At 40.2% G+C, this 72089-nt stretch overlaps 1 protein-coding gene across 2 annotated transcripts; it reads right to left on the bottom strand.

Annotated features, from left to right (window-relative positions):
• Nucleotides 1–19919: 19919 nt before the first annotated feature.
• Aadat (aminoadipate aminotransferase) lies at nt 19920–59754 on the bottom strand. 2 transcript variants are annotated; one of them, NM_011834.2, is made up of 13 exons: nt 59318–59473; nt 58340–58508; nt 49485–49617; nt 46991–47065; nt 38817–39026; nt 36156–36221; nt 33849–33931; nt 33302–33398; nt 30962–31023; nt 29806–29870; nt 25436–25542; nt 21974–22075; nt 19920–20374 (listed from the first exon to the last, which is right to left on the bottom strand). In NM_011834.2, exons 1-13 carry the CDS (start codon nt 59382–59384, stop codon nt 20333–20335), a joined length of 1278 nt encoding a protein of 425 aa, NP_035964.1. In that variant the 5' UTR covers nt 59385–59473; the 3' UTR covers nt 19920–20332. The 2 variants fall into 2 exon arrangements, with proteins under 2 accessions (NP_035964.1, XP_006509460.1); XM_006509397.4 differs by having other exon boundaries at nt 20046–20374; nt 21906–22075; nt 59318–59754.
• Between the last annotated feature and the right edge of the window lie 12335 nt (nt 59755–72089).

Here is a 72089-nt window from a genome sequence, read left to right as displayed (position 1 = left end):
AGAACCTATGAAAAGATATCGATGGATAGTTCTTCCTCAGGGCATGGCCAATAGTCCTACATTATGACAAAAATTTGTGGCACCAGCCGTTCAGCCTATAAGACAACAATGGCCAATGATATACATCATACATTACACACATGATGTCTTGTTAGCAGGAAAAGATCCTTATGACTTGATTTTATGTTATAGAAATTTACAAGAGGCATTAACTGATAAAGGACTACAAATAATTCCAGAAAAAGTACAAACTCATGATCCTTATAATTATTTAGGCTTTAGACTTACAGATCAAGCTATTTATCCCCAGAAGATAATTATCTGTAGGGACAGTTTAAAAACTTTAAATGATTTTCAAAAACTGTTAGGTGATTTCAATTGGCTTTACCCTTATTTAAAGCTTACTACAGAAGAATTGAAACCCTTACTTGATATTCTTAAAGGGAGTGCCAATCCTACCTCCCTTTGATCTTTATTTAACCTCTGAAGGATTGCTGGCCTTACAAGTAGAAAGAGCTATTGAAAAACAATTTGTTACTTATGTAGATTATTCTTTGCTTTTACATTTGCTGAGTTTTTGTGCAACTCATACACCTACAGGATTATTGTGGCAAAAGGCTCCTCTTATGTGGATACATTCAAGGATATCTTCTAAACATAATATCCTGCCATACTATGAGACAGTAGCCTATATGATTATACTTGGAAGGAAGGAGGCAGTGATTTATTTTGGCAAAGAACCAGACATCATTATGCAGCTTTTTAACGTAGATCAAAATACTTTGCTAAAGTAGCATAGTACGGATTGGTTGCTTGCTCAAATGGGATTTAAAGGCACTATGGATAATCATTACCCTAAAGATAGGTTGATAAAAATTTTAAATGTAAATAGGGTTATATTTCCTAATATGACATCTTTACAGCCTCTACATAATGCTCTTTTGATTTTTACTGGTGACTTCTCTAAAGGATGAATGGGATATCTCATAAATAATCAACATATAGTCCTAGATAATCCTGGGATCTCTGCCCAGCTAGCAGAACTGATAGTAATACTGAATGTTTCTCAGTCTATAAATGATACTTTAATCTTTTTACTGATAATCTATATGTGGCTCAGTCTGTTCCTCTATTGGAAACTTGTGGTACCTTTCATTTCAACACAACAGCCAGATCTCTGTTTCACAACTATAAAACATCATTTTTTACCTGAAAAAAGTCTCTTTTTTATTGGTCATATATGAGCTCATTCTGATCTTCCTAGACCTTTAGCTGCAGGCAATGATCACACTGACAGAGCTTTAATAGGAAAAGGCTTATTTTCGGATCATGTTGCATTGGCTATATGTGATCATTATAAAGTTCATCTTTCTAGTCACACCTTAAGGTTCCAACATAAGATCACTAAGGGGCAGGCAAGAATGAATGTAAAACAGTGCCCTAACTGCCTTACATCATCTCCATTCCTCATTTAGAGGTTAAACCAGAAGGCCTTATGACCAATCATATTTGGCAAATGGATATAACTCCTTATACAGAATTTGGAAAACTGAAATATATACATGTCTGTATTGACACTTGTTCAGGATTCCCTTTTTTGCTTCTCTACATACAGGAGAAGCCTCTAGAAATGTAATTGATCATTGCTTACAAACCTTCAATGCTATGGGATTACCTAAAGTCATCAAGACAGATAATGGGCCAGCTTATAATGGAAACAACTTTACATCATTTTGTAAGGAATTTGGTATTGAACATAAAACTGGAAATCCTTATAACCCAATGGGACAAGGGATTGTTGAACGTGTGTATCACACTCTGAAAAATTGGCTTTCAAGAACAAACGAGGGGGAGATATAACCCTCAAGGTTATATCACACAAAATCACCAGAATCACACCTTGCCTTTGTCTTATTTGTTTTAATTTTTTTTCAGACTGATGTGAAAGGTCAGTCTGCACCACTGGCATCCAGTCACTTCCAGCTCATATGCCATGGTTAAATGGCAAGACTCCCTAACTAATACATGGAATGATCCTGACCCTGTTTTAATATGGGGGCAAGGTTCTGTCTGTGTTTTTCTCTAGATGGTCCATCCTTTTGTCTCAGCTCCAAACTTTGTCTCTGTAACTCCTTCCATGGGTGATTGTTTCCAATTCTAAGAAGGAGCAAAGTGTCCACACTTTGGTCTTCGTTCTTCTTCAATTTCATGTGTTTGCATCTTGTACCTTATATCTCGCTATACTAAGTTTCTGGGCTAATATTTACTTATCAGTGAGTACATTTCATTTGAGTTCTTTTGTGATTGGGTTACCTCACTCAGGATGATGCCCTCCAGGTCCATCCATTTGCCTAAAAATTTCATAAATTCATTCTTTTTAATAGCTGAGTAGTACTCCATTGTGTAAATGTACCACATTTTCTATATCCATTCCTCTGTTGAGGGGCATCTGTGTTCTTTCCAGCTTCTGGCTATTATAAATAAGGGTGCTATGAACATAGTGGAGCATGTGTCCTTCTTACCGGTTGGGACATCTTCTGGATATATGCCCAGGAGAGGTATTGCTGGATCCTCCGGTAGTACTATGTCCAATTTTCTGAGGAACCGCCAGACTGATTTCCAGAGTGGTTGTACAAGCTTGCAATCCCACCAACAATGGAGGAGTGTTCCTCTTTCTCCACATCCTTGCCAGCATCTGCTGTCACCTGAATTTTTGATCTTAGCCATTCTGACTGGTGTGAGATGAAATCTCAGGGTTGTTTTGATTTGCATTTCTCTGATGATTAAGAATGTTGAACATTTTTTCAGGTGTTTCTCAGCCTTTCGGTATTCCTTGGATGAGAATTCTTTGTTAAGCTCTGAGCCCCATCTTTTAAGGGAGTTATTTGATTTTCTGGAGTCACCCTCTTGAGTTCTTTATATATATTGGATATTAGTCCCCTATCTGATTTAAGATAGGTAAAGATCCTTTCCCAATCTGTTGGTGGTCTTTTTGTCTTATTGACGGTGTCTTTTGCCTTGCAGAAGCTTTGGAGTTTCATGAGGTCCCATTTGTCAATTCTCGATCTTACAGCACAAGCCATTGCTGTTCTATTCAGGAATTTTTTCCCTGTGCCCATATCTTCGATACTTATCCCCACTTTCTCCTCTATAAGTTTCAGTGTCTCTGGTTTTATGTGAAGTTCCTTGATCCACTTAGATTTGACCTTAGTACAAGGAGAGAGGAGTAGATTGATTCGCATTCTTCTACACGATAACAACCAGTTGTGCCAGCACCATTTGTTGAAAATGCTGTCTTTCTTCCACTGGATGGTTTTAGCTCCCTTGTCGAAGATCAAGTGACCATAGGTGAGTGGGTTCATTTCTGGGTCTTCAATTCTAGTCCATTGGTCTACTTGTCTGTCACTATACCAGTACCATGCAGTTTTTATAGCAATTGCTCTGTAGGAAAGCTTTAGGTCAGGGATGGTGATTCCACTAGAGGTACTTTTATCCTTGAGAAGAGCTTTTGCTATCCTAGGTTTTATGTTATTGCAGATGAATTTGCAGATTGCTCTTTCTAATTCGTTGAAGAATTGAGTTGGAATTTTGATGGGGATTGCATTGAATCTGTAGATTGCTTTTGGCAAGATAGCCATTTTTACAATGTTGCTCCTGCCAATCCATGAGCATGGGAGATCTTTCCATCTTCTGAGATCTTCTTTAATTTCTTTCTTCAGGGACTTGAAGTTTTTATCATACAGATCTTTCACTTCCTTAGTTAGAGTCACGCCAACATATTTTATATAATTTGTGACTATTGAGAAGGGTGTTGTTTCCCTAATTTCTTTCTCAGCCTGTTTATTCTTTGTGTAGAGAAAGGCCATTGACTTGTTTGAGTTAATTTTATATCCAGCTACTTTACTGAAGCTGTTTATCAGGTTTAGGAGTTCTCTGGTGGAATTTTTAGGGTCACTTATATATACTATCATATCATCTGCAAACAGTGATATTTTAACTTCATCTTTTCCAATTTGTATCCCCTTGATCTCCTTTTGTTGTCGAATTGCTCTGGCTAATACTTCAAGTACTATGTTGAAAAGGTAGGGAGAAAGTGGGCAGCCTTGTCTAGTCCCTGATTTTAGTGGGATTGCTTCCAGCTTCTCTCCATTTACTTTGATGTTGGCTACTGGTTTGCTGTAGATTGCTTTTATCATGTTTAGGTATGGGCCTTGAATTCCTGATCTTTCCAAGATTTTTATTATGAATGGGTGTTGGATCTTTTCGAATGCTTTTTCCTCATCTAACGAGATGATCATGTGTTTTTTGTCTTTGAGTTTGTTTATATAATGGATTACATTAATGGATTTTCGTATATTAAACCATCCCTGCATCCCTGGAATAAAACCTACTTGGTCAGGATGGATGATTGCTTTAATGTGTTCTTGGATTCGGTTCGCGAGAATTTTATTGAGGAGTTTTGCATCGATATTCATAAGGGAAATTGTTCTGAAGTTCTCTATCTTTGTTGGATCTTTCTGTGGTTTAGGTATCAGAGTAATTGTGGCTTCATAGAATGAGTTGGGTAGAGTTCCCTTTACTTCTATTTTGTGAAATAGTTTGTGCAGAACTGTAATTAGATCTTCTTTGAAGGTCTGGTAGAACTCTGCATTAAACCCATCTGGTCCTGGGCTTTTTTTGGCCTGGAGACTATTAATGACTGCTTCTATTTCATTAGGGGATATGGGACTGTTTAGATCATTAACTTGATCCTGATTTAACTTTGTTACCTGGTATCTGTCTAGAAATTTGTCTATTTCATCCAGGTTTTCCAGTTTTGTTGAGTATAGCCTTTTGTAGAAGGATCTGATGGTGTTTTGGATTTCTTCAGGATCTGTTGTTATGTCACCCTTTTCATTTCTGATTTTGTTAATTAGGATGTTGTCCCTGTGCCCTCTAGTGAGTCTAGCTTAGTTTATCTATCTTGTTGATTTTCTCAAAGAACCAACTCCTCATTTGGTTAATTCTTTGAATAGTTCTTCTTGTTTCCACTTGGTTGATTTCACCCCGGAGTTTGATTATTTCCTGCTGTCTACTCCTCTTGGGTGAATTTGCTTCCTTTTTTTCTAGAGCTTTTAGATGTGTTGTCAAGCTGCTAGTATGTACTCTCTCCTGTTTCTTCTTGGAGTCACTCAGAGCTATGAGTTTCCCTCTTAGAAATGCTTCTATTGTGTCCCATAGGTTTGGGTATGTTGTGGCTTCATTTTCATTAAACTCTAAAAACTCTTTAATTTCTTTCTTTATTCCTTCCTTGACCAAGGTATCATTGAGAAGAGTGTTGTTCAGTTTCCACGTGAATGTTGGCTTTCCATTATTTATGTTGTTATTGAAGATCAGCTTAGTCCATGGTGGTCTGATAGGATACATGGGACAATTTCAACATTTTTGTATCTGTTGAGGCCTGTTTTGTGACCAATTATATGGTCAATTTTGGAGAGGGTCCCGTGAGGTGCTGAGAAGAAGGTATATCCTTTTGTTTTAGGATAAAATGTTCTGTAGATATCTGTCAGATCCATTTGTTTCATAACTTCTGTTAGTTTCACTGTGTCCCTGTTTAGTTTCTGTTTCCACGATCTGTCCATTGATGAAAGTGGTGTGTTGAAGTCTCCCACTATTATTGTGTGAGGTGCAATGTGTGCTTTGAGGTTTACTAAAGTGTCTTTAATGAATGTGGTTGCCCTTGCATTTGGAGCGTAGATATTCAGAATTGAGAGTTCCTCTTGGAGGATTTTACCTTTGATGAGTATGAAGTGTCCCTCCTTGTCTTTTTTGATAACTTTGGGTTGGAAGTCAATTTTATCCGATATTAGAATGGCTACTCCAGCTTGTTTCTTCAGACCATTTGCTTGGAAAATTGTTTTCCAGCCTTTCACTCTGAGGTAGTGTCTGTCTTTTTCCCTGAGATGGGTTTCCTTTAAGCAGCAGAATGTTGGGTCCTGTTTGTGTAGCCAGTCTGTTAGTCTATGTCTTTTTTTTGGGGAATTGAGTCCATTGATATTAGGAGATATTAAGGAAAAGTAATTGTTGCTTCCTTTTATTTTTGTTGTTACAGTTGGCATTCTGTTCTTGTGGCTGTCTTCTTTTTGGTTTGTTGAGGGATTACTTTCTTGCTTGTTCTAGGGCGTGATTTCTGTCCTTGTATTGCTTCTTTTCTGTTATTATCCTTTGAAGGGCTGGATTCGTGGAAAGATAATGTATGAATTTGTTTTTGTCGTGGAATACTTTGGTTTCTCCATCTATGGTATTGAGAGTTTGGCCGGGTATAGTAGCCTGGGCTGGCATTTGTGTTCTCTTAGTGTCTGTATAACATCTGTCCAGGCTCTTCTGGCTTTCATAGTCTCTGGTGAAAAGTCTGGTCTAATTCTGATAGGTCTGCCTTTATATGTTACTTGACCTTTCTCCCTTACTGCTTTTAATATTCTTTCTTTATTTAGTGCATTTGTTGTTCTGATTATTATGTGTCAGGAGGAATTTCTTTTCTGGTCCAGTCTATTTGGAGTTCTGTAGGCTTCTTGTATGTTCATGGGCATGTCATTCTTTAGGTTTGGGAAGTTTTCTTCTATAATTTTGTTGAAGATATTTGCTGTCCCTTTAAGTTGAAAAATCTTCATTTTCATCAACTCCTATTATCCATAGGTTTGGTCTTCTCATTGTGTCCTGGATTTCCTTGATGTTTTGAATTAGGATCCTTCTGCTTTTTGTATTTTCTTTGATTGTTGTGCCAATGTTCTCCATGGAATCTTTTGCACCTGACATTCTCTCTTCTATCTCTTGTATTCTGTTGCTGATGCTCACGTCTATGGTTCCAGATTTCTTTCCTAGGGTTTCTATCTCCAGCGTTGCCTTGCTTTGATTTTTCTTTATTGTGTCTACTTCCCTTTTTAGGTCTAGTATGGTTTTGTTCATTTCCATCACCTGTTTGGATGTGTTTTCCTGTTTTTCTATAAGGACTTCTACCTGTTTGGTTGTGTTTTCCTGTTTTTCTTTAAGGACTTGTAACTCTTTAGCAGTGTTCTCCTGTATTTCTTTAAGTGAGTTATTAAAGCCCTTCTTGATGTCCTCTACCATCATCATGAGATATGCTTTTAAATCCGGGTCTAGCTTTTTGGTTGTGTTGGGGTGCCCAGGACTAGGTGGGGTGGGAGTGCTGCATTCTGATGATGGAGAGCGGTCTTGATTTCTGTTAGTAGGATTCTTACGTTTGCCTTTTGCCATCTTGTATTCTCTGGAGCTAGTTGTTATAGTTGTCTCTGGTTAGAGCTTGTTCCTCAGGTGATTATGTTAGCCTCTATCAGCAGACCTGGGAGACTAGCTCTATCCTTAGTTTCAGTGGTGGGAGTACTCTCTGCATGCAAGCTCTCCTCTTGTAGGGATGGTGCCCAGATATATGGTGTTTGAACCTGCCTCCTGGCAGAAGTTGTGTTCCACTCACCAGAGGACTTAGGATCCTGTGGCAGATCCTGTGTGGGTCCTTGTGGGTGTCCGGAGACTCCCTCTGGCCAGGGACCACGGTGCTGCAGTGGGCCGGCCAGAAGGGACTTGAGCCCCATATTAGGCCGGGTTACCTGCTTCCTTAATTAATGCAGTCTCAGGTCCTGCGTGATTGGATTGGAGCAGGCACTGTGTTCCACTCACCAGAGGTCTCAGGATCCTGTGGTGGATCCTGTGTGGGTCTTTGTGGGTGTCCGGAGACTCCCCCGGCCCAGGGACCATTGTGCTGCAGTGGGCCAGCCGGAAGGGACTTGAGCCCCGTATCAGGCCGGGTTACCTGCTTCCTTAATTAATGCAGTCTCAGGTCCTGCATGATTGGATTTGAGCAGGTGCTGTTTTCCACTCACCAGAGGTCTTAGGATCCCTTGGCGGATCCTGTGTGGGTCCTTGCGTGTGTCTGCAGACTCCCCCGGGCCAGGGACCACGGTGCTGCAGTGGGCCGGCCGGAAGGGACTTGAGCCCTGTATCCAACAGTTATTATGAACTAAATGGACCCAACAGATATTTACAGAACATTCAGAACATTTCATTCAAAACACAAAAGAATATTTCTTCTCATCGTCTCGTAGAACTTTCTCCAAAATTGACAATACCATCAGACATAAAGCATGTCTCAACATATACAAATAAAATAACTCCCTGCATCCTATCAGAGTACATTAACGGTTATCAACAACAACAGAAATAACAGAAAGCTTACAAATTTTTTTACAAACAACTCTCCATTGAGGTTTGGTCTTTTGCTATGTATTATAATGCTAAATACTGGACCCCAAGGCCTGGTTGCTCCCCAGGGACAAGAGAATCTGCATGTACACAAGTGATACTATGTAATCATGTCCCTTAAGTTACCCCTGATCAGTGAATAAAGATGTCTACCACTTATAGCTGGGAAGAAGAAAGATAGGCAGTGTTTGGGTTCCTGAGCTTTTTGAAGAGGACCATGAGGAAGAGAGAAAGAATGTGGATGGAAAGGAGAAGCCTCTACGGGGTAGATAAGTTATAAAAATGTAGCCATGAAGGCTGGCCAATTGGAGTTCAGAGCAGTCCAGACAGAACATAACAAGTTATAACTCAGGATTACTGATAGGGAAGAAGACATAATAACATAGATGATGGGTATCTGCTCAGCTTTAGAGCTGATAAAAGCTTATCATAAATATAAAGTTGTGTGTCTTTTATGTGGGAACTGAATGATGGTAGAAATCTCTGAATTGAGGTTAAATATTTACTACAACTCTACTAAATGAAACATGGGTCAAGATAGAAATAAAGAGAGAAATGGAAGACTTTCTAGAATTCAATGAAAATGAACACACAGCATACCCAAACTTATGGGACACAGTGAAAACAGTGTTAAGAAGAAAGGTCATAGCACTAAGTAAAAAACTGGAGATATCTCATTCTAGCGACTTAACAACACATCTGAAAGTTCTAGAACAAAAAGAAGCAAGCACACTCAAGAGGTATAGATGGAATGAAATCATCAAACTGACGACTGAAATCAACAAAATAGAAACGAAGGGAACAATACAAAGAGTTGATGAAACAAAGAGCTGGTTATTTGAGAAACTCAATAATATTGACAAACCGTTATCCAAACTAACTAAAAGGCAGAGAGAGAATATCCAAATTAACAAATTAGAAATAAAACATGAGACATGGCAACAGACACTGAGGAAATCCAAAGAATATTAAGAACATATTTTAATAATTTTTTTTTTGTTGTTGTTGTTGGTTTTTTCGAGGCAGGGTTTCCCTGTGTTGCCCTGGCTGTCCTGGAACTCACTCTGTAGACCAGGCTGGCCTCAAACTCAGAAATTGGCCTGCCTCTGCCTCCAAAATGCTGGGATTAAAGGCGTGCACTGCTACATCCACTCTGGTAGTGACCCGCCTGACAGGCTGAAAAGCCTGGGCACGGTTCGGAGGCAAAAAGTTCACGGAAACTTAGTCTCCTGGAACTGTGGCATCCTGTATAATGAATGCTCCAATGTTCTTGCTTTAGTTGCTAACCGGATCTGTGTGCTTTCCCTTAATATTGTTTTATTATAAGTGCTCTTAAGGGTTGATTTTTTTTTTTTTGCCATATAGCTGAAAGAACCTGGTGGGGAACCCCCCACTCAATTCCCAATTCGGTGTGCACCCAAGAACCACGAACAGACGACCATCTTGATTTTACTAAAAGCAGGAACAAGATAAAGTAGTACACTTTCCCTTACCTAGTCTGTGTAGTACTTGAAGTTCTGACTAGAGCAGTAAGACAACTGAAGGAAATCTAAGGGATACACATTGGAAAGAAAGTTATCAATGATCAAACAAATGATATGATTTTATACGTCTTTGATATGATATTTACAGATGATAGGATAGTATACATAAGTGATCCATAAAAGCCTACCAGGAACTCCTACAGCTGATAAACACTGTGATCAAAGTACATGTATACAAAAATAACTCATAGAAATCAGTTGCCCTCCTATATATAAGGAATAAATGGATACCCACAGGAGAGAGTGGGATAAGGGAGAGATTAGAGAGAGAGAGACACAGCTAAAATTAAGGTCCGTTTGAGGGGTACTATGGACACCTAATACAGTAGAAGCTTCTTAAAGTTTATTCACATGTGTAGGTGATTTAAATTAAATCCATAAATAATGGGGAAGACAGAGCCCCAACTGGATATCTCTTATCAGCAACAAAGCTTCTAGTACTGGTATTGGGTTACAATTGAGGGCCACTTGGTCCTGTGAAGGCTCTATGCCCCAGTATAAGGGACTTCCAGGGCCAGGAAGTGGGAGTGGGTGGGTTGGTGAGCAGGGGGAAGGAGGGAAGGGATAGGGGGCTTTCAGAGGGGAAACTAGGAAAGGGGATAACATTTAAAATGAAATAAATAAAATATCTAATAAAAAATAAAAATAAAAAACAATTGAGGGCCAAATAGGCTTTATGCTGAATCCTCAAACAACACAGGCCAAAGCTACATGTTGTTTACAATGAACAGAAAGCAAGCCTCCATTGCTGTAAATAACACCTATACAAATAATTGGACATAGAGATGTCAAGCTAGTGCCTACATTTAACCTTTAACTCTGTGTTCCAGCATCTTTGGTAAAGAAGGTACTCTGTTTCTACCAAAAAGAAACATAAACACCAAGCCAGGAGCAAGCCCTTTGTTCTACAAAGGTACTGCCTGCAAAATATGCTAGGCAATGGTGATGCAAGCCTTGTGGGAGTAACCAACCAATAACTAATTTGACTTAAGGCTTACTCTATGAAATGGGATGCATATCTGTTATTTCTTGGATCATCAGGAACCTGATAGTAGACAGCCCAGGGATATGAGGGGAAATCAGATAATACTGGTCTAGAAAAGAAAAAAAAAGTAGTGATAAATTATGCCTAATGATATTCTGCTATATTCATTGATCAGAGCCTTATTTAGCCACCATCTGAGAAGCTTCCTCCTGCAGGACATGGGAACAAAGAAAGAGGCCCACAGCCAGATGTTAATTACAATGAGCATGAGAGACCTTAGAACACTATGTCTCCATCAAAACCCTCCCATCAGGGCTCAGGGATCCCCGAGGAAGAGGAGGTAGAAAGAGTATGAGAGTCAGAGGGGATGGAGGACTCTAAGAAAGCACAGCCCTCTAAACCAATCTGAGTAAAGCTCTTGTGAACTACTGACCCGGAAGCAGCAGATACAGTGACTGCATTGTCTGTGCCAGGCCCTCTGCATATGTGTTATGATTTCTAGCTTAGTGGCTTTATGGGATTCCTGAGTGTGTCAACAAGTGGGTCTCTGATTCTTGAGCCTTCTCCTGGGCTCTTCTCTTTTTGTTGGTTTGTTTGTTCAAATTTGATTGTAACAATTTTTATTTTATTTTATTATATTTTATTTTGCTAGTTTTTAAAAATAAATGAGTGAAAGAGTGAAAACCTAGCTGTTATGGTTAACAACCGAACTGTCATTTATAGGCTTCCAGGAAAGGAAAAATCAATTTTCTCCAATGGAGTGACACTGGGTATGTCAACTACTCCAGGGAAGACTTTATAATTATAATTATATTTATATTGAATTTATATTCAATATTCCAATATATCAGAGATCCCATAGTTTTTGCTTTATAATGTGCTTTTATTTAGTTACGGTTTGGTGTTTTTATTTTTGTGTGTTGTTTTATTATTTTTTTCATTTTTTTTTGTGGGTTTTGTTGTATTGAGGGGTAGAGATGGGAATAGTATCTGGAAGGACTTGGAGGAGGGCAAGAATATGATCAAAAGATTTTTATAAATTGTTTGAAATAAAAAAATCTAAAAATCAGTAAAAATAGGTAAAGGCTTGTATGTTTGGTTGTAAGCAGTATCTTTATTGACCAAGCCCATTCAACAAGAGGAATACCAGGTCTGGTACTGGAAATCTAGCTAGCTAATCTGTTCTAATGAAGTCATGGTTATTAGAGGAGAATCTACAATCACTAATTTACTAAACCAGCATAATATCTATCAACAATCTATAAACATGTGTCCTTATACCCATAGATAAATGTATTCTTTACCCTTCATCAAAGAAACTTTTGTTTGCAACAGATGGAGACCACTACAGAAAAAACACAACCAATCAAATATGCTGTGTTGTATAAAACAGTCTCAGTGGATACATGCACAAAATATTCCTATATCTAAGGCTCAGGGAATGTTCAAGAAAGGAAAAAAGATTGTAAAAGCCACAGAATTAGGAATTGGGTCTTCTAGCAATATCAGAAGCTACACCCATGAAGTCCCACAAACAGCACTGCTAAACAATAATGACAACAGCAGACATTCCAAACTAGACAAAGAAAAGCCTACAGGCTTCAACCCTACACAAAGAGCTACAGGCAAGTGGCAAATACTTGGAGTGGGAGAGGTGGGTCTGCCCAAAAGAGAGCACAACAATTAGTTTTCTAGTGCCAAAGGTTAGCTCTGAAAACATACATACAGAAAACTATGTGGACTCAACAAAGATATATTTGGAATATATATGTATATACAAACAAATATTTGCATAATAACAATTGATGAAAAAGTCTGAATTTGAAGGAGATCAGGGAGACATATATGGGAAGGTTTGGAGGGAAGAAAGGGAAGGGAAAAATGTAATCTTAGAACAAACAAATAAAAAGAAAATGAAAAGCTTATCTGTACCAGATATATTGATATAAAGCAGCATCCATTAATAAAGCAGAAACAGTAAGCAAACAAAGGAAACCCCTTAAAGTCAAGACAGCAGATGGTGCATTGCTATAGACATTTGCTCAGTCTTCATTCATTTTCCTGCTGAGAAACAGTCGTGTTCTTTGCTTACACCTGGAAAAGTGAACAATGCACCTGCACTATAGCACCCCCAGGGCTCACTGGAGGCATTGGATAGGATATATGATCCTGAAGTTACTTTACAATTCCACTCTCATTCAAATCATAGACAATCTAACATCATTCCCTTGTACTGATGCCTGCTGTGGGATGGACTCAGTGTTCAGCAGTGTTTAAGCAATTTGCCTATAAAGGTCACACAGTCTTTAAGGAAAATGTTTCACTACTCAGAACATAACCTGACTGCAGAGAGGATTAAAAAAATATTCAGCTTTCCTTGGACTACAACCAAATGACAAGAGGTGTTCTAGGAGTCAAAGAACATTCTGCAGATCATAGGTCCTCACTGCTATATGAATTCACTAAAAATGAACTTGCCAGGCCTCTAACTTGGGAAGATAGCCATAATCTAAACTAAATTAAACTGGCCTTACAAACCGCTATCAACCTGAGGAATTTCAAATTACTAAAACTTCTATCTTGTTTGTTTACGAGGGTGAAATATGCGAATGTAGAACATGTGGAAGGAACAGCCTGGGATTAGACTGAGTTGCTCAGGCATGTCCTTAATGGTTCAAAAGCATACATACAGTAGTAGCAGCTGATTTTAGGAAACCAATTTTACTTGCAGATCTCATATGGTGTGGAAAGTACTAAATTCCAGTCAAGCAGCAGTTTTCACCAATAGAAAATAATAGAAACATATGCCATTCTTTATCATTCTAATGTCTATCTACAATGTCATAGCTTAACCATATTGTTCTACTACCCATACCCAAAGATGGTGAGCATTGTGATTAGGAACAGTAGCAGTTCATGTTGGTTTGTGTGATGGTCTGTAGGATGGTTCTGAGTAATGGTTAATGTTGATTGTCAACTTGGCAGGATTTAGAATGACCTAGGATATCAGAAAGTCCTAGGCTATTCCTGTATCTTGAAATGTTTTGATCATGTTTTCCTGTAGCAATTTCAGGGTTTTGCTCTTACATTAAGGTTCTTGATCCATTTTGACTTTTGTGCAGAGTGGGAGATATGGATCTAACGTCCCTCTATAGTACATGTGAGTATCCAGTTCTCCTGGCCCCATGTGTTGAAGAGGCTGTTCTTTTTTGATGTATTTTTTGATACCTTGTCATTGATCAGGCAGCTATTAGGTGTGGGCTTGTTTATGAGAACTCAATTCTTTTTTTTAAATATTTTTATTAGGTATTTTCCTCATTTACATTTCCAATGCTATCCCAAAAGTCCCCCATACCCTCCCCCCAACACTTCCCTACCCACCCACTCCCAATTTTGGCCCTGGCGTTCCCCTGTACTGGGGCATATAAAGTTTGCAAGTCCAATGGGCCTCCCTTTCCAGTGATGGCTGACTAGGTCATCTTTTGATACATATGCAGCTAGAGACAAGAGCTTCGGGGTACTGGTTAGTTCATATTGTTGTTCCACCTATAGGGTTGCAGTTCCCTTTAGCTCCTTGGGTACTTTTTCTAGCTCCTCCATTGGGGGCCCTGTGATCCATCCAATAGCTGACTGAGTATCTACTTCTGTGTTTGCTAGGTCCCGTCATAGTCTCACAGGAGACAGCTATATCAGGGTCCTTTCAGCAAAATCTTGCTAGTGTATGTAATGGTGTCAGCGTTTGGAGGCTGATTATGGGATGGATCCCTGGATATGGCAGTCTCTAGATGGCAAATCCTTTTGTCTCAGCTCCAAACTTTGTCTCTGTAACTCCTTCCATGGGTGTTTTGTTCCCAATTCTAAGAAGGGGAAAAATGTCCACACTTTGGTCTTCATTCTTCTTGAGTTTCCTGTGTTTCTCAAATTGTATCTTATATCTTGGGTATTCTAAGTTTCTGGGCTAATATCCACTTATTAGTGAGAACATATCATTTGAGCTCTTTTGTGATTGGGTTACCTCACTCAGGATGATGCCCAGGTCCATCCATTTGCCTAGGAATTTCATAAATTCATTCTTTTTAATAGCTGAGTAGTACTCCATTGTGTAAATGCACCACATTTTTTGTATCCATTCCTCTGTTGAGGGGCATCTGGGTTCTTTCCAGCTTCTGGCTATTATAAATAAGGCTGCTATGAACATAGTGGAGCATGTGTCTTTCTTACCAGTTGGAACATCTTCTGGATATATGCCCAGGAGAGGTATTGCTGGATCTACTGGTAGTACTATGTCCAATTTTCTGAGGAACCGCCAGACTGATTTCCAGATTTTTTGTACAAGCTTGCAATCCCACCAACAATGGAGGACTGTTCCTCTTTCTCTACATCCTCACCAGCATCTGCTGTCACCTAAATTTTTGATCTTAGCCATTCTGTCTGGTGTGAGATGGAATATCAGGTTTGTTTTGATTTGAATTTCCCTGATGATTAAGGATGAGTACTCAATTCTATGACATCAATGTATGTATCTGTTTTTGTCCCAGTACCACAATGTATTTGTAATATAGCTCTGTAGTATATGCAGAGCTGTGACAGGATTACTTTGGCTGCTTTCAGTCTTTTCTGCTTTATATGAATTATTATTTCTCTAAGTTCTATAAGAACATCACCACAATTTTTTTATGGGGATTGTATTAAATTTGTGCATTACTTTCAATAATATAGTCATTTTCACATATTAACTCTACTGATTTACAAGCATGGGAAATATTTCCATCCTCTAGTGTCTTTAATTTTTTTCTTTAGCCTTTTATAGTTTTTGCTGTCTGAAAACTTGGGTTAAGTTGTTCGGTAGTGAATGTATTTGATGGTGAATGCAGAGCTCTTATGCCACAGGAGGCTCTTATTCTCTTATCTGCTCATGTGTATGCACAGAGGAAGAGAGGTAGATTTTGGTAACTGCAGTCACCAGATCCTGAGTAGATGCAGATACTGAGACACAGAGTGGGCTTCATCTTATACCTTTCTGGAAATCTTGTAAATTTAAGATGATAATATATGCTGGGCAGTGGTGGTGCATGCCTTTAATCCCAGCACTTCGGAGGCAGAGGCAGGCGGATTTCTGAGTTCGAGGCCAGCCTGGTCTACAAAGTGAGTTCCAGAGCAGCCAGGGCTATACAGAGAAACCCTGTCTTGAAAAAACAATCACAAAAGAACTCACATGATATGTACTCACTGATAAGTGGATATTAACTCAGATACTTAGTATTCTAAGATATAAGATACAATTTGTGAAACATATGAAAAGAAGAACGAAGACTAAAGTGTGGATACTTTACCCCTCCTTAGAACTGGGAACAAAACACCCATGGAAGGAGTTACAGAGACAAAGTTTGGAGCTGAGATGAAAGGATGGACCATCTAGAGACTGCCATATCTGGGGATCCATCCCATAGTCAGCCTCCAAACGCTGACACCATTGCATACACTAGCAAAATTTTGCTGAAAGGACCCTGATATAGCTGTCTCTTGTGAGACTATGCCAGGGCCTAGCAAACACAGAAGTGGATGCCCACAGTCAGCTATTGGATGGATCACAGGGCCCCCAATGGAGGAGCTAGAGAAAGTACCCAAGGAGCTAAAGGGATCTGCAACCCTATAGGTGGAACAACAATATGAACTAACCAGTACCCCGAAGTTCTTGTCTCTAGCTGCATATGTATCAGAAGATGACCTAGTCGGCCATCAGTGGAAAGAGAGGCCCATTGGTCGTACAAACTTTATATGCCTCAGTACAGGGGAACGCCAGGGCCAAGAAGTAGGAGTGTGTGTGTGTGTGGGGGGGGGAGGGTATGGGGGACTTGAAATGTAAATGAAGAAAATACCTAAAAAAAAAAAGATGATAATATATGACCCAACTGATGGGAAAAGTATTTTGGAAGTGAAGAAAATTATTGAAAAATTATCTAATGCTGGCGCATGATCCAAGAGTGGAATTGTGTGAGGAGAATTCTGAGTGTTGGGGATAAATCTCCAAGAAAACAAGACAAGAGTCTTGTAACCGCAGGTTCTTAAAAACTACAGAGTTGTTCTTAGATTATACTTCTGTGCCCCTCCCAGGCATAGTGGATAAAAGTGAGTTTACTTCAGCTTATTCACTACCACTAGCTATTGTTTTTGTTTATATGCCTCTATGGAATGTGTGAGTTGTCCTTATGACTGTACACTTTACTCATATGACTTCCCTTAACCTCAGAGAACATATTGTCTAATGTTCTGAATACAATTGGTTATTGCATGAGACTTTAGCCCGTCTTCTTATCAGCTCCTTTTTCCCAGGTCCCACCACCAACTAAAGCAGTGAACAAGTGGTGCCCAATAGGAACCTGAAGTCAGTTATGAAATAAGAGTGGGGGCCCTTAAAGAAGCGGACGAGAGAGAATAATGGGGTAGAAACCAGGAAAGTCTTTGCCTTATGTTGAGCTTGCACACCATTTTTTAAAGAAAGGAGAAGCACAAATATTAGAATCACTACTAGTAGACTGCTTTCAAGTTGTATATGATTGTAATTCCTGGTTTCCAGAAAAGCAAACTTTAGATAAAGACGTATGGGACAGAATCTGAATGAATAATGAAAAGGCATATAAACAAGAGAGAAAGAGCTCTGTTTAATTTGGGGTCACTTGGGCATTAATTTGGCCCATTATCAAGCGAATTAAGGAAGAGAAAGGAGGATAGTAATCATGAGGAAGACACAATTAATTCCTTTAATGAATGTAAGCTGGATGATCAAACGTTAAAATCGGTAAAATAGGCAAAAAGTGATTTTTCCCGTTTCAGGCAAAATTGAAAGTAAAATCAGCACCGCTGATACCATGCTGATGATGATTGCATCAGTGCCATTATTGGAGCCTCCTTTAGGTATGTATCCTCCATTGTCTGCAAATGACCTTGAAGCATGAGTAGAGGAATTTGATAATCAATCTAATCTTGAATTCTCTCCATTTTGTTGTTGTTGTTGTTGTTGTAGATTTATGAGAGCCTATAACAAAACCTAACTTTGCAACCTAGGCAAGCTAGGGCAGAGCAAGAAAACAGAATTTGTTTCTCAATTCTTTCCTGGCCTTGTGAGCTCAACAAGGTGGTATTTGCAATGCACTAATCTATTTAAAACCTTAGAAGGAAAAAGAGCATTGGACGGACAGTCCTCACATATTATCTCTAGAGGCAAGGAAGGAACTGCAGCTATTTGAATCCAGATGACTAAAAGAAGCACTTGTGTAATGTGTGGATTCTTTGCTGCCTTTAACGTTATTTACTTTACACACAAAAGTGCCTCCTATAGGTATTATATCACAAGAGCAAGGCTCATCTAATGTTACAGAAGGAATGCATGGTCCAGATATTCTCCAATCTACTAATACTTCTTTTCCTTTCAGCCCAACAGGTAGAATGGGATGTTTTAATTAATCTATTATGGCTAATTCATAAGCACTTAAATATAAAATTTGGTTAAACCCACACACATCCTTTGTTTATTGTTCATATCGATGTATACTCAGGTTAATGCAAGCTGATGCATTAACCTGCCCCATTTTTACTTCCCCAGAAGAAAATTAGGAAGGTCTATGCATCTGGAATTGCAGATGGATCCATCAAAACATTATGGATTCCTTTTTGACTTCTTCAGCCCTGGATCATCAAGGACAAGGGTGGAGGGTGAGAAGACAGTGGACATCACCAGAAAGATAGCAATCCTCCAGCTAAAGGGCAAACAAAGATATCAACCATATCATCAGAAGTCAAGTCTGCCCACCTGGGGTCAATTTATATAGCCCTATGCACCAAGGGAGAAGTTATTCTATGGAGCACAGAGAGCCCCATGTCACCTGAGAATCTTTGGCTGGCGATGCTCGCGGCTGTGACCTGTGCATCTGTGGTGATGGCCTCTGAACATGTGCATTGGTCTTATGTTCCCCATCCTTCTTTACTTCAGCTTGTAGATTAGATGGATCCAGAGCCTGTTATCATTACTAACCACTGGGGCTTACGGAGGACCTTGGGGTCACGATAGACTCATTCATTCATCTGAAGATGAGCCTGAGTCTGCTTTATTTGTTGGAATTTTAATCATTTCCCATTTGCGTAGAGCATCATTACATTTGTGTTTATATGGGTTTATGTTTTACAAGGTATTATAACTACTAATTATATGGGCCTTTTTTCAAGTTATTCTCTAGACTTTTCTGATCAATATAATCATGTAACCAAATAGTTCTGGACATGGTTTGGATCCTTGTTCTTGATGGCAGAATGCTTTTACAGTGGCTTCACTGTTCTAACATTGCTCATTACATTTATAATTTGCTTGCTGATAGGATAGCCATGCATCAAATGACAATTAGATTTATCAACAATATCTCAAATCAAATCTCTGAACATCCTACTACTAAAAATAAAAAAGGATGGAGATTTTGGAACATGGTCCAAGAATGAAATCATATGAGGGGAATTCAGAGTGCTTACGAGAAAAAGCCAAGAAAGTAGGACAGGAGTCTTGTGACCTCAGTTTCTAAAAAACAACAACAACAAAACACAGAATAGTTCTTGGAGTATGCTTCTATGCCCCTCCCAGATTTATCAGATAGAGAAGAGTGTACTTCACTTTATCCATTACAACTGGTCATTGTTATTTGTTTATATGTATTTATGAAAAAGCATGTTTTTGCCTAGTATGGCTTGCCTGTCATGTGTAGTTTGCCCTTGTGATTATATAATTTACTCATGTGAGTCTTCTTAATCCTCAGAGTACAACTGTCTGATGCTCTGAATAAAGTGGGCCGTTGCATGAGACTTTGGTTTGCATTGTTTATTGGCTCCATTATCCCAGGCCCTACCCACTAGAGGAGCAAACTGTAAAACCTGAATGGCTGCACGAGGAGTCAGCTACGAAGTTTCTGTAAATTGTGCTTCTGTGAATTATGCACCCCGATGAAAACACAAGTAAAGCTTCTTAAGATCATATTTTTGTTCTCCTTACTTAGAATTGATATTTATGATTCTTTTTGGTATCCTTGACTTCAGAATTTTAATTTCAAAGAGACTCTCTGACATCATGGAAGGCAACAAAGTAACTTATGACTCTCAAGTTATAGCAAATTTTGCACTGAGGGTTCATGAAATTTCCTTCAAATAGAAAAACCCTGCATATTATAGGCCATTTTAACTAATTTTCTTGCAATTTGTAAATAATTCAGTATAATATGTTAGTTTTGAGAAAAATTTATTGGATATTATAAAGCAGCTATAGAGCTCTTTACAATAAAATTTAATGCTTTGTCAGTTGCAAATTAATCAAAGGGCAAAAGTAGATCAGAAAGCTATTTGGCAATGTGATGGATTTAAGGGGACTTTAAAGTGGTTCAGGGAAATTGCTACAGATGTTTCACAACCTGGATCCATCCTGTCAGTCAAACAGCAACAACCATTTCTTCTGCAAAGTACAGAAGTAATTTATTTAAAAATTATGAGTCCAATGCTGAGTTTGATTTCTTCATAAAGACTCTTTTATCAGTTGGGCCAATCTCTGGAAGGCCTAAAACAGAAAAGAGATAAGAATTGATACAATTAGGATGCTACTTTGAAAAACCTCTACTGTAAGTCTAGAGATTTAAATACAATATCTACCTGAAGCTGGGATGACACAGTAAACGGTAAGTTTGAAAACAGCTTTACCTTGGTAGAATGCCCTCTAGAGTCACTGAGGTATAGTAGACACCAAGCTTACACATTTCCAGATTGTGCTTTCATTAGAACTTTCATGCATAATTTTCTATTTTGCTCACAGTATAAATATTTTGTGTTTATATAAAAACACAGAATATTGATATATATTCTCTCATCTGCAAACTTACATAGTTTGGGCTGCTTAAAGGGTTTGGGATCAGGGCAGTGGGGAGAGTATAGGGGACTTTTGGGATAGCATTTGAAATGTAAATGAAGAAAATATATAATAAAAAGAAAAAAATTTCATATAAAAGCAGAGTGTGCTTGTGGACAGCATATTAGTAGCATGAGAAACAAGCAAAGAAAAGAAACACAAGGAGTCTGTCCCCAGTGTACTTGCATGCACAAACACACACACACACACACACACACACACACACACACACACACAAACACATACATGCACACACACACATACACACACACCTGAAGGAAAGGGAGACACACAGGGAGCCTGTCCTCAGTACATGTACACACACTTTCTGTATTAAAGAGAGGATACTCAGGGAGTCTGTTCCCAGCATACTTGTTGGTCTCAGGAGTTCTGAAACCCGTGACATCACATAGGTGTGACCTGCACACCTGTTGCCAGGGCAACAGCCACCATATTCCCAGAATCCACTTGGCTCACCTCCAACCTTTACCTGTAACTCTGTCTCCATCCATATATAAAGAAAGCCCACCTCCCAATTTCTCTCTTCCCCCCTTCTCTTTCCACTGCCACCTTGCCCTCCCCTCAATAAACCTCACATGGGACTGTTTGGCCTTCTGAAGCCTCACAAAGATCACAAAACACACACACACACACACACACACACACACACACTTCTGAAAATCAAAATCAATGGTGCTTGGTCAGTAGATTTCTTTTAGATTTCTCTGCACACACAGTTCTTAGAATATTTTTAATCCTTGTTACAGCATTTTTCTTCAGGGAAATGGACCAATGGCTTATGATTTTATTATTCATTTATGTGAGTCCATGAAAGAAAGAGAAAGTTTTGCCCTAGAACCTGTTGAGAATGCCCCAGAACTGTTCAGTGAGTTCTGACCAGTCACTCACAAAGACAACAAACTTTATCTGCAGTTTAGTCTCATTTGCCCCCAACTGTCAAGCAACAAAGCGAAAAGGAGGTGTTTATTAATCTCGTGATTGGTGCACCAAAGCCTCTTCTAGAAGTGTAAGAAGAAACCAATCATTTCTAACTTAGGAGAACCCACACATCCAACATCAGAACTAGCAGGCTGTGTGGCTTGGAGGATACTCACTGTATCCATCTGTGCTGGAGTAGCCAGAGAGAAGAATGCTCTGAAGAAGGAGGTAGGAGGAGGATACTCACTGTATCCATCTGTGCTGAAGTAGCCAGAGAGAAGGATGCTCTGAAGGAGGTAGGAGGAGGATACTCACTGTATCCATCTGTGCTGGAGTAGCCAGAGAGAAGGATGCTCTGAAGAAGGAGGTAGGAGCTGAACCATCAATGAAGAAACCATTTCCAGGAACAAGTAAGACCTGTGAGAGGTTGTTGAAAATAAGTGATTACACCACTGAAGAAAAGCTAAAAGAAAATTTAGGAAGATCTAGTATTACTGTGGGAGGAATATTTCAAGGTTAAAAGCTACTAATCAACTAAGAAATCACAATAGGAAATAAAAATATCACATAAAAATACATATGGCATGCTCTAGACAAACCTGAGTATGTAGAAATAGTAACAATATTTACCATCAATATGACAATGCTATTTCTTCTCCAAGTATAAAGAATGCATAAAAATGAGAAGATACCAGAATTTAAACTTAAATATATGAAAGATAGGTTAGTGAGAAATAGTAGCCGGGCAGTGGTGGCGCACGCCTTTAATCCCAGCACTTGGGAGGCAGAGGCAGGCAGATTTCTGAGTTCGAGGCCAGCCTGGTCTACAAAGTGAGTTCCAGGACAGCCAGGGCTATACAGAGAAACCCTGTCTGGGCTATACAAAGAAACCCTGTCTCGAAAAACAAACAAACAAACAAACAAACAAACAAACAAACAAAAAAAGAGAAATAGTAAGATACAAATAAGTGACTAACCTAGCTCCAAACTAATATGAGTGCAAAACTGAGATTTCTAATGACAATTAGATGCTGGCCTAACAAAGAGTAGGGAACAGTATTTTAGGGAGCAGCCTTAAAATGTAAAGGCCCTGGGATAGGAAGAAAACGATTCATTTAAAGAAACAGAAAGGATACAAATGTTTAACCCATAAAGTAGAAGTTAGTAAGTGTGCTAAGATGAGGTCTTGAGATCAGCAGCAAACGGCTCATTTTATGACCATGTTGGTAGTAAGAGCTGAGTGGCCAGACACTCACTCCGCCATAGACATAGACTTTACTCCCTTTCCTGCCACCCCATCTCCACTCCATGTTCCCTCTCTTCCTCTCTTCTGTCTCTGCCCCTTCTTTCCATCCTCATGTACACACTAGGGTTGACCCAGGACATCAGACATTCTAGGCCTGGGACCGATAGCCTTCTTGAAGTTTATATGGGTGACATTAGTAAATCTTAACCAATAGGTATAAGCTCTTTCTACTTTGTAGCAATCTTAGAATACTCGTTAAGACTGGAGGCCAAAGATGGAAGGACCCAAGGTTTTAATTTTTAGGCAAGTCAGAAATAAATTACACCGTTTTATGTCTTAAGTTTTAGAGTTGGTATTTTATATAGCAATTGCCAGGGTTCCTCGGAAACATTAATTGGCTGTTGTTGCAGTCTATAAATCTGGTGCTCCTACCTAAACCAAGATGAGTTTAGACTGAAGTGATATTGGGCATTCTACATAGAAGAGTTCAGGCAAAAGATGAGTTTCATTATCCTGATTTCTAGAATGTGAAGGTCATCATTTTTTCCCCAATATAGAGGAAACGTTTTGAGATAGACTAGAAGCAAGGGCCTGTAAGAGAGGGAGGATGTTGTCAAAACCTGGGGTAAAGCAATGGTGATGTAACTGGGGACTATTTAGAATAGGTTAAGACATAGGTATACACACACACACACACACACACACACACACACACACACACACGTGATAGATGCAGAGTTGCAGAGTTTGGGGAAAAAAGTGGACACTATATCTGTCTCCGTTATTATCACATGGCTCATGGGTGCATTCAAACCGTTACTTACCAGAAGTTATTAATAATGATGTCATTGACAGAAAAAAAATCAAACTGAAGAAAAGATCAAGTTAAATAAAATAACCTAGATGTGTGCATGGATTAAGTACCTATTGTGTGTAGAAACTCAGATAAGTAGAATGAGCAAAACATGAGTCCTGCTCTCTCAAATGGTCAAAGGATAGATAATCCTTGCCTGGGCAGTTCTTTCTGAAGATGTATCCATAGATGGACTTGTTTTTTATGTACCTGCATGGTATCTTGCCACTGTCAAGTCACTCTCTTCTTTTAGAGTTACTATCTAGACAACAGTGATTCTGGAAACAGATTTCAGCTCTTGCAGAGATACCTCATGAACATAAGGGAATTAATGGGGAAGAAGGGAGAGTTCAGTTTCAACTGAAAAGCTACACAGAAAATTTCATTTAGAGTTTTGCGTTTACTCTGTGCCTGCAAGTCAAAGCTAAGTGTTAGCATTTCTTCTGGCTCCACCCAACAGTTACCTGGTAACAGCTAGGTAGACCTGGCTTGCTATAAAATGGGCAGTTTGGTACCTCCTAGATCTCTCTGCCCCTTCTCTTTTTGACTCTCTTCTTTCCCTGACCCCTTTCTCCCTCTGCCCCCTTCCCCCTTCCTTCCTCTTTCCCCTCTCTCTACATGTTGCTGGCCTCCCACCCTCTGCCTCCCTCCCTCTTTCTCTCCTTCCCCCCTCTCTCTTTCTCTGTCTCTACTCCCTTCTCAATTCCCCTTCCCATGCCCTAAATAAACTTAAACTCTCTTCTATACTATGCCCCTTGTATGCTGGTACCTCAGGAAGAAGGGATGGCTCATCATGGACCTGCCAAGGCACCCCTCCCATCTCACCATACCTGACTCTATCATACATATCCTTGGCTTCTTTTTATAAAGCACAACACTAAGAAAACTTATGATTTCAGTATGGGCAGGGTGGGGGGCTGGGAGGGGGAGAAGCTGGAATATGTGTAAGCTTTTCTAGAAAACACAGCACAAGTGTTCATAAACTTGAGTAATAAAATGATGGAGGATTTTATTTTTGCTATTTTTTAAAATAACAAAATATAGTATTTCTCTATCAAATACTAAGGGTGACTGCCTCCTACACATTTACTGTGCACACATCAAAAGACCAGGAGTTAGTTTGCACATGCCATTTAATCATTATAGCAACCTGATGGGGTAAGATTCTTAGAGTTTGTGCATAAGTGAATGTTTGTGTGTGCTCAGGCTACACTGTGCATGCTGTGGTGCCCAGACAAGTCTGTGGAATCTCTCTGTTCCTGCATCTTTATATGATTTCCAATACAGAATTTAGGTCACACCAGGCTTAGCACAGCACTACTTTCCTGCCAGGCCCGCTTACTGGCCCAGGAAAGGGTTCTTGCTGTCTTATTGATCAATAAATCACAGGGGTGGGTAAGAGACCCAGAGCTACATATGTAGTAAAGAGTGACTATGAAATCAACCCAAGGAGGATGTCTGAACTGGGGCACCAACCCAGTCACTGACCTGATGATCATTTTCATCAATTTAGCCCATCTGAACTGAACTTCAAAATTTATTATAATTTTAATGATGAGACAATATACCCAACATATTCCAACAAGGCATATTCCACAAAAATATCGCTTAATTTTATTCAAAGAAATAGTATGGATTTTTCTTTTGGCTATATTGTCCACCCTTTTCCCATTTTTACCTCTCTTTCAATAGCCTTTTCTTCAATCAGTTGTTTTGTATCGGAGATTCCCTTAACTTTAATCCATAGAAACATGCCAGCTTTGGGAACATGCCACTCTGCCAAGCCTACAAAGAAAAGAAGATAGCACACTCTAGACATGTCTCTGGTGATTTCCAGTTCCACAACACAGGCACAGTGATTATGTATAAGCACTTTTACAGAGTTTCAGTGGAAACATGTCAAAAATATGATTTGATGACACCCCCAAATCGATGTTCCCAGTGTTGGGACAACCCATAAATATTATGTTTTCTGTGTTCTGAATTGTTCATTTGAGCCAGTGCCAGGCCAGCAAGATATGTAAGTGTCACTTCCTCACCAGTCTTTAAAAGAAATGCTTTTTGTTGTTGTTGTTTGGTTTACTCCATGGAGTACTACACAGCTATTAAAAACAATGCATTTATGAAATTCTTAGGCAAATGGATGGATCTGGAGGATATCATCCTGAGTCAGGTAACCCAATCACAAAAGAACACACATAATATGCACTCGCTGATAAGTGGATATTAGCCTAGAAGCTCGGAATACCCAAGACACAATTCGCAAAACACATGAAACTCAAGAAGAAGGAAGACTAAAATGTGGATACTTCAATGCTTCTTAGAAGTGGGAACAATTCTTTGTTTAGCTCTGAGCCCCAGTTTTTAATGGGGTATTTTAATTTGATTTTCTGGAGTCCACCTTCTTGAGTTCTTTATATATATTGGATATTAGTCCCCTATCTGATTTAGGACAGGTAAAGATCCTTTCCCAATCTGTTGGTGGCCTTTTTGTCTTATTGACAGTGTCTTTTGCCTTACAGAAGCTTTGCAATTTTATGAGGTCCCATTTGTAGATTCTTGATCTTATAGCACAAGCCATTGATGTTCTATTCAGGAATTTTTCCCCTGTGCCCATATCTTCGAGGCTTTCCCCCACTTTCTCCTCTATAAGTTTCACTGTCTCTGGTTTTATGTGGAGTTCCTTGATCCACTTAGATTTGGACTTAGTACAAGGAGATAGGAATGGATCAATTCACATTTTTCTACATGATAACCGCCAGTTGTGCCAGCACCATTTGTTAAAAATGCTCTTTTTTTCCACTGGATGGTTTTATCAGCCTCCAAACGCTGACACCATTGTACACACTAGCAAGATTTTGCTGAAAGGACCCTGATATAGCTGTCTCTTGTGAGGCTATGCCGGAGCCTAGCAAACACAGAAGTGGATGCTCACAGTCAGCTATTGGATCGATCACAGGGCCCCCAATGGAGGAGCTAGAGAAAGTACCCAAGGAGCTAAAGGGGTCTGCAACCCTATAGGTAGAACAACAATATGAACTAACCAGTACCCCCTGGAGCTCATGTCTTTAGCTGCATATGCATCAGAAGATGGCCTAGTCGGCCATCAGTGGAAAGAGAGGCCCCTTGGTCTTGCAAACTTTATATGCCTCAGTACAGGGGAACACCAGGGCCAAGAAGTGGGAGTGGGTGGGTAGGGGAGTGGGGGGCGGAGGGTATGGGGGACTTTTGGGATAGCATTGGAAATGTAAATGAAGAAAATACCTAATTAAAAAAAAAGTGGGAACAAGCCAGATGGTAGTGGTGCACGCCTTTAATCCCAACACTTGGGAGGCAGAGGCAGGCAGATTTCTGAGTTCGAGGCCAGCCTGGTCTACAAAGAGAGTTCCAGGACAGCCAGAGCTACACAGAGAAACCCTGTCTTGAAAAACAAACAAACGAACAAATAAAAAAACAAACAAACAAAAAAGAAGTGGGAATAAAATACCCATGGAAGGAGCTACAGAGACAAAGTGTGGAGCAGAGACTGAAAGAATGACCATCCAGAGACTGCCCCACCTGGGGATCCATTCCATATACAACCACCAAACCAAGACACTATTGTGGATGCCAACAAGTGCTTGCTGACAGGACCCTGATACAGCTGTCTCTTGTGAGACTATGCCAGTGCTTGACACATACAGAAGTGGATGCTCACAGCTATCCATTGGACAGAGCACAGGGTCCCCAATGAAGGAGCTAGAGAAAGTACCCAAGGAGCTGAAGGGGTTTGCAGCCCCTCAGGAGGAACAACAATATGAACTGACCAGTACCCCCAGAGATCCTTGGGACTAAACCACCAACCAAAGAAAACACATGGTGGGATTCATGGCTCTAGTTGCATATGTAGCAGAAATTCAGTGTCTCTTTCACAGACTCACACCAAAGACAAAGGACTGTTATAAGTTTAACTTTACTTCTTCAATTGTTTACAGTGTCTCATTGGGTTTCATAAATCCTTTTGCTTATGTAAAGTTTGTGTGCTCAGATGGATTAATTTTTATAGAAATTTAATTATTTAGGATAAAAGTACTTAAATCCAAGAATTGTTGATTCATCTTCAAGCTTTGTGTGTATTATGATAGAAAAAAACTAAGGGAAAAGGACATGTATTTTGAGTAAATTACTTAAAAAAATTTGCCATTAATATTTTTTGTCATCACTCTTATACAGAGTGGTAGAAAAATCACTCTTATCATACAGATAACAATTCTATTTTTAATGAAGACTTTACAGAGAATGATATATGACAGACACAGGACATTGATATTTTTGACTAATTAGTCTTCTCACCAAATGCACTTTTAACGTTATAATTAAAGCTGGGTGATTTATCTGATTTTTAAAAAAAATAATAAAAAGCATCCCAAATTAAAAATAACAATAGAAAACATCAAACAAATACTTTTGGCTAATGAATAGAAGGTGAGGGATTTTAATGAATTTAAGAATCTTAAATTATACTGAAAGGACAATATAAACCCCACTAGACTCCATTTATCTCTATTTTGTCTCTATTTTGAGGACCAAGCCTGATTTAAAAAAAAAAAAAGGCGGTGAGGCTTCAGGAACAGACCCAGAAACTAGGTCATAAGACACCAGCTCTAGAAACAGACCATAAAATCCAGAGCAATATCATAAAACCCTCTCCCAAAGAGCAGCCTGGAGATAACCACAAAGATGGGGAAATATCTTATCTCAGAATGGGCCATCAGTACTGGGAAGCCCTATTTCATCACAGGGTTGAACATTCGTCACATAAGAATGCAGACCACTGATCACATATGATTGAACATCATGACATAGGAATGAAAACAACTGATCAGCTGTGAAATAGCATCCCCTAGCATCCACCAATGAAATTTTAGATTATCTGATCCTTCTAGACATTTCCCCCAGTTCCCTATAAGAAGGCCTGCATACCTTTGTCTGGGGTAGCCATTTTGGAGAATGGTTGACCCCTCCCCCCATGCTGGCTGTTTCTGCAGAATATTTACTCTTTGTTTTTGCATATTATCTGAGACTGGGGTCTTCCTTCATCGATTTTCCGACCCTTACAATACTATACTATTTATTTAAATTCATTTTTAGTTATAAGCAGACTATTTTGGGAGCAAAAATTTGAAACAACTATCCTTAGCCCACAGGTGATTCGGCTAGGCCCCTCCCAGGGAACTAGTAATGAGGTACATCATCAGCTGTAGCCATTACCTGCCGCCGCCAGGTGAGACATATAAAAGGACTGTTGGATATTCCAGTTCTCATTCTTTCTCTCTCCCTGTTCCCACGTGTTCCTGGCTGGTATCTATCTGTTCTTTTCTGTTCTTCTACCTGTCCTTCTCTGTCTCCCCTTTATTTGCTCTGCTTCTACCCCTTATCCGGGCTGTCATTCCTCTCCTTTCCCCCAAATAAACTTCCTTTATACCAGATTGGTTACACAGTGGCATGATTTCTCAGGGGGCACCTTGGCATGGGCTCACCAGGTACCCCCCCCCACAGACATTATATTTCATAACACTAATAATAATTGCTGAAAGTTTTTGAAGATGGGTTTTATTCAGGTAATATTACTGCAGGTATTATTGCTGGTTAATTTTTTGACTGAGTTTTTTTCTTAGAACCACAAAATCTGGGGTTGACACTACAGCTCTGCTTAATTGAGTATTTGCTTTGAGTTCCCAGGTTTCATTGCCAATACCTCTAAAGTGGATGTGGTAGCACAAATCTGCAATTTCAGCACGTTGCAAATGGGGGCAAGAGGATCAGAAGTTCAAGGCCAGCCTGGGCTATATGAGACCCTGTCTTAAAGAAAAAACATCTTGTGGCAGATGGTAGAGATGATAGAACTCAAGGGTTGACAATGAGGTTCTTGTGAGACCATCGTAGGGCAACCTTTCCTTGGCCAGAACGTGCTTACACTGCCGTCTCTCCACACCAGGACTGACCACACACTGTCATCAGCTCTAGAGACGCCATTGTTTATATGAAGATCATATGCTCCTCACTTACCACGTAACCACTTGTCTGCAGCTGCCAATATGGAATCCCTCTGGTTCTTGTAGAAATCAATAGTTCTAGAAGAAGGCAATGACAAGGGTCAGGATCGTTGTGTCCAGAACACTGACCAGAGACACAGAAAAACTCGGAACTCCAGCTTTGGAATTCTGTAAGAATTCGTTTTTTTTGCTTTAAGTGCTTCATGGAAGAATACTGCGTTGATTGCTTTAAGGTGTGTGCTGCAAAACTTATAAAAACAAAAAACAAAAGAACCATTTCCCCTTTACTATAGAGAAATCAAGGTCTAAAAATCAATGTAGCAGAGTTTATTTCTATGTAAAATATGGAATTTACATGTAGCGTGGCAGCCCCTTATGTTTAGTTGACATAAGGAACTGTCATTTTTTAGGGTTAGGAGAACACGAGGTCAGAGGGACTGGAATGCTGAGTCACTGATCTGGGAAAGAGGTGACCCTATTACTGCATGCTTATAAGTGGCCTGGGAAACACCACATTTACATAACAAAAATGATTCAGGACTGGTCTCATTATACCACCAGAGTGTGCTTTCAGTCATTCCTACTTGAACCACTTCCCAACCCGTGTCCTTTGCTGATTATCAAATAACATGTTTGTTTGTCTAGCTTTTCAGCTAAAACAGTGAACTCTAACCTAGAGAACTTGGTTCACTGTGGTGTCTGGGTGGGGATAGGGGGACAAGAGGTCAGGTTGAATGACTTTGAATGCTGCTGAGAAGACTTTCTATGTGAAAAGCAAGTAAAATAAAATGCCTATTTCGTTTGTGTGATTTTTGGACATTGAAGAAGGAATAAAGGGGATACAGAGATGGCTCAGAATAGTTGTTACTATTCCAGAGGACCAGGGTTTTAGCATGTACAGGGATTTAGCAGCTTATAATCACCTAATAGCTAGTTTATAATAGTCTGTTACCTCTGGCTCCAGGGGACCAATGTCTCCTGGCCCCCACAGGCACCAGGTGTGTAGTACACAGACATAAGTACAGGCAAACACCCATACACACAAACTAAAAATATATATCTTTAAAAAGGAAGGAAGAATAATAAATAAATCAGTATTCTGGATGGTTTGTATTCTATATTCTGGGCCCCTTTTTTGCTCACAAAAATTTTAACAACTGACTCACTACCTGTCAATATGAGCCAGGAAACCCTCTTCTCCCCATTGGTGTAGAAGCTGTAGTATCATGAGCTGAAAGAGACAGAAGAGAAGTAATGTCATGGTTCATTCTCAAAACTGAGTATGTACTTTGTAAACACAGAAGTTTGGTTTTGCTTATATGTAAACACATAGGAGACCAACAAGGAGTCTAGGTCATATTGGTGACTTCAGTAAACTTTAATTAAAAACCAGAATGACAATGGTAGGCAGGCTCAGGTGCTAACGTGCTTTCTGCATAAGCCTGAGGGCCTGAGTTCACACCCAGGCATCTTTGCAAGAAGCTGAGCACAGATGCTCTGCATTTATAACTTCAGTGATGGAGGTCAGGGGTCTGGGGCCAGCAGGCTGCAGGTTCAGGGGGAGATTTTGTCTTACAACAAAACAAAACACCTGATGCTGACCTCTGGCCTTGTTCACACACACACACACACACACACACACACACACACACACACACACACACACACACACACAATCAATCAGTCAGTCAAACAAAGGAAACAAAAAGCCTCCTTGAATACAAAGCTTTCTTATATGCCAGGTTCTAATATATATAACATATTAACAGATATGTCTACCTGAACCTTAAGGGATGTTAGTTCTGCTCTACTGATAAAGAAACTGAAACACAAAGGTGAATTTTCTTTATCTCAAGGAACTGATCATAGAACTTGGATTCCAAGACAGATTTTCCAGCTCCAGATCCACGATATTGACTACTGGAGTATAATGCCTCTGTAAATTTGAGTACATACATATTTGTTTTTCTTTCCTTTTTGTTAGTGTGAGGGATCAAGCCCAAGACCAAATCACTGCTAAGCATGTACTGAACCACTAAGTTATAGACTTAGGCCTCAAGATGTTTATGACAGGTATATTCCATATTAAATGTGGAGATAAATTTTTTATTTAATATGGTGGAGCTCTAAATGATGTGACAAAATTTTGCTGACAAGATCTAAAAATATGGGGAAAAGTTCCTTATTTGGTTATATACTAGACATTTACACTTTATAGATTGTGCAATATAAAGCAAGCATCCTTGAGGTATAAACTTTTCATTTTGATGGCTGAGGATATGGTTCAGTAGGTAAAGAGCTTGCAGTGCTCATGAAAGGACCCAATTCAGATTATCCAGTTTAAAAGCCAGGCACAGTAGCCGGAACCTGCCATCCCAGCACTGGGGAGGTAGTCACAGGAGGATCCAAGGGCCCGCTCACACAGCCAGGTAATTAAATAGGTAAGCTCCAGGTTCAATGAGAGGCTGTCCCCCAACATAACATGGAAAGCCAGTAAAGAAGACGTGTGAAGCCGACCTGGGATCTGTACACACATGTGCACACATGGATGCTCACCCATCTCCACACTTATACACATGCATGAACACATACAAGCACATACACAGGATCTAAAGCTCAAGATCACAATCATGTCCAAATCCAATACTTTCCAAAGCTTGTGAGGAAATCTACTCAATCTCCATACTAAACTTTACTTTAATTAAAATGCTTAATGATGAATGGCTTAAAGAGCAGCTGAGGAACAGGGGCCAGAAGACACTAAAAAGCCCAGTTTCTTCACATCACTATAAATTCCAACTGAAAGACCCCCATTTTGGGGAGACCCTTGCTCAAGTCCCGGGATGAGCCGATGCCCCAATAACTCGAGAGAAACCATTCCTGATGCAATATCGCACGAGGTTTATTCAGGAATCAGCATGCTGAGGCCAAGCTCGTAACCCACACAGGGGCAGAGAAGATCGAACCCCAGCAGTTACAGCTGAGGGCTTTTAAAGAATAAACTGTAAAGTGAGAGGAGGATAAGACCACAAAGAATGGGGAAGCTGAGTAAACATCGTAAAAAAGGGGATGGTGAATTACAGCTCATCTCTCAGGCTGAAGGCGAAAGAACAAAGAACTCCATGCTGGGCTTCATTTCTAGGGGTCTAAGAAACACATTGAGTTGGGGTCTTACACAACACAATGTAATTTGAGTTACTTCATGAAATCAGTTCTATCTTGTTTAGCTCTACACTTTTATAAAAAATGTTTATTAATTGACTGAATTTTAGTATTCTCTCTGAGACCCAGATGATACACTCTGATTCGTAAGGACTCTGGACAGGCAATATCAAGACACTAGCTTAAATGATTTCTCATTTGTTCCTTAGATTAAGCCTCTGATGCTGATCTAATTCTGTTTCAGAAATGGAGATTCAGCATTTGATTTTTCTTCCCTGTCAGGTTAAGCTAATCATATTTGCTTACTGATTTTGCTAAGGAAAAAAAAAATCCTTAATTGTGCTTACCTGTGAGAGAGTACAGGCATGTACTGATGAGACTTGTGTGTGGAGAACAATATTCTGTATCAAGGTCTTAGGGCCAGTCATAAACCCTACTCTCAACCTATGCAGACAGAGAAAAGGTGTTATTCCAACCCTGAAAAAACAACTAATGTCAATAGCTTTGCTGATTCCACCAGAAGAGAGATGGCTCAGGGGCAAAGATATCTTGATGTCTTACATATTCTAATCAAAGTATGTACTTCTTACTTAAAAAGAAAAAAAACATTTAAATTTAAGTATATATGATAAAAAAACAATGCACATATCATTAAGACTGTCTAAACATAGTATTCTAACATAAGCTTCCAGAATATTTATCCTCTTCCTACAACTTAGAATAATAGCCAAACATCTTTGAACACTGGAAAATAATAAAGAGAGTGAAATACCCACATGCCTATTAATGATTAAATGGATTTTCAGGCAAGTAGAATACAAGCTTTTTATAAGAGGAGAATTCCTTGAACTAAAAGCTTTGAGGCTGGCATTGAGTTTGAGACACAAGCCTTACCCTGAGGAGACGGTTTTTGAAAAGGTGTCAGCTCTGATGACTCTCCCATCAACATCCATGGAGAGAAAAGTTGGCTCCCAAGGCTGAAAGAGGAAGAAAACCACTGTTGGTTTGCAAATGCTGATCACCATAAGGTTACATTGCATAGCATGGACGAGGGCAAACAGGCATAGACTGGGCACATACAGTTACATCTTACCCTTGTCTAGGCTATAAGACCTGTGAAGCCTGTGTTCTTTTACTAGTGTCTTCCTGACCTTGGGGTTTCTTTGCTAAATATGCCCACAAAGGTTTCATTATTTGCTCAGGATGACATTACTGAATTCGGAGAAACTTCAAACAGGCCTTCTTTGCCTCCCTGGGATTGAAATTTAATATTATTTTACATCCAGAGGAAAGACTTAGGAGTGTAAAGGAATTATAAATTCTAGCTAGCCCATATAACAGACACACAATCCAGATATTTTATTTGCAAGCCAGAAGCCTGGATTAGGCAGGTTTGGAGCTATTCTAATTCATTTCCCAGCCATATGTCCCTTGTTACTTGTTATTTTTCCTGGCCAATGCTTATGGTCTAACTCCTCGAATGGAGGCCTCCTCCACTCTCAGTGCCCTTTCTTCTTCTCCCTTTGGTTTTTCCTGAGACCCCTCTCTTGCTCTTCAAGTGCCACCTTTCTCCCTCCACTGCCCACTCGCAGGTTCCAGCCTTTTATTGACCAGTTAAATTGAGAAGCTAGGTTTACATAGCATCACTTGGTGTATGTGAGGATCTGCTCCTGGGAAGGGCAACCAGATGTTGGAAGCCAGTACTTAGCATTTAAATACAAGTAGCACCAGACCAACCCCCTACACTGCAGAAATAATTTCAGATAAGATGAAAAGTTCTTTCAAGATGACCAGCACTATTTTGGGTTGATCCTTGGAATTGACTAGAAAGATAAAAACTGATGTGAATGCAGGTGAGAAATTTAGTTAATGCTGCAAATGGACACTAAGAATTTCTTCAAATGTAAGGTCAAGTTCGAAAGGGGTTCATAGTCACACTCAGGGTGGGAGGGCAGGGCAAATCATGCTCTGCAAAACTATGCAGCAAAGCAGCAAGTTTTGTGTCTTCTCAGTGGATGGAAATCTACTTTCAGGATGGATGTCTAGAGTCCTGAGGGCATGCACTAGTGCTATGGCCTGCTAGAAAGTGATTATCAGGAAATGTAGCATACACATATGTAGAGGGAGGTGTTGATTCCCTAACTGGTTCTAGATTGTGTCACTAAAGGAGGCAGAACCAATTGCTGGGCACAAGGAAAAAGGTGGAACTTCTGTGTCCCAAGAGGAAGAGAAGGAATGCAGAAAAAAATTGTTTTCAGACCAGGTTTTAGAGGGAGGAAGAAGCAGCAGACATGTAGGTCTTGGGGCTCCTAGAGTTTGTATCTCTCTGCCAAGTCGGGGCCAAGTTAGATGGAGGGAGCTAGTTGGTAAGATTAGGGCACGAAAGTCTTCACCATACCATTGAGTTATCTGGCTAGTTATCTGGCTAGTTTTAAAATTAATAAAACTGTCTGATGTTTTCCATCCAAGGCGCTACGGTGGGCAAAAGGAGAAAGAGGGTGGCCAGGATGGATGGAGGCTTGGCGAAGCTAGCTATGAGGGGCTGAGGGAGCGACTTCAGTTCCCGGAGAGGGGAGGGGTCCGGCCAAGAGTGCAGCGCTGGGAAAAGGAACAAGTGTTTTTTTTTTTTTTTTTTTTTTTTTAAATTATTCAACACACATATATCGAGGAGAACTTTAAAAACTCACAATCCTCCAGATAAGGTCCAGAGCACGTGACAAGGATGTACCTCTGTGGCTGCCGTGCTTTCTCTATCTATGCAGAGTACTGAGTGAACACAGTGGTACTTCTCCTTCAGCCTGAACACCACCTCAGTCCCCTCAGCCCTCATTCTAGTCAATTACCATTACTAGGCTGAAGTTGAAACACAAGACGAGACCCATGCCATGTTCCCCATTTGATGTCTGAGGTATTATGACTTACGATTTGGAGTTCAGCACCACCAGCCTGATTGGTTCTGCTTTTCTAAATGCACGTCTCAGAGAACTAGAGATCCTAAAAGTAACTTCTAGACCAAGCATTTATACAAAAAAGAAAACTGGGAAAAACAGGAAGACTGAAAAACTAGAGAGAACTCAGTATTTATCTAAGTTCACCATGAGAGCAGAAAGCTTTGACTCAAGCCAGGTCAGCGTCCAATGCAACTAATAACTCACAACAAATGATCTGTTGACAGTGGTGTAAGCCCACAGCATCACATACCTTGCTAAACTGAAGAAAATAGTAAGGGTCATCTTCTATTATGAGGAAATCATATTTTCTTGCAAGCTGAAAGGTTAAAGCAATGTATTAATTTCTTAAGAGCTATTTAAAATGAAGATCATTAGGAATCGCAGTTCTATGTTCTTATTCATTTATTCATTCATGAACTAGTGAGTTCCTCTTATTCCAAACATCGAGGGTGGCTACGAATGAGATACTAAAGGTTCTTTTTCCCATAGAAGACAGAATTGAACAAATTGGTCGGGTAACTAAATATTGTCCAATTTTATAGTGGTCACATCTGAAGGCAAGTGACACTATCACTTGCTGACTAGTCTTATGTCAACTTGACACATGCTAGAGTTATCTGAAAGGAGGAAACCTCAGTTGAGAAATGATTTCATAACATCCAGCTGTAAGGCAGATTTTAAATTAGTGAATGATGTGGAAGGGCCCAGTCCATTGTGCGTGGTTACATCCCTGGGCTGGTGATCCTGGGTTATATAAGAAAGCAGGCTGAGCAAGCCACAGGGAGCTCCAGTAAGCAGCACCCCTCCATGGCCTCTGAGTTCCTGTCCTGCTTGATTTCCTGCCCTGACTTCCTTTGGGGACAAACTGTGATGTGGAAACAAGCTTAAACCAAATAAATCCTTTCCTCCCCTAGTTGCTTTGGTCCTGATGGTTATAGTTACTCAGGGGAAACCTCTGTGGAGCTCTTCCCAACAAGGTAAGATTAGAACTCAAAATGATCAGAATAAAATAGCTGTGCAAATATTAAGAAGAAGGATTCTAGACTGAGGACAGAGGGATGAATGAAAGCAGAGATTGTGGGGTGAACAAAATCTTGGGAGGGCTAAGAGACAGAAGAGTACAATATGGCTTTGACATTTGGGATGCAGGAGAGAGAGACAGAAAGATACAGAGAGAGACAGAAAGACAGAGAGGGAGGGAGGGAGGGAGAGGGAAAAGGAGAATCATTCAGGATTTGGAAAGCCACAAATCTGACATTTACCATACAGCAGGGGCTAGGACTGATTGACTTGAAACACAGTGGCCTGTTAGACACTCTGAGCAAATGCAACAATTATCATAGAGTGTGGACAGGCAGTGGTATAGGAAGTGGGGTTGGGGTAATAGTGGAGCAAAAGGATAAACCTAGAAAATCTTGACGGTAGAGTCCACAGGATGGGTTAACAGGGGAGAAGAGAGAATAGAACAAGAAAAATGAAGGTAACTGTTCATGAACATTATTTATGAGGCTAAAGAACTTGAAGGGGTTGGTTGTACATGAGAGGTTTATGACTGGGGCTAGGGAAAAGCCAGGAGTTCTATTTAGGCCAGGTTAAGTTTGAAATGCTATTGGACATCTATGGAGATAGCACAATGACTCACAAGTTGGAGTTCAGGGAAGAGATGGAGCTGACAAAGACGGAAATCATCTTAAGGAAAAATGAAATTTATAATGATGGCATTGGACAATGGTATGTTAGGGGAATTTTTGGATAGTACACAGAACTCAGGACAGAACCCTGGGTGTTAGCAATTCCTGTAGGCTCTGCCCATCAATCCAACAGTTACCTAGCAACAGCTTGTTCAAGGTGCTAGGCAACCTAACTTATAAGGACTACTTGGCTACTCCTCCCTCTCTCCCTCTCCTTTTTCCTCTCCCCGTTCCTCTGCCCTTCCCCTTCCTTCCCTCTCTCTTTCCTTCTATCTCTCTCCACCTCTTCTCTCCCTCTCCCAACCTCCGCCTCTCTCATCCCCATTTGTCCCAGGTCTGCTCCTTCCTCCCTTCCTCTCTCCTCTCTTTCTGTCCTTCTGTCCCCCTTTCTCTGCCTCTAGCCCTTCTCCATGTCTCCTCCCCTTACCCCAAATACACTCCCTTTTATACTAGGCCTGAGATACTCCCTCCTGCTGTTTTGTACCTTGCTGCTATTTTATAAAACACTACGCTGGGGACTATATAAAATTGTATATAAATATCAAAACAATATCTTGAACCTTTATATTTTCCAAGTAAAGCAAACTGGTTGAAATCTGGCTGTGATTTCAATGCATACAGTTAGGTTTCCAGGTCGTTAAATGGGGGCTTAACACTTATTTTAAAAACAATTTGCAGGGAAAGGTTAGGGACTCACTTAGGTCCAGCAGCAAGACTTTACAGAAGGCATATTTGTTTTATTCTTTTTTTTCAGATTTATGTATAGCTCCATATATCCTTTACATTAAAAATTGCAAAAAAAATATGAGACCGCATAGCTACTTCCAGAGATCTTGGAAATTATGTTTTAAAAGACTCAAGATTCTTTCCAGCCTGAAATGATAAAGGGTGACAGACAGACAAAGCAAGCTTAAAGGACAGTGCAAACACAGATATCCAAGAATGAAAATCAAATGTGTTCTCATAACATGTTCCTAAGAATGTCATTTTTCATGTATTAAAATACCAATTAAGGAAAAATAAGTTTCAGAGACAAAAGATGTGGCAATTTATTACGTATCACATTAGTTGGAACCCTGATATAGATGAATGAGTCTTTTTTATTAAAAAGTATCTTTCCTGAAATTAAAGGGGTAGTAAGAAAAGCAATATGAATTTAAGACTCTTCAAAAAGGTAAACAAGAAACCAGAACACATTCTGGTCACCCTCTTGTAATTACCTCATAGATTTCCTTCTTGCGGTCACCTGTCAAGGAGTTGCCTGTAGGGTTGTTGCCATTTGGTACAGTATACAGAAATTTTGGAGTCTTTTTTGTGGGATCCTTGGAATCTTCTGGTTTCCACTGGGAAAGGATTTTTTTGAGACCCTCTGGAATAATCCCATGCTCATCACTGGGGACATTAATAATGTTGCAGCCTAGTGGTTTCATCTGTGGAGAATAAAAGAAAACCCAAGAATGTAGCATGATTCCAAAATACAAGCCCCAGTTTCTTTATAAAGTTTTTTTTTTTTGTTTTGTTTTTATGAAGAACTGTTCTGCTCATGCCCTTAAACATGTAAACAAGTACTTTGGAAGAGTGAGCTGTATATTGTAATCCTCTTATTCCTCTGAGGTCAGCAATAGCTCCTGTTTATTCTCAGGCTTGAATTTCTTTGCCTCATTTATGCTAAACTTGGTCAATGCATGTCTTATTCTGGTTCACAAAAGGTGAGCAGCAATGATGGGCTCTTTTTTTTCCTACACATAATCCTTAAAATTCCAGCTCTTGGTTGTCTGGCAATGTTCTGAACATAGGGTGCTTCTGTGAAGTTAAGGCTTGGAAGAAAGATGCCATAGAGCAAGCTGCAGTAGCCTTGTGCTGGTGCTGGTGACATAAAGCATACTAGCTGCCAGCACTTGAGCCTTGCCCCTTCTTACTGAATTGTCTTACAAGAGATAGAATTGATTTACCAGCTCCTATGGGCAATTACGGGTAACATCATACGCATTTTGCAGTGCTATGACAAAGTACCTGAACAAAACTATTTAAGGAAGGACAAATTTCTATATGGTCATTCATGGTTACAGAGATATCAATCCATTGTGACAGGGAGAGAATAGAGGAACAGAACAACTCATATCATGGTGGTCAGGAGGAGAGAAAGAGGGAGATGGAGAGAGGCAGAGGTAAGGAATAGGGGAAGAGAGAAGAAGAGATAGAGGGAGAGAGGGATAGGGACAGAGAGAGGGAGGGAGGGAGTGAAGAGAGAGAGGAGAATGAATTGTCAAGCCAATCAGGCTGAAAATCAACATTAGACATTATATACCTCAAGGCAGATTGGTAATGTTAATAATTAGATAGTTTTTTTAAAAAAATTAAACTAAGAAAATTTATTTTAAATTATACAACTCAGTATTTACATTTTTGTAAGTCATCAAACTAATTTATAATAGTTAAATGCCTCTTAAATATACATGATATCGTCTGAAGCTAAAAGTAATACGCATTCAACCAGTTTTAAAAATCTATTTGGAACATTACAAATGATAGGAGTAGAAAAAAAAAATCTCTTGTGAAGGTCTCTATGAAAAGAAATTGTGACAGGTTCCTGATTAGACAGAAACCGTTCCATCTCCAAGGGAGAATACACAGTGTAACTGTGGCCTCATAGGATGGATTGGGTACTGTTCTTTCTGTTTCTATTTTGTGGAATAGTTGGAAGAGTATTGGTATTAGGTCTTCTTTGAAGGTCCTGGGCTTTTTTTTTTTTTTTTTTTTGACTGGGAGACTTTTACTCACTGTTTCTATCTCTTAAGGGGGAATGGTTTAACTGACCCTGATTTAACCTTGGTATTTGGTATCTGTTTAGAAAATTGTCCATTTCATCCAGATTTTCTAGTTTTATTGAATATAGACATTTATTAGGATCTGATGATTTTTAGAATTTCCTCAGTTTCTGTTGTTATGTCTCCCTTTTCATTTCTGATTTTGTTAATTTGGGTACTGTCTCTATGCCCTCTGGTTAGTTTGGCTAAGGGTTAATCTATCTTGTTAATTTTATCAAAGAACCAGTTCTTTGTTTTGTTGATTCTTTGTATAGTTCTGTTTGTTTCTACTTGGTTGATTTCATCCCTGAGTTTGATTATTTCCTGCTGTCTACTCCTCTTGGGTGTATTTGCTACTTTTTGTTCTAGAGCTTTGAGGTGTGCTGTTAAGCTGCTAGTGTGTGCTCTCTCCAGTTTCTTTTTGGAGCTGAGCACCACTTTCATTGTGTCCCATAAATTTGGGTATGTTGTGCCTTCATTTTCATTAAATTCTAAAGTCTTTAATTTTTTTTTTTTAATTTCTTCCTTGACCAAGTCATCATTGAGTAGTTCAGTTTCCTTGTGTATTTGGGCTTTCTGTTGTTTTTATTGCTATTGAAATCAGCCTTAGTCCGTGGTAACCTGATAGGATACATGGGATTATTTCAATCTTCTTGTATCTGTTGAGGCCTGTTTTGTGACCAACTATATGGTCAATTTTGGAGAAGGTACTGTGAGGTGCTGAGAAGAAGGTATATTCTTTTGTTTTAAGATGAAATGTTCTATAGGTATGTTAAATCCCTTTGTTTCATAACTTCTGTTAGTTTCAATGTGACTCTGTTTAGTTTGTGTTTCCATGATCTCTCCATTTATGAGGGTGGAGTGTTGAATTCTCCCACTCTTGTTTTTTTTTTTTCTTTTTTTCTTTTTTCTTTTTTTCCAAACCCCGTCCACAAGTGCACGCACAGGGCAAAGCCAACCCAAGTGAGCAGGGGGGCGCCTGTCGCCCTGGGACAACTCTCCAACACCTCTCTCCCCTCCCCAGCACAAATCCCAACCACCTCGGCATCGGGAGAGCCGGAACATCGCCCACACCGTGCACGGAGCAGAGGGCGGTGGTTTGGCGTGGGGAGTGACTGGCGATGGTCAAACCACTTGGGAGGGAATGACTGATACACCTTTTCCTTCCCCGTGCCACCTTCCCACCCCCGGAATTCTCCCACTCTTATTGTGTGAGGTGCAATGTGTGCTTTGAGCCTTAATAAAGTTTCTTTTATGAATGTGGGTGCCTTACTTTTGGAATATAGATGTTCAGAATGAGAGTTCATCTTGGTATATTTTTCCTTTGATGAGTATGAAGTGTCCTTCTTTATCCTTTTTGACAACTTTTGGTTGAAAGTTGATTTTATTAGATATTAGAATGGCTATTCCAGCTTGTTTCTTGGGACCATTTGCTTGGAAAATCATTTTCCAGGTTTGTTCTCTGAGGTAGTGTCTATCTTTGTCACTGAGGTGTGGTTACTGTATGCAGCAAAATTCTGGGTCTTGTTTATGTATCCAGTGTGTTAGTCTATATCTTTTTATTGGGAAGTTGAGTCCATGTTAAGAAATATTAAGGAATAGTGATTATTTCTTCCTGTTACTTTTGATATTATTTTTATGTTTGTGTGGCTATCTTCTTTTGGGTTTGTTGAAAGGTTACTTCCTTGCTTTTTCTAGGGTGTAGTTTCTCTTCTGTGTTGGCATTTTTCATCTGTTATCCTTTGTAGTTCTGGATTTGTGGAAAGATATTGTGTAAATTTGTTTTTATCATGGAATATCTTGGTTCTTCCATCTATGGTAATTGAGAGTTTTGCTTGGTATAGTAGCCTGAGCTGGCATTTGTGTTCTCTTAGGGTCTGTATGACATCTGCCCAGGATCTTCTAGCTTTCCTTGTCTCTGGTGAGAAGTCTGGTGTAATTCTGATAGGCCTGCCTTTATATGTTACTTGACCTTTCCCCTTTACTGCTTTTAATATTCTTTCTTTGTTTTGTGCATTTGGTGTTCTGATTATTATATGAGGGGAGGAATTTCTTTTCCGGTCCAGTCTATTTGGAGTTCTGTAGGCTTCTTGTATATTCATGGGTATCTTGTTCTTTAGGTTAGGGAAGTTTTCTTCTATAATTTTGTTGAAGATATTTACTGGCCCTTTAAGTTGGGATCTTCACTCTCTTCTATACCTATTATCTTTAGGTTTGGTCTTCTCATTGTGTCCTGGATTGCCTGGATGTTCTGGGTTAGGAGTGTTTTGCATTTTGCATTTTCTTTGACTGTTGTGTTAATGTTTTCTATGGTATCTTCTGCACCTGAGATTCTCTCTTCTATCTCTTGTATTCTGTTGGTGATGCTTGCACCTATGACTCTTGATCTCTCTCCTAGGTTTTCTATCTCCACAGTTGTCTCTATTTGTGATTTATTTATTGTTTCTATTTCCAGTTTTAGGTCCTGGATGGTTTTGTGCAGTTCTGTCACCTGTTTGGTTGTGTTTACCTGTAATTCTTTAAGGGATTTTTGTGTTTCCTCTTTAAGGGCTTCTACCTGTTTATCTATGTTCTCCTGTATTTCTTTAAGGGAGTCATGTATTTCCTTCTTAAAGTCATTTATCACTCTCATGAGATGTGATTTTAAATCAGAGTCTTGCTTTTCTGGTGTGTTGGGGTATCCAAGGCTCTCTGTGGTTGGAGAACTGATTTCTGATGATGCAGAGTAGCCTTGCTTTCTGATTCTTATGTTCTTGCCTTTGCTTCTCACCATCTGGTTATCTCTGGTATTAGCTGGTCTTGCTGTCTCTGACTGTGGCTTGTCCCTCCTGCAAGCCTGTGTGTCAGTGCTCCTGGGAGACCAGTTCTCTCAGGGAGGTATTTGGGTATGGAAAGCTGTGGCACAGGGTCAGCTCTGGGGTACAGACAGACACTGCAAGTATCCTGTCACCATCTTTACCTTGGTTCCTGTGTCCTTATGACTCTGGGATGGTCCCTCTTGGTCCAGGAATTAGATAAGATGTGATGGTCTTTGCAGGTGTGTGTGTACTCCTGGCAGGTCAGCTCTCTCCAGATGGTATTTGGTTATGGAGCATTGTGGCACAGGCTCAGCTCAGGGCACAGACAGAAACCAGAAGGATCCCGTCCCAGGCTGATCCTCAGCTACTTTGTCCTGAGGTCTACAGGAGCAGAAGTGGTGGTCTTACCTGTGTTCACAGGTGTGTTGGCACTCCTGGGAGACCAGCTCTCTTCCAACAGTATTTGGGTATGGAGTGCTGTAGCACAGGATCAGCTCCAGGCACAGACTGATTAGATAGTTTTTAATATGAGTTGAAATAATTTCCTTCACAGATGCAGAGAGAGACCTACATGTAGACCTGGAATCAAGTCTAAATTGGAGGTGTCTGTCAAATCTCTCCCCCAAAAGGTCAGAGAATCCTTTGGAAGAGGAGGTAGAAAGATTGTATGAGTCAGAGTTCATGAAGAACATCAGGAGAACGTGGTCCTCTTAGTCAACTAAGCAAGGTACATATGAGCTCACAGACTGAGACAGCAAGCATAGGGCCTACATGGTACACCAGGTCCTCTGCAAATATATTACCACTATTGGCTTAGGTTTTTTTTTTTTTTAAACTCCTGACTGTGAAAAAGAGTTAATCACAGACTCTTTTGCCTGCTCTTGGTACTCTTCTCCTCCTACTGAACTGTATCCAACTTCCATATTAAATTTTTGCTTTATCTTATTATGTTTTATTTTGTATTATTTGGTTGTTATCTCTTAGAAGCCTTTTTTTTCTAATAGAGACAGAAAGAGAGAGGAGGGGAGGTGGGGAAGAACTGGGAGGAGTAGAGGGAAGGGAAGCTATAATCAAGATATATTGTATAATAAGGTGTATTTTTAAGTCTGTTTTTAACAAAAAGCAATAGTTTCCTACATTTAAACCACCCTAACAACATGGGCAAGTAGATGTAATTATTCTATATGATGAGGACAATTCTCATGCTTCTTTGAGGGGAAAAAGTGCCACACTTCTTACAACCATTCATTGTATCACTGGATAGCTTTGAACTATCTATTAATCCCAGTTGCACCTCCCTGTCTATGCTCCAATTTGTGAACATATCCATCCTAAAATGGAATGCCCAATGTAATAGTCAGTGGTGGGGCAGACAACTCCCACTTCCTGTATATGCAGTTTCACTGCCTTAACATTGGAGTAGAAATTCCCTACATAACACATTGGTTTAGAGTTGTAGTGACTTGACAAATAACACGGTTCTACTTAGTTACTTGGCAATGACAAAACAAGTTTTTGTAAATTAAGTCATGATTGATGTAAAACAGTAAGAAACTAGATGTGGATTTTATATGGCATAATTCTAGCACACATTCTTTTCCTCTTTAAAGAAGAAATGGAAAGATTGTAGAAATAGGAGAAATATTCCTTTGTAAACGTGTAGAAATACTCCTTTCATCTTAAAAGAAGAAATAGGAGGTTGTAGGCAGGTCTTGTGCACTACTGTATTCAGCTGCTGATTTCTGTGACCTGAGATCTAGTTACAGTCTGGACATGTGCATTGTCATGAATTTTGAAGAAATTCTGTACTTATGCAGTGTAAGGAATGTTCCCCAATTATCTCTGAATGGTTAATAAAAGGCAGAATGGCCAGTGTATATGCAGAGAAAACAGGAATGCTGGACTTCTGATCCCACCCAGGGGAACACGTTCACCACAAGGCAGATGAGTGTCCAGAAGAAGGGCCACAAGGCAGGTGTGGAACAAAAAGAAGGAGGAGGAGGAGAAGGAGATCACCTTGAAGTCGGGCATGGGAACGAGTCACCATTGGAGTTCTCTGAGCACAGACAGCTACAACATAGCAAGCCGAGGAGACACTAAATGCAAGCAACCCAGGATGTGTTGCTGAGAAATGGCTAAGATAGCATAGAGGGTTAAGACTATTTGTTCAATTGTTGTGCTTAAAGCTTGTTGAATAAATCTATAGGTCTCTATCTCAATTATTTGGGAATAAGTGGAGTTAGAAAAAAACTGCCACTCTTAAATTTTATCCTACACACAAACTGGGGCATGTTCAGTGTGTCTCATACACCTTTTAAGAGTCTCTGGGTTACAGATGAAGATAACATATTTTAATTTGTTGCAGACAGGTTGTGTTTTGTTTGTTTATATCTTCATATTGCTGTGAATGCAAAGAAAAAATGGCATAAAGCTTTAATCTTTGGAAATGGAAGTGCACTTTATAGCATATAACATTTCACATATCAAGTTATACCATAAGCATAGAATAGGAAGATATCTCTCCTATAAACAATGTAGTATTTGATGTCACTAAGTTCCACAGGCACAAATGGCAAGTGATTCACAGCACACTCACATGCAATCACCAACACTTTTATCTGAAGCTCAACCACAGGTTAACTTAATAGTATGATCCAAAACAACCAGATCACACTAAATATGTTTAACCAAAATAAGCCCATTCACTTAAAGTTTCTAATTTAAAAATTTTACCTATCCTTCACCCTCTCTTTGCCTTCGTCACAACTCCTGTCCTAAATGTTTCAAAGCATACCACGGTGCTATAGATATAACTGTATTTCCTGCAACACAAATGTGATCATTTCTGCTTGGTCCTAAGGAATGGAAACACACAGTCCCTCCACTCCTTAATCTTATGACTGTAAGATAGTAGCAGTCTATTGCTGTTGAGAGTAAGTCATTAAAAATATGTACAAGCTTCCTGATAACGTCACAGAACTGGAGGACACCAAAGATTCTCTAAGAGCAATTTAGTACAGACTCTGCTTTTTTTACTTGTTCTTCCTTCCCTGCCACCTGTTTTTGAGTGTGTGTGTTGCAGGTGTTGGGGTGCACATTTGTGTGTGAATGCACATGTGTGTGTGAATACACGTAAATGTGTGTATGTGTAGGTCCAAGGTTGATGTGGGAAATCATCCTCCATCAGTCTTCCACCTTATTTATGAAGGCAGGATGATTTAATCAAATCCAGAGTTCTCACATGTAGTCTTGATAGCCAGCTTGCCCTGGGGATTCCCTGGCTCTGCCTTCTAGTTGGGAACTGCAGGAAGGCCTCACCCCCACCAGAATTTCCTTGGATTCTTGGGCATCTGAACTCTTGTTCTCTTCTTGCACAACTAACATTTAAATCACCAGGTCATCTCCCCAGTTTCCTAAACTGCTTTTCAAAGGAGCACAGTTTTTATTTTCTTAAAAACAAAACAAAACAAAACAAAAAACAGCACATTTGACTTTAGTGTTGTGAGGTTAATATGACTAATAACACAGCACAGACCCAGAATTTAGTTGTCACACAAAATCAAGCATAATGATAAATTATAATGAAAGTGACTTTACTATCTACTTTCAAAGTTTGAAAGATTGAAGACCAAATAGCTGTTCATATGATAATAAACTACACACATTTTAAAATATGACACTATTAAGCTTTATTGCAAAGGAAGAAATCATTTTAAAAGCTAGTCTTTGAGGTGATAGACAGTCTAAAGGGTTGTAAGAACTTGCTGTTATGTAAAAGTATGTACTTACAGCATAAAGGGTTCCTGGAAACAGTGGTTCATTGACCAGGATAGTGTCTCCAGGATTGATGAGCATTTCAAATGCCTAACAAAAGAAGCATAGGTTAGCTCAGACAGAATGGCTACATTCTTAGAATATCTTTTCTTTTGTACTTCCAGGATCCAGAGAAGAGTTGCACATTTTTCAGTAAGGGCCAGGCAATGCCTACTTTGTGATCCAAACAGTGCTTCTCTTGCAGCTGCTTATTTCTGGCTCTATTGTGAGAGAGCAGTGGCAATGTGTAAGTAAATTGAGTGCCAATAAAACTTTATTTATCATCTTAGCTAACAGTCTGGATTTTGCTGTGGACCAGTTGGTTAACCCCCATTGTAGGGTTAAAAAAAAAAAAAAAAAAAAAAAAAGAACATATCTGGTTTGGCTCCTAAAATTCATCTGTTCCTTTTACTGCTTGAAAAATGCGTTAGTTGGGCTGGTGAGATGGCTCAGTGGGTAAGAGCACCCGACTGCTCTTCCAAAGGTCCGAAGTTCAAATCCCAGCAACCACATGGTGGCTCACAACCATCCGTAATGAGATCTGACTCCCTCTTCTGGAGGGTCTGAAGACAGCTACAGTGTACTTACATGTAATAAATAAATAAATAAATCTTTAAAAAAAAAAAAAAAGAAAAAAAAAAGAAAAATGCGTTAGTTATCAACTCTGAATCAGACCAGGGAAGAGTACTGGAAATAAAAATCCTTGGCAAGATGGCCAGGTTCTTACTCTCATGAGGTTGCTGATCCTCTGGGAGAGCTAGATGCTAATCAGGTAATTATCTAAATAGAGAAGGCAAGATCAGTAGCAAGTGATGTTGGGTCAGGTGCCCAATATGGACATCTCATTGCAGGATTTGAGCCTTCAGAGAACTCAGGAAAGGCTTCCATGATGACCAGGTGTATATAGGGGATAAGTGACAACTGGAGCCTTTTAGCAAACTGGAAGACTCCTGGAACATGAGGTGGACTGTGAAGAGGAAGAGGGGGAGGAAGAGGAGGTGGAGAAGAAGGAAGAGGGAGGGAGGGAGGGAGGCAGAGAGAGAAAGAGAGAGAGAGAGAGAGAGAGAGAGAGAGGGAGGGAGGGAGGGAGGGAGGGAGGGAGGGAGAGAGAGAGAGAGAGAGAGAGAGAGAGAGAGAGAGAGAGAGAGAGAGAGAGAGAGAAGATAGCCTTGGAGAGAGACTACTTTCTGAGCTTTGGACATCTTACAGAAAACATACTCCCCCACATAGTTCCTAGTGGACTCTGCCTTTCCAAGACAGCTTGTTACCAAGGAAATCAGCTGAGGGACTGACATGGGTCTTAAAAAATAAAAGTAACAGTATATCATATCAGTTTTCCCTGGTTGGTGTGTGTGTGTGGGGGGGGGGGGGCTATAAACATCAAGTGTTCTAATTGAAAAGGGAAGCTATACCTCCCCTATTGCACTAATTAAAGAATGGAGATTGGAAGGGGGATAAGCTGTCAAAGGGTCACCCCTACTGGGGGATCGAGTAGTGGCAGTTGACAGCTGTTGAGGGAGAGAGGATCATTTCCCTGGAGTATTTGTTTACTGGTAGTTTCCAGTGCTCCCATGAGTGGCTCCACACCCAGACACACATAGGTGGGCATTAATTGGACTTACTCAGTTATTAAAAAAAGAGAAGAGAATGTGATTTTGGGAGGAAGATATATTTGTAGGTTCAGGAGAATTGGAGGAAGGGAATACACGGTGGGATATGATCATATATCCTTGTATTCATGAAATTCTCCAAGAATAAATTAAAAAGTAAAATAGATGTAAGAGAAATGAAAAAAAAAATCTATCATTGACACAGCCAGGTAGAAATGAAGTTAATTTACTTTAAAAAAAGAAAGAGGCAAATATTAACAGTGCTGTTGAACACATGGAACAAATATTAAATCAGATTATTGTCATGGTCTCATATGACATATACATGTCATAGTATAAAGTCACTTATACTAACTTCATTGTTTGGCATGACTGGAATTGTAACAGGTAATGAAGAAACAGTTTTTTTTTTTTTTTTTTTTTTTTTTGTCTTTTTCCACAAGGAAAGGTCACTGTATGCATTTTCAAAGAAAGTCGTATCTTTGAGAGAATTTCTAAGTGTGAATCCATAAAAACACAAATGTTTCTCTTCTAGCAACCCCCTACTCAGTAGCTAATTTCTTTCCCACTTCTAAACACAGAAAGAAAAGGTTATTTTGATTGCTAATGTCAATTGATTAACCCAGAGCATGTGTACCTGCCTTGTGTGTGCCCCCACATCCTATCTTTTGACTTCGAGTTTCCTGTTTATTATACTAGGTGAAGACAAAAACAAAACAAAACAAAACAAAACAAAACAAAACAAACAAAAAGCCACAAGCAGCCCACAACTCATGTCCCCCTAGTAGCTCCTGGGAGAGGTCCACATTCAGGAGTGTGCTTGACTCTACACACCACTTTCTTTTTCCTTCCGTTCTTACCTTACAGAGACCATCTTGGCAGCCAGATGTGATGCAGAGATCCATCTGTCCTTGATTGGGTGGGTAGTTGACAGTGGGGGGATTATGCAATTTTACTTGAAACTGTTTTAGCCAGGACAGAAGTTCTGGAATTCTAAGACATACAATGTAATTTAAAACTTATGGTCATAATAATCATAGAAAATAGTCGGCAGAGAAGAAATAGTGGCTCAATATCAAACTCATTATACATTCAATTTAAAAATCTCTCAAATGCCTTTCAGCAATATCAGGATTCTCATTTAAAAAATGAGGCAATAGAGTTAGATGTTAAGAGATTCACATAAATTCAATCAGCCAGCAATTCACATAAAGCCAGTCGTTTAATCCACAATTCAAGATTGAATCTACATCCTACTTAATTTGAAGCCTGAAGGCTTTTTCTCCTCCTAGAACATTCTTTACAAGATAGAGTCTTCGTTACTTTTTAGCATGATTACTATAAACTAGATGTTTACCCAATTCATGTACACATTAATAGGATGATTTCAATAAACTCTTCCAACAGAAGACTTTTTATTTCTTTATTTTGACTGTGTATATATAGCCCAGGTTGGTTTTGAGCTGACCCATATTCCACTGTACCTGGCCACAAATACGTTTAATAAAATATTATATAAAGAATTAATAAATTAACCTTCATCATTGGAAGTAGACTAGCTAAAGGGAGTCTTGGGGTATATGGTTGAGTTTACTGTTCAGCAGTTAGAATTTATATTCTTATTTAAAAGGAAACATCATGACATGTGTCAGAGAACCTGGTAGGCAGCTGCCAGACTTTCTAAGCTCTCTCTGCTCCCCCAGACTCAATTCTTAGCCTTGTCCCTAGCACTGCAACAGATCACTACTGCAGCTCTCCTCCTCTGCCCACAAGTCCTGTGGATCTCACAGACTATCTCCTTCTAACTGTCCCTTCCCCCACTCACCACTACCTCCCAGCCTTCAGCATCAGCAGGCATTCCATGAGGACATACCAGCTGAGTAGACCAGGAAAACAGGCAGCATACAGCTATCACACTCTAGAATTCAATGAAAATGAATATGCAGCATGCCCCCAGTTTATGGGACACAATGATAATAGTGCTAAGATGAAGGTTTATAGCTCTAAGTGCCTGTATTAAAACAGAGAGTTCTCATGGTAGCAACTTTACAACATACCTCAAAGCCCTAGAACAAAAAGAAGCAAGCATACCCAAGAGGTGTACATGGCAAGAAATAACCATACTGAAATCAATAAAGTGGAAATGAAATGAACAATTCAAGAAATCAATAAAACAAAGAGCTGGTTCTTTGAGAAAATCAACTAGACAAAGTCTTATCCAAACTAACTAAAAGGCAGAGAGAATATCCGAAAAAATAACAGCAGAAATGAAAAGGGGACCTAACAACAGACATTGAGAAATCTCAGAGAATCATAAGAGCATACTTTAAAAACCCTTACTCCACCAAATTGGAAAATCTAAAGGATATGGATAGTTTAAGTACCACTTATCTATGTTAAATCAAGATCAGATGAATAATTTACATAGACCTATAAACACCATTGAAGTAGAAACAGTCTTTAAAAGTATCCCAACCCTAATATTGTACAGGGATAGATGAGTTATTGCAGAATTCTACCAGACTTTTTTTTTTTCTTAAGTGTCCCTCCTTGTCTTTTTTGATAACTTTGGGTTGGAAGTCGATTTTATTCTATATTAGAATAGCTACTCCAGCTTGTTTCTTCAGACCATTTGCTTGGAAAATTGTTTTCCAGCCTTTCACTCTGAGGTAGTGTCTGTCTTTTTCCCTGAGATGGGTTTCCTGTAAGAAGCAGAATGTTGGGTCCTGTTTGTATAGCCAGTCTGTTAGTCTATGTCTTTTTATTGGGGAATTGAGTTCATTGATATTAAGAGATATTAAAGAAAAGTAATTATTGCTTCCTATTATTTTTGTTTTTAGAGTTGGCATTCTGTTTTTGTGGATGTCTTCTTTTTGGTTTGTTGAGGGATTACTTTCTTGCTTTTTCTAGGGCGTGATTTCCGTCCTTTTTTTTTTATATATATATACTTTTTATTAGGTATTTTCCTCATTTACATTTCCAATGCTATCCCAAAAGTCCCCCATACCCTCCCACCCACTCCCCTACCCACCCACTCCCACTTTTTGGCCCTGGCGTTCCCCTGTACTGGGGCATATAAAGTTTGCAAGACCAAGGGGCCTCTCTTTCCAGTGATGGCCGACTAGGCCATCTTTTGATACATATGCAGCTAGAGTCAAGAGCTCTGGGGTACTGGTTAGTTCATAATGTTGTTCTACCTATAGGGTTGTGGATCCCTTTAGCTCCTTGGGTACTTTCTCTAGCTCCTCCATTGGGGGCTCTGTGATCCATCCAATAGCTGACTGTGAGCATCCACTTCTATGTTTGCTAGGCCCCGGCATAGTCACACAAGAGAGAGCTATATCTGGGTCCTTTCAGCAAAATCTTGCTAGTATATGCAATGGTGTCAGCATTTGGAAGCTGATTATGGGATGGAACTCTGGATATGGCAGGCTCTAGATGGTCCATCCTTTTGACACAGCTCCAAACTTTGTCTCTGTACCTCCTTCCATGGGTGTTTTGTTCCCAATTCTAAGAAGGGGCAAAGTGTCCACAATTTGGTCTTCATTCTTCTTGAGTTTCATGCGTTTAGCAAATTGTATCTTATATCTTGGGTATCCTAAGTTTCTGGGCTAATATCCACTTATCAGTGAGTACATATTATGTGAGTTCCTTTGTGATTGGGTTACCTCACTCAGAATGATGCCCTCCAGGTCCATCCATTTGGCTAGGAATTTCATAAATTCATTCTTTTTAATAGCTGAGTAGTACTCCATTGTGTAGATGTACCACATTTTCTGTATGCATTCCTCTGTTGAGGGTCATCTGGGTTCTTTCCAGCTTCTGGCTATTATAAATAAGGCTGCTATGAACATAGTGGAGCATGTGTCCTTCTTACCGGTTGGAACATCTTCTGGATATATGCCCAGGAGAGGTGTTGCTGGATCCTCTGGTAGTACTATGTCTAATTTTCTGAGGAACCGCCAGACTGATTTCCAGAGTTGTTGTACAAGCTTGCAATCCCACCAACATGGAGGAGTGTTCCTCATACTCCACATCCTCGCCAGCATCTGCTGTCACCTGAATTTTTGATCTTAGCCATTCTGACTGGTGTGAGGTGGAATCTCAGGGTTGTTTTGATTTGCATTTCTCTGATGATTAAGGATGCTGAACATTTTTTTCAGGTGCTTCTCAGCCATTCGGTATTCCTCAGTTGAGAATTCTTTGTTTAGCTCTGAGCCCCATATTTTAATGGGGTTATTTGATTTTCTGGAGCCCACCTTCTTGAGTTCTTTATATATACTGGATATTAGTCCCCTATCTGATTTAGGATAGGTAAAGATACTTTCCCAATCTTTTGGTGGCCTTTTTGTCTTATTGACGATGTCTTTTGCTTTGCAGAAGCTTTGCAGTTTCATGCGGTCCCATTTGTCAATTCTCAATCTTACAGCACAAGCCATTGCTGTTCTATTCAGGAATTTTTCCCCTGTGCCCATATCTTCGAGGGTTTTCCCTACTTTCTCCTCTATAAGTTTCAGTGTCTCTGGTTTTATGTGGAGTTCCTTAATCCACTTAGATTTGACCTTAGTCCAAGGAGATAGGAATGGATCAATTTGCATTCTTCTACATGATAACAACCAGTTGTGCCAGCACCATTTGTTGAAGATGCTGTCTTTTTTCCATTGGATGGTTTTTGCTCCCTTGTCAAAGATCAAGTGACCATAGGTGTGTGGGTTCATTTCTGGGTCTTTAATTCTATTCCATTGGTCTACTTGTCTGTCGCTATATCAGTACCATGGAGTTTTTATCACAATTGCTCTGTAGTACAGCTTTAGGTCAGGCATGGTGATTCCACCAGAGGTTCTTTTATCCTTGAGAAGAGTTTTTGCTATCCTAGGTTTTTTGTTATTCCAGATGAATTTGCAGATTGCTCTTTCTAATTCATTGAAGAATTGAGTTGGAATTTTGATGGAGATTGCATTGAATCTGTAGATTGCTTCTGGCAAGATAGCCATTTTTACAATGTTGATCCTGCCAATCCATGAGCATGGGAGATCTTTCCATCTTCTGAGATCTTCTATAATTTCTTTCTTCAGAGACTTGAAGTTCTTATCATACAGATCTTTCATTTTCTTAGTTAGAGTTATGCCAAGGAATTTTATATTATTTGTGACTATTGAGAAGGGTGTTGTTTCCCTAATTTCTTCCTCAGCCTGTTTATTCTTTGTGTAGAGAAAGGCCATTGACTTGTTTGAGTTAATTTTATATCCAGCTACTTCACCAAAGCTGTTTATCAGGTTTAGGAGTTCTCTGGTGGAATTTTTAGGGTCACTTATATATACTAACATATCATCTGCAAAAAGTGATATTTTGACTTCATCTTTTCCAATTTGTATCCCCTTGATCTCCTTTTGTTGTCGAATTGCTCTGGCTAGGACTTCAAGTACTTGTTGAAAAGGTAGGGAGAAAGTGGGCAGCCTTGTCTAGTTTCTGATTTTAGTGGGATTGCTTCCAGCTTCTCACCCTTTAGTTTGATGTTGGCTACTGGTTTGCTGTAGATTGCTTTTATCATGTTTAGGTATGGGCCTTGAATTCCTGATCTTTCCAAGAGTTCTATCATGAATGGGTGTTGGATTTTGTCAAATGCTTTCTCAGAATCTAATGAAATGATCATGTGGTTTTTGTCTTTGAGTTTGTTTATATACTGGATTACGTTGATGGATTTCTGTATATTGAACCATCCCTGCATCCCTGGGATGAAACATACTTGGTCAGGATGGATGATTGTTTTTATGTGTTCTTGGATTAGGTTAGTGAGAACTTTATTGAGGATTTTTGCATATATATATTCATAAGGGAAATTGTTCTGAAGTTCTCTATCTTTGTTGGGTCTTTTTGTGGTTTAGGTATCAGAATAATTGTGGCTTCATAGAATGAGTTGGGTAGAATACCTTCTACTTCTATTTTGTTCTACCAGACTTTTAAACAAGAGTTAGTGCAATATTCCTAAAATTATTCCACAAAATAGATATAGAAAGAATATTGTCAAATTCATTTTATGAGGCTACACTCACACCTATATGCAAATTACATAAAGATCCAACAAAGAAAGAATTATGTACCAACTTCCCTTATGAACATAGACATGAAAATAAAGAAAATACTTGCAAACTGAATCCAAGAACACATCAAAAAATCATTCACAATGATCAAGTAGGCTTCATCCAAGAGATGCAGGAATGGCTTAACATATATAAATTGATAAATGTAGTCTATCATATAAACAAAGAGAAAAAAAAAACTCTGCAAGATCATCTCCTTAGATGCTGAAAAGCCTTTGACAAAATCTAGCATTCTTTCATGATAAAAGTCCTAGAAAGATTAGTGATACAAGAGGCATACATCAACATATAAAGGCAGTTTTCAGCAAACCCATAGACAACATCAAGTTAAATCGAGAGAAACTCAATGCAATTCCACTACAATAGCAGAGACAAGAAAAGGTTGTTCTCTCTACTCATAACTGTTCAATGCAATACTTAAAGTTTTAGCTAGAGCAGTAAGACAAACTGTAGGAGAGCAAGGTGATACAAATAGGAAAGGAAGAAGTCAAAATATTATTTGCAGATGATATGATAAGTGATCGAAAAATATTCCAAGAAACTTGTCCAGCGACAAACACTTTCAGAGAAGTAGGTGGATACCAGGTTAATTTTTAAAAAATCAGTAGCCTTTCTATAAACAAACAACGAAGAGAGAAAGAAATCAGAGAACCAACACTTTTTACAATAGCCTCAAATAATATAAATCATCTTTATTTAACTCTATCCAAGCAAATGGAAAAGTTTGTATGACAAAAACATCACGTTTTGAAAAAGAAGTTTGAAGAAGATTCACAAGATGGAAAGATCTCCTATGTTCATGGATCAGTAGGTCAACACAGTAAAAATGGCCATTCTATCACAAATCAATTCTTCACAGACCTTGAAAGGAATTCTCAACTTCATATGGAAAAATAAAAATAAACAAATGAACAAATAAATAAAAGAAAACAAAACCCAGGATAGCTAAACCAATTCTGAACATAAAAGAACTGCTAAAGGCATCACCATCTTTGATTTCAAGTTGTACTATAGTAATAAAAACTGTGTGGTATTGGCATAAAAATAGACACTTTGATCAACTGAATTGAAGACTCAGACATAAATCTACATACCTACACATCACCTGGTTTTTGATAAAAAAAAAAAAACAGAAATATACACTGGAAAAAAGACAGCATTTTCAACAAATGGTTCTGGTCAAATTGGATGGCTGCATGTAGAAGAGTGCAAATAGTTGCAAACCTATCACTCTGTACGTTACTCAAGTCCAAACAGATAAAAAACCTCAACATAAAACTAGATACACTGAGCATGGTGGAAATGAAAGTGGGGAAGAGCCTTGAACGCACTGGCACAGGAGACTTCTTGAACAGAACACAGATTGTGCAGGCACTAAGATCAACACTTAATAAACTGAAAAGCAAAGACACCATTAATTGGATGAAATGGCAGTCTATAGAGTAGGAAAAGTTTTTACTGTCTCCATATTTGATAGAGGGCTAATATCTAAAGTATATAAAGAATTCTTGAATAGATATCAGAAAAACAAACCAATTAAAAATGGAAATACAGATCTAAACAGAGAATTCTTTATAAAGTAATCAGAGCCACTATGGAAATCAATAATACAGTCCCTCAGAAAATTGGGAATTGATCAAACTCAAGGCCCAGCTAGATCACTCTTGGGCATATACCCAAAAGATGCTCCAACCTATCACAGGACATTTGCTCAACCATGTTTTTTTGTGGCTTTATTCATCATAGCCAGAAATTGGGAACAACCTAGGTGTCCTGCAACAGAAGAATGGATAAAGAAAATGTGGCACATTTACACAATAGAGAATTACTCAACTGTTAAAAATATTGACATCATAAAATATGCAGGTAAATGGACAGAATTTGAAAAAAAAAGTCAAGTGAGGTAACCCAGATCCAGGAAGACATATATGGCATGTAGGTATCTATTGACTTATAAGTCAAGTAAGGTAACCCAGATCCAGGAAGACATATATGGCATGTAGGTATCTATTGACTTATAAGTCAAGTAAGGTAACCCAGATCCAGGAAGACATATATGGCATGTAGGTATCTATTGACTTATTAGTGGATATCACTTAAACAATCAATAAACAAGATAAATTCCATAGATCTGGAGAGGTTATGTAAAAAAAAAAAAAAAAGAAAAGAAAAAAAAAAAACAGTCTGCAGGAGAGAAGAGGGAACGATGATGACTTCTAGTAATGGCGGAAAAGGAGTTCTGACAGGTTATCACTTGATGCCAGGCGAGACTTCCAGTGGCAGGACTGGGTTGCATTCCATTGAGTTGTTGGCCAAGGGGGTCCCATGGATATCCTCAAACAACTAAGGCTGTTACTGAGAAAAAGGATGAACTCTGCAGACTCTGCAGGGTCTCATTGCTGAGGACAACACCCACATAACAAGGCAGTCAAGCTGGTGCCTATGTGGAGCCTTCATCCCTACATCCCAGTTTCTTCGGTATGGGAAGCTACTCTTAGGAGTACTAAAAGAGAAAGGTGGACACAATCTGTAGGGCAGTGGTGGCACAGAGCTTGTGGGAGCAGCCAACCAATGTCTGATTTGACTTCCGGCCCACTTCATGGGAAGGAGCCTGTACCCGCACTGCTTGGGAAACCAGGAAAAAAAATCAAACACAACTGGTAAAACCAAAACCAAACCCCAAACAAACAAACAAACAAACAAACAAATGATTCCTAATGATACTCTGGTATAGTCATAGCTCATTGCTGCGACCAGAGAGGCTTTTTCTAGCAGCAGATGGGAAGAGATGCAGAGACCCACAGCCAGACATTCTATATAGAGTGTAAATTGGAGTTCTCCATCAAATAAATCCCTTCCCTCAGGGCTCAGGGAATCTTGAGGAAGAGGTAAGAGTCAGAGAAGATAGAGGACACCAGGAGAACATGGGTCTCTGAATCAATTAAGTAAGGTACATAACAGAGACTGAAATAGCAAGCACAGGCCCTACCTGGGTTTGTACCAGGTCCTCTGCTTATATTATTGCTGTTAGCTTAGTATTTTTATGGGATTCCCGACTCTGAGAACGAGTGTGTTTCTGACTCTTTCGCCTGCTCTTGGGGCTGTTTCCTTCCTGTTGGGTTGCCATGTTCAACTTCAATATGACAGTTTTTGCTTCATCTTATATTTTATTTTGTCATGTTTAGTTGTTATCTCTTAGAAGCCTGTCCTTTTCTAATGAGAGACAGAAAGGGAGTGGATCCAGAGGGGAGAGGAAGTGTGTGTGTGTGTGTGTGTGTGTGTGTGTGTGTGTGTGCAGAACATCCAAGGACTGTTCTATACATTTCCTTTCTTCCCACTGTGATGCTCTTCCCACTGTTCTTTTCAGTATCATACTCAGCTCAAATGGGACTTCCTTGTAGATGTTTCTCTGGCTCTCCCAGTCACTTAAGGTTGAAAGCTCATCACTGGGGTGTGTGAAGCATTTAGTACTGATTTTGCTTTTAATATTTTAAAGTCTTCTCCCAACTTCCCCAGTCATTGTACACCCCATTAACAAAAGATCTCAGTCACATCATCAATGGCATTTAAAAATGAACCAATAGAATTCTACCGTCTATTGGTCACTTACTTACCCATAGCTTGGAGAGTATTGGAGGGCCCTTTTGATCAAGTCGTCTTCAAACCGGATGGTGCTTCCGTTTTCCACAGTGAAGGCAGCTGACTTAAAGGGGAACATGCTCGGGTTTGGAGATCCAGGAGCCAGGGAGATGAGGGTTTTTGGTGCTTTGCTCAGTATGTCCGCTATGATAAACACAAAAAGAAGAAAAAAAATGTGTCCACCGTCCTGTGGTCTGAACATTAATGTCCCTGACCAAGTCCTATACTCGACTCTAGTACTTGATATGCTATATTAAAGATGGGATTAGATCATTAAAAACTCTGCCGTCAGAAATGGAATTAGTGTTCTTACAGAAGAGACCGAGCTGCAGCGAGAAGCATCATTTATTTGGATTTGTCCTCACTGGGTACCTGATGTTGGGCATGGCAGTCTCCAGAGCCGACAGAACATTCTTGCTGTTTATTAAATTACCACTCCTCTCCTCTAGTCTGACAAAGCAGCATACTGGGCTAAGACTGAATGCTAGTCTGAAATAAATACAAAGTAAATTTTTCTAGACTTTCTCACTGGGGGAGGAATCCAAGAATGCAGATGGCGAAGAAAAATGGAGAGGGCCCCAGCAGCAGAAGGCCTTTTTCCCTGTTGCCCAATACCTGTGTGTGTCCCAACTCCACCTCTGGGTCCCATTCCCCAGTCCTTTAAGAGCCTTTCTCTACAGCTGGCTTGAAAGATGTGCCTCATGCTTGGCCCTTTGGCTCATCTCCAACACCTCAGCAAAAATACTCACTGCCTTGCCTTGCCTTCCAAGCCAAGCTCTTAGTGAACAAAAGTTAAATAACTCCTCCTTCACTAATGCTCACAGGTTGTCTTCACACTTGAATGAATGGGCACAAACCCTAGCGGTGAGCGCCAAAACAGGGCACCATGCAGAGCTTCCGCTAAGAAAACTCCACTCTTGCAGAGCAGGGAGGGCTCTGGCTTTGTTTTTCACCTGTAGTTCTGATGGGAGATGGCTTTCTGGCCAGGCTCGTTGCAGTGAGGAACCGTGAGTAATTCATGTCTCTGCTGGTCGCGTGGAGCAGGATTCAGAAAGCCAGTCACTCGGGATGCACTGTTAGCTGTCCCTGTGTAGTGCCACCCAATCTGCCTGCCTACCGGCTGCGGTAGGTGTCTGAGATCTAAATAGACCCGGGTCAGGAGGCAGAAGGGACAAAGTCCATCCACAGAGGGGCAGTGGCTGACCCGGGTGCCCTCTCCCGCCCCGCCGGCCGGCCTATGGCAGCTGACCACAGGCAGCCCAAGTCACTGGTCAGGGATGGGCTTGGAGAGACGAAAACCGCTAGGCCCTGCTGTGATGCACGATAACAACAGGGATCGGTGCCCGAATTCACATAAACGCAGCGTGGATTCTTGACCTTGCTGCTCAGAGTCTCGCAACTGCTCAGAGCCTCGCAGCACAGCTTTGCTATTGGCCAGCCCCCCAAACCCTCCCCTTCAGATCTTTGAAATGAGCCTCTGGAAGCTGATGGTATCTCAGGATCCTGGTCCTTTAGTACCCTCTGGTGGTAGTTTTATTCCATTGCAGCAGGCATTATAATAGGTGCTTAGCCTTGTTTCTCAGTATCAAGGTGTCTGTCTCTCTGTCTCTCCCTGTCTCTCTCTATCTCTCTGTCCCTTTCTGTCTCTCTTTCCCTTCCCTCTCTCACCCCCACCCCCCAAATCTTCAAGGGGACCCAGATGAATTCAGGTAACTTTACAAAGTAGAAGCCCGGTAGAGTAAGTGGGGATAGTTACTCCCAACCCCAAATTTGAAGACTAAATCTGCAGTCTCCTCGATTCTCAGCCTCTTCTCCCACTGAGTTCCAAAGCTTCCACTGTGTAAGTGCTCGGTTGAAAGTGTGTTGGGTATGGTGAAGATAAAGCGATTATCGAGTATGAAATTACCTGGTTGATGACCATACAAAGAGAAACTGTCTTAAGTTCACAGTTATTTAAAGGAGGGAGCGGTGAATGAATCGCTCAAGGAGTACTTTTGGAAGCTGAGGTGCCTGGGCCATATAGTGAGTGAATTCCAAAATTAATAAAGAACAGCTGAAAACTCAGGGTTCAAGCTTGTCCCTGGGAACAGGACATCTCATGACGTTTGAGGTGTCAGCTTTATTTGACCACTGTAGCTTAAACTAGCTGTGTCAGGCAAGGACTTTGCATCCAAGAGGATGGTCCTCGGGCTGGCAAGAGGGGCTTTGGAGTTATAACCATTCTGACTCTAAAAATAATACGTGCCACAGATAGCCTGACTTCTCAGTGTTGGAGGCCAGCCTCTTCCTGCACTCGTACACTCTGAAGACAGAGCACGAGGCATAGACTCTAAGACCATCAAATCATGAAATAAAGATTCTTTAAAAAAAAAAAAGCTTGCTGCGTTTTCTATGCAGACTTTTCTGTGTTTTAGTTAAGTTTAAATATTGTCTTGATAAAACACCATGACCAAGGCAACTTAGAAAACATTCGATTCAGTGTCCACTGTTCTGCTGGGTTAGATTCTTTGGCCATCATGGCAGGGAGCATGGCAGCAGGCAGTCATGCAGGCATGGCGCTGAAGCTGTAGCTGAGAGATTACAGTTGGATTCTCAGGAAAGAGGCAGGGAGAGATCCCTGGGAAAGATGTGGGTGCTCGAAACTTAGGAGCTTTCTCCAAGCAATATACCTCCTCCAACAAGACCCCACCTCCCCAACTTCCCAAATAGTCTTACCAACTGGGGACAACGTGTTTAAATACGAGAGCCTATGGAGACAAACCCCACTTAAACTGCCACCTCCTGGAATTAGACAGGAAAAATACCTGAGATGCTTCCTGGTTATAAGGTGAATGGTGATTCTGGCCAGGTAGGGAAACAAAGTGACCCATCAGAGAAGGTAAAAGGATGTGGGGGTATTGGTGGTTGTGGTTATAGAAATACACCACAGACCAAAACCACAGTCCAAGGGAAAGGCTGCATACTAGTCGTTCTTCCTTGTTGCTGTAACCAAATCCCGTGGGGAAGCAACTTAAAGGACCAGAGGGCCACTCTGGATTACAGTTCAGGGCATATTGGCCGAGAAACTCGGAGGCAGGAGACTGAAGTGTCTGATCACAAGATTTCTTTTCTTTTTTATTTTATTTTATTTTTTATTAGATATTTTCTTTATTTACATTTCAAATGCTATCCTGAAAGTTCCCTATACCCTCCCCCTGCCCTGCTTCCCTACCCACCTACTCCCACTTCTTGGCCCTGGCATTCCCCTGTACTGGGGCATATAAAGTTTGCAAGATCAAGAGGCCTCTCTTCTCAATGATTGCTGACTAGGCCATCTTCTGATACATATGCAGCTAGAGACACGAGCTCCGGGGTACTGGTTAGTTCATATTGTTGTTCCACCTATAGGGGTGCAGACCCCTTCAGCTCTTTGGGTACTTTCTCTAGCTCCTCCATTGGGGGCCCTGTGTTCCATCCTATTGATGACTGTGAGCATCCACTTCTGTATTTGCCAGGCACTGGCATAGCCTCACTCGAGACAGCTATATCAGGGTCCTTTCAGCAAAATCTTGCTGGCATATTCAATAGTGATCATATGATTTCTACAGTTGGGAAGCAGCAAGTTAAATGAAAGCCTGGACCCCACTGAGACCTCAAGGCCTTCCCCTAGTGAGCCGTTTCCTCCAGAGAGGCTTCTCGTCTAAAGGTTTTAGGACTTTCCTTAATAGCCTCACTGAGTATTACAGGAGAGATTTCACACTCAAACCACCACAGGCTGTCAAGATTTAAGAGGAGGAGAGCTCGGCATTCAGTCAGTCTGGAGTCACAAGTTAAAACTTATTGACAGAGAGGAAGGACTCTGGCTTCATCAAGGGTGCAGGAGCAGTTGTTTCCAGGAAGCAAGATGAATGTATAGGTGACTCTTAGTTTAAGATTAAGTTTAAGATTTAGTTTAAGATTAAGACTTAGTTTAAGATTGCCAGAGGATAGAACAGAAGGGCCCAGATCCTTTATCCAAACATTTATTGAGTCCTTATTCTCTGCCAAGGAATGCAATGAATTTTAAAGGACGTTGGAAACAATTCATTGCTCTCAGAGAGCAGAAGAGGTGAGTGATTTTATACAAGGAATATGTCTTGCTTGTAAGATGGATACAAGCTCAAGAAAGGAGATGGGGGTGGGGAGTGGGGGCAGGGGGTTAGGTGGGTGGGGTGATAAGTTTTAGTAGACGGATTTCACAGCTGGATTGGAAACTTATATTCTGTTATGATCTTTGTCATGGTTGAAGTCTAAAACCAAACAAGGTCATGCTCAGCCTGATTCTCTTAAAACTTTTGTTATTTTGTCTCCCCCACACCTCAGGATCTCAAGTCTGAAACCGGGGCCTTATGCTTGCTAGGCAAGCACTCACTCTATTATGGAGCTAAATCCCCAAGCCCTTCTCTTAAAACTAAGAGGACAAAGAAAAACTTGTTTTTAATTTACCAGGGTCTTATTCCACAAGCAGAGAGATAGCCATGCTTTTAAACACCATGTTCAGGACCAGAGGCAGAGCTCAGTGAGAGAGTACTCGCTGGGCATGTACAGAATCCTAGGCTCAGTCCTCAGCACCACAGAGCAGAGAAAAGCAGAGTGAACAAAATAAGCAAACACAATTGTGTTCAGATGAATTTCTCTCATATGTGAATTTTCATACATGTATGAATGTGCATACATTGAGGCCAAGTTGTTGAGATAGTTTTGGCTGGTGAGATGAAAAAATGGGCCTATTTATAGGGAGGGTAGCCCCTAAACACAACTGAACGAGTCTACTAGGAATTCCATAGTAAAATACTCCCAGGAAGCTCACCCAGTGACAATTAATTGTCTCATAGTAGGGAGGCTGTCAGGCCAAGGTCAAGGTGTTGGCTGACTTGGTTTCTTCAGAGAACATTCTCTTTACTGTGTGGATTTCTTTCTTCTCTCTGTGCACTCATATAGCAATTTCTTTGGGGGATAGCTGCATACCTGGTGTCTCTTTCTCCTTTCTTAAGGATACTAGTTATATCAAATCAGACCTACACTTAGAATCTCATTTAACTTTAGTTTACCTCTTTCAAATCCCTGTCACAAACACAGAGTGGGGCTGGGAGTCTTGGGGGGGGGGGGCGTGTCAGGGATTTAGCATTAGTGTTGACATCAAGACAAAGCTGTGTTTGCCAGGGTCCAGAAGTTATAAAGAAAATCCATATTTGCTTATATGTTATAAGTTCTGTTTCCAGGGCTTTCTACAAAAATGCTTCCCATCTGTACGGCCTGTACACATTTTTTAGTTGTCTTTAAGACTGTACCAATATAGAAGAAAATAGTCAAGATAGGCAAAACTTTACCAAACAGTGCTATTTCATGAGTGGGCATCAGCTTACTTGTGTCTCCAAGATTATCTAATTTATGTGTCCAAGCAGTTTGTAAGACTGTTCCTCTTCCTGTATGAATAAAATCTCCCCTCATGCTTCCTTCATGTGGTGCAAATGGCACTCATAGTAGTGTCCAATCTGGACTGTGAATGCGAGTAACTCTTCAGCTTTGGCCCAAACATCAAATGCTTATTTCATAAGTACCTTGGGAGAGCAACTTTTTAGATGGTGGCTCTGTTGTAGTTCACCTCAAAAAGTGGTGGTCAAGATACTGGTATGGGCCTGTCTCACTGGAAAGTCTGAGTGGTCCAGGAAGAACTGCTTTTAAAGTGGGTTATTCAAGTGATATCATAGTTTACAGGGACTGTAACAAAGTAGCCCATTTAGAGTAGTGTGTACTCATTGTTTCATCGTTTTGGAAATTTAATAGTATAAGATAAAGGTCATAGGGTTGGGTCTCTGAAATAAACACAGAGAATATCTTTTCTTCTATGTTCTTGCAGCTTCCTTTTACACATTTGCTTTTGTTTATGTGTGATTGACTGTAACTCCATGCCTGAGACTTCTCTCCTTACTCGGACACTACTCGTATTGGATTATGGCTTACCTCGATGTTGTTTTACCTGTGCCTTGTATATAAAACCCTATCTTCAGGTAAGATTGCATTCAGAGGTAACACAAGTTAGGATTATAGCATATCTATTTTTTTGGTAGGCCAATTTTATCAGTAGCACATGACTGTCAGCCTAGGGCCTCTTGTTGGTCATTTGTAGGGAGGCTTCATGCGTTTCCTATGTGTCTCTCTGAGAGGTTGTACCAATGTCCTTGGGACATGGATGGATTGCTTCTTCTAAGTGAGTGACTTAAAGGAAGAGGAGGCCTACTAGTACCTTCTCATGGGCAAATCATATCAGTTTTTCCTCTGGGAATCCTGAGTATAATCATAAGGTCAAGGCTAAAGTTCTTAGTGACCCCTAGGCTCCCCATGTGTTCCCTCTCTGCCCTAATCCCCCACCCACTCCCTCCCTCCACTGCCCTCCATTTTCTCACAGATCTTGGAATACTTCATGCTCCTCCTTATCTCCTTACAAGGCACGTGGTGCTTTCTCCCTGGAAAATGCATCCTTCCCATCATTGACGTCCATCTCAGTCAGGTTTCCTGATTCAGTTTTAACATCATTTCTTCAGAAGGAACTTTACTGATCCCTCTCACTTTTCTTTTTAATTTACTTTTGAAATTGTTTTATTCATACTTCTGCAAAAATAGCAAAGCCCATGTGGCCAGGCACCACTTTGTGCTGCTAATATGTGAACAGTGGCACTACTTTGGACACATTAGGAGAAAGATAGCTTTTAAAATCATGAAGTAGTATAGCCCTGTCTGGAAAAGCTATAGTTGACCCCCACAAAGTGTTTATTACATTTTTTAGAGTGTCTGAATTTAGTAGTAGTGATAGAATTAGCTGAAACACACACACACACACACACACACACACACACACACACACACACAGAGAGAGAGAGAGAGAGAGAGAGAGAGAGAGAGAGAGAGATGAGAACTCCAAAATTATAAGGGTCATATGAAGTAGAAAAAAGATAGTAAATGAAGCAGAGCCAGCGGTAGTAAGGTAGAAGAAAATGTAATGAGATATGACATATAAGAATGAGAAAGAATGTAAAGAAAGACATATGGTCTTAGTCTGTTTTCTGTTGTTATAAAAGAATATCTGAGACCACTTTACAGGGTAAAAGAGGTTTATCCTTGAGCACAGTTCTTGGAGAGGCATGGCACCAAGGAGCAAGGCACCCCTACTGCTTGGCTTTGTTGACTATCTCACAGTGCAAGACATGATAGTTGGTGTGGAATGTCAATATGTGTGTAGAAGTGGTGGGGGAACATGAAAGGGAGTGGGGGGAAGAACCATGTAACTTAATTCACTCTCCTGGGAACTGCCTTACTGCCTTCAAGGATATGGAGGCTTGTGATTCAGTTGTATCTTTAACATCCTGCCAGTTTTCATCACAACTACAGATAAGAACTATAACTCCGTTCATGAAGGCTATGCCATCTCTCATCTCTCAATATTACATTATAGCTCTGAGGATTAAATCTCCTAAGCTTCTGAAGACATCAGGAACTCATTTAGACCTTTAAGCTTCTCTACTAAACCTTGGATTTACTGAAATCTGGCAGCCTAAATACAGACACTAGTTTCCTTAGAGTTCACTCAAATGAAGACTTCTCATCTTTCAAAGCCTGCCCCACCTCACCCTACTATTGGGATATGAAGCTGGGATCTCTTAACACATCATGTCCATAGCATCTCTACTACCCTTCCTTTCAACACCCATTATGTTGTTTGGCTCTGCTGGCACACTTTCCCAAGATCCACTTTATCTTCCCCTCTAGCTTCCATTCTAGGTATTTTGAAATTTAGTGTTACTTGGGAGCCCCCATCTCTCTATCATTCTAGTATAAGCCTTTAGCATCTGCTCAGAATTTCCATCTCTCTAGCTTCCTTACTTGCAGCTCTGAGCCTCATGTTAGGGGGAGAGTCCTCCAACTTCCAGGCACATCTATGTCATGGGGCCTTATACTTTCTCTACCAGCTGCTACCTTTAATTGGTTCTGTCTTATATTCTCACTTCTTTTGGTCCACAGATCTAGCATTACATTCATATGGGGAAACCCAATCATTGATAGGCTTTTTATTTTTGATATTGTATGCTAACTGAGATGTTGGCATTAATCTCATTATAAGTATCACATTTTCTATTGCGGTTCTTGTATGTACATTTTTTAGATGACGATATCATGTCGCAGTGTCACAAGGTTGACCAGACTTGGGTCCATGCTGGGGAGGAATCATGGCAGCAAGTGTGGGATGACTGGTCACGTGGCATACAAAGTCAGCCTGACTTCTCCTCTTTTTATTTTATTTTTGTCATTTTTAAAAAATTGGATATTTTCTTCATTTACATTTCAAATGCTACCCTAAAAGTCCCCTATACACTCCCCCTCCCCCCGCCCTGCTCCCCTACTCATCCACTCCAACTTTTTGGCCCTGGCATTCCACTGTACTGGGGCATATAAAGTTTGCTAGACCAATGGACCTCTCTTTCCAGTAATGGCCGACTAGGTCATCTTCTGCTACATATGCAGCTAGACACACAAGTTCTGGGGGTACTGATTAGTTCATAATGTTGTTCCACCTATAGGGTTGCAGATACCTTAGCTCCTTGGGTACTTTCTCTAGCTCCTACATTGGGGGCCCTGTGTTCCATCCTATAGATGACTGTGAGCATCCACTTCTGTAATTGCCAGGCACTGGCAAAGCCTCACAGGAGACAGCTATATCAGGGTCCTTTCAGCAAAATCTTGCTGGTTTATGCAACAGTGTCTGTGTTTGGTGGCTGAATATGGGATGGACACCCGGTGGGGCAGTCTCTGGATGGTCCATCCTTTTGTCTTAGCTTTAAACTTTGTCTCTGTAACTCCTTCCATGGATATTTTAATCTGGATTCTAGGGAGGAATGAAGTATCCACGTGTTGGTCTTCCTTCTTGATTTTCTTGTGTTTTGGAAGTTGTATCTTGGGTATTCTAGGTTTCTGGGCTAATATCCACATATCAGTGAGTGCATATCAAGTGACTTCTTTTGTGATTGGGTTACCTCACTCAGGATGATATCCACAAGATACATCCATTTGCCCAAGAATTTCATAAATTCATTGTTTTTAATAGCTGAGTAGTACTCCATTGTGTAAATGTACCACATTTTCTGTATCCATTCCTCAGTTGAGGGACAGGTGGGTTCCCTCCAGCTTCTGGCTATTATAAATAGGGCTGCTATGAACATAGTGGAGCATGTGTCCTTATTACCAGTTGGAACATCTCCTGGGAATATGCCCAGAAGAGGTATTGCTGGATCTACCAGTAGTACTATATCCATTTTCTGAGGAACCGCCAGATTGATAATCCAGAGTAGTTGTACAAACTTGCAATCCCATCAGCAATGGAGGAGTGTTCCTCTTTCTCCACATCCTCGCCAGCATCTGCTGTCACCTGAATTTTTGATCCTAGCCATTCTGCCTAGTGTGAGGTAGAATCTCAGGGTTGTTTTGATTTGCATTTCCCTGATGATTAAGGATGTTGAACATTTTTTTCAAGTGCTTCTCAGCCCTTTGATATTCCTCAGTTGAGAATTCTTTGTTTAGCTCTGTACCCCATTTTTTAATGGGGTTATTTGAATTTCTGGAGTTTAGCTTCTTGAGCTCTTTATATATTGGATATTAGTCCCCTATCAGATTTAGGATTGGTAAAAATTCTTTCCCAATCTGTTGGTGGCCTTTTTGTCTTATTGACAGTATCTTTTGCCCTACAGAAGCTTTGCAATTTTATGAGGTCCCATTTGACGATTCTTGATCTTACAACACAGGCCATTGCTGTTCTGTTTAGGAATTTCCCCCCTTAGACCACATCTTCAAGGCTTTTCTCCATTTTCTCCTCTATAAATTTCAGTGTCTCTGGTTTTATGTGCAGGTCTTTGATTCACTTAGACTTGAGCTTTGTATAAGGGGATAAGAATGGATCAATTTGCATTATGCTACATGATAACTGCCAGTTGTGCCAGCACCATTTGTTGAAAATGCTGTCTTTTTTCCACTGGGTGGTTTTAGCTCCCTTGTCAAAGATCAGGTGACCATAGGTGTGTGGGTTCATTTCTGGGTCTTCAATTCTATTCCATTGATCTACCTGTCTATCGTTGTAACAGGACCATGCAGTTTTTATCAAAATTGCTATGTAGTACAGCTTGAGGTCAGGCATGGTGATTCTCCCAGAGGTTTTTTCATTGTTTATAATTTTTAAAAATATTTTTATTAGGTATTTTCCTCATTTTTATTTCCCATGTTATCCCAAAAGTCCCCCATACCCTACCCCCCACTCCCCTACCCACCCACTCCCACTTTTTGGCCCTGGCATTCCCCTGTACTGGGGCATATAAAGTTTGCAAGTCCAATGGACCTCTCTTTCCAGTGATGGCTGACTAGGTCATCTTCTGCTACATATGCAGCTAGAGTCAAGAGCTCCGGGGTACTGGTTAGTTCATAATGTTCCACCTATAGGGTTGCAGATCCCTTTAGCTCCTTGGGTACTTTCTCTAGCTCCTCCATTGGGAATTGAGTCCATTGATGTTAAGAGAAATCAAAGAAAAGTAATTGTTGCTTACTGTCATTTTTGTTGTTAAAGTTGGGAATCTGTTCTTGTGGTTTTCTTCTTTTAGTTTTGTTAAAGGATTACTTTCTTGTTTTTTCTGGGGTGTAGTTTCCATCTCTGTGTTGGTGTTTTCCCTTTATTATCCTTTGAAGGGATGTATTCGTGAAAAGATATTGTGTGAATTTGGTTTTGTCATGGAATACTTTGGTTTCTCCATCTATGGTAATTGAGAGTTTTGCTGGGTAAAGTAGCCTGAGCTGGCATTTGTGTTCTCTTAGTGTCTGTATAACATCTGTCCAGTATCTTCTGGCTTTCATAGTCTCTGGTGAGAAGTCTGGAGTAATTCTAATAGGTCTGCCTTTATATGTTACTTGACCATTTTCCCTTACTGCTTTTAGTATTCTATCTTTATTTAGTGCATTTGTTGTTCTGATTATTATGTGTCGGGAGGAATTTCTTTTCTGGTCTAGTCTATTTGGAGTTCTATAGGCTTCTTGTATGTTCATGGGCATCTCTTTCTTTAAGTTTGGGAAGTTTTCTTCTATTATTTTCTTAAAGATATTTGCTGGCCCTTTAAGTTGAAAACCTTCATTCTCATCTACTCCTATTATCTGTAGGTTTGGTCTTCTCATTGTGTCCTGGTTTTCCTGGATGTTTTGAGTTAGGATCTTTTTGCATTTTGCATTTTCTTTGATAGTTGGTCCATGTTTCCTATGGAATCTTCTGTACTTCAGATTCTCTCTTCCATTTCTTGTATTTTTTTGCTATGCTCACATCTATGGTTCCTGATTTCTTTTCTAGAGTTTCTATCTCCAGAGTTGTTTCCCTTTGGGTTTTCTTTATTGTGACTACTTCCATTTTTAGATCTTGGATGGTTTTGTTCAATTCCATTGCCTGTTTTTTTGTGTTTTCCTGTAATTCTTTATGGTATTTTTGTGTTTCTTCTACCTGTTTAGCAGTGTTTTCCTGTAATTCCTTGAGGGATTTTTGTGTTTCCTCTTTAAGGGCTTCTACTTGTTTAGCAGTATTCTCCTGTAATTACTTGAGGGATTTTTGTGCTTCCTCTTTAAGGGCTTTTTACCTCTTTAGCACTGTTCTCTTGTATTTCTTTAAGTGAGTTATTCATGCCCTTCTTTAAATCTTCTACCACCATTATGAGATATGATTTTAAATTTGTGTCTTGCTTTTCGGGTGTGCTGGGGTATCCAGAACTCGTTGTGGTGGGCATAGTGGGTTCTGATGATGCCCAGTGTTCTTGGTTTCTTTTAGTAAGATTATTATGTTTGCCTTTCGCCATCTGGAAATCCCTGGTGTTAATGATCAAGCTGACTCTGGTTGGAGCTTGTTCCTCCTGTGATTCTGTTAGCCTCTGACAGCACTCCTGGGAGTCCAACTCTCACCTGAGTTCCAGTGGTCAGAGCACTCTCTGCAGGCAAGCTCTCCTCTTGCAGGGCAGGTTTCTAGCAGTCTGGAGCTCTGATACACCTCCTGAGTCACTGTTTGCCAACTCTCCTCTGGCAAGGAATGTGTTCAGGGGTCTGGGTTTCAGCTCAGCCTCCTGGCTTAGGATAAAGGCCTGAGGGGACCCTGACCAAGAAGCTCTGTTGCTTCTATCACCCATGTGCTCTCAGGTGATCAGGAGGTCCTGGGTGTGCCAGGGGTCCTGTGGCATGGAGAGTCCTCTGGTGCCCTAGATGCCCTCGGCTGGGTTCACGCAGAAGATGGCAGGGCCAGTCCCGACCTGAATTGATCCCAGCTTCTGGTCGGGCGGGGTTCCTTTGTCCCTATTTTTGCTGGCACAAGACCCTCCGAGATTCTTTTGAGCTGATGTTGCATTCCACTCATCAGTGTTCCTGAGGTGATCCTGAGGTCCTGAAGCATGGAGAGCACTCTGGTGCCCTTAGCAGCCTCCGCTGGGCTCAGAAGGCTGGTTGGGTGTGGTTCCTCCTTCCGTGTTCCTGCTGGCACAAGACCCTCTGCGATTCTTGGAGCTGATGTTGAGTTTCACTCACCCGTGATCCCGAGGTGCTCCTGAGGTCCAGCGGTGTGGAGAGCACTTTGGAGCCCTTAGTGGCCTCCACTGGGCTCAGAAGGAAGATGGCAGGGGTGGCCCTGACATCTCCTCTTTAGTCTCTCTGCTACCCAGGACAATGGGTGATGCCACCTATATCCAGGGTGGCTCTTCAGTGCTCAGTTAGACATTTCTGAAACCCCATTATAGACACACTATGAGGTACATTTTCTTGGGGTTGCTAAATCCGTCAAGTTCATAAGTAAGATCAACGATGACAAAGTCTTTTTTCTTCCTTGTAATTCTTTTATTTTTTTGCTCTTATGTTATATTACAAATAGTTTGCAAACATTTGTTGGATTTCTCATTCTCTTCCTTCTACCATATAACCCCTCCTCTAGTTCTCTCTTAAATTTACAGTCTCTCTTTCTTTAGTTGACTTTTTGGCATACTTTTTAAGTCTAGCAATAACTACAAAACAGATCTGATTACTTTATTAGATTGACTCCTTACTTATATTAATATGGATAGTAATTATTTGCTTATTGAGCTACTATTGTTGGTCCAATCCATCAGTGTGGGGAAATTTTAATCATATCAACGTCTTGATTAAAAATTTTTTTGATAGCTGAGTAGTATTTATGAAATTCCTAGGCAAATGGATGGACCTGGAGGGCATCATCCTGAGTGAGGTAACCCAATCACAAAAGAACTCACATGATACGTACTCACTGATAAGTGGATATTAGCCCAGAAACTTAGAATACCCAAGATATAAGATACAATTTGCAAAACACATGAAACTCAAGAAGAACGAAGACCAAAATGTGGACACTTTGCCCCTTCTTAGAATTGGGAACAAAACACCCATGGAAGGAGTTACAGAGACAAAGTTTGGAGCTGAGACAAAAGGATGGATCATCTAGAGACTGCCATATCCAGGGATCCATCCCATAATCAGCCTCCAAACGCTGACATCATTGTACACACTAGCAAGATTTTACTGAAAGGACCCTGATATAGCTGTCTCTTGTGAGGCTATGCCAGGGCCTAGCAAACACAGAGGTGGATGCTCTCAGTTAGATATTGGATGGACCACAGGACCCCCAATGGAGGAGCTAGA

This window comes from Mus musculus, chromosome 8 (assembly GCF_000001635.26).
Source record: "Mus musculus strain C57BL/6J chromosome 8, GRCm38.p6 C57BL/6J".
Taxonomy (NCBI): Eukaryota; Metazoa; Chordata; class Mammalia; order Rodentia; family Muridae; genus Mus; species Mus musculus.
The sequence above is the reverse complement of the archived record's forward strand: the minus strand, read 5'-3'. Positions and strand labels throughout refer to the sequence as shown.

Coding starts and splice junctions, on each gene's coding strand:
- Aadat (XM_006509397.4), bottom strand. CDS start 59,384: ATGAATTACTCACGGTTCCTCACTGCAACGAGCCTGGCCAGAAAGCCA. Junction 58,509..59,317: donor ATCTCCCATCAGAACTACAG/GTGAAAAACAAA, acceptor TGTTTATCATAG/CGGACATACTGAGCAAAGCA. Junction 29,871..30,961: donor TTCCTGGCTCATATTGACAG/GTAGTGAGTCAG, acceptor GCCTTCTTCTAG/AACTATTGATTTCTACAAGA.